Source organism: Chiloscyllium plagiosum, chromosome 1 (genome assembly GCF_004010195.1).
Source record: "Chiloscyllium plagiosum isolate BGI_BamShark_2017 chromosome 1, ASM401019v2, whole genome shotgun sequence".
NCBI classification, from domain to species: Eukaryota; Metazoa; Chordata; class Chondrichthyes; order Orectolobiformes; family Hemiscylliidae; genus Chiloscyllium; species Chiloscyllium plagiosum.
The window spans coordinates 99085803-99157891 of NC_057710.1; the positions used below are offsets into that span (position 1 = coordinate 99085803).

Sequence of the window (72089 nt, forward strand, 5' to 3'; positions counted from 1 at the left end):
ATTATGTCTCTTGCCCTCAATCATCCGGGAGGACCCGTTGATAAACAAACAAGCTCCCGCATAGAGAGGGATGTCCCTTAGGTCCATCTGCACTTTCGTCTGATATTCAATAATATCAAGGCAGTCATGTTCTGGATTACCAGGGGCCTCTCCCTCTCCCCGCCACAGGAATGTGGCCGGATTTAAGCAGCTATCTGTGACTAAAACAAGGTCATTCTTCTCTATTAAAATTGCCTCATATTTCAGGATCCTAGAGTCTGTGAGCCATCGTCCTGCTTTCTGATTTAATATGGTCCGTACCTAATGTGGAGTGCTGACTATTAGGGCTCCCCCAAAGGTAAGTTTCTGACTTTCTTCAACTAATAAGGCTGTTGCTGCCACTGCCTGCTCATACTCTGGCCACCCCCTTGAGACCGGATCTAGCAATTTAGACAAGTAGGCAACCGGTTGTTTCATTTCCCCCCATTGCTGGATTAGGACCCCTAGAGCCACTCCCCTATCCACTGTGGCAAACAAGTGGAAGGGCTTGTCTAGGGAGGGTAATGCAAGGGTAGGGGCATGGATCAGGCTCTTTAGTTCTTCAACCAATTCCTTCTCCATCTGTCCAATTCAATAATTTAAGTTCTTCCTCCAATAGTTTCAGATATAATTTCTTAGTTTTCTGTGCATATAAGTCTATCCATAATCTACAGCACGCTGTTAACCCCAAGAATTTTTGAAACTCCCTTTTGGTCTTGGACAGTGGCATTTCCACGATTCCCTTTATTCTTTCTGGGCTTATTTTTCATTTTCCTTTACTGATTAGATGTCCCAAATACTTAACTTCCTTTTTTACATACTGTAATTTCTTCTTGGAGACCCTCGATCCTTGTTGTCCCAGCAAGTTTAGTAATTTGTTTGTGGCCGCTATTGCTTTGTCTCTCCTCTTGCCTGTTACCAGAAGATCATCTATATATTGTAACAGAGTAATCCCTTTGGGACTACTGAATTCCTCCAAGACTTGTTCCAACACCTGACCAAAGAGATTCAGGGATTCAGTGAATCCTTGTGGGAGTACTATCCACCTGTACTGTTGTTTTTGTCCTGTCTTTGGATCTTCCCACTCAAAGGTAAACATATTCCTACTTCCTTACGCCAGTGGACATGCCCAGAAGGCATCTTTTAGATTCACTACACTGAACCATTTATGGTCATGGGGAATCTTACTCAATAGTGTACAGGGGTTAGGGACCACAGGGTGGCGGATTTGTACCATTTGGTTCAATGCCCTCAGGTCTTGTACCAGACGTCTGATTTCTTTACTGGAAGAATAGGGATATTGTAAGGGGACATGCAGGGTTCCAATAATCCATCCTCAATCAACCCCTCAATTACCGGCTGCAATCCCCTGCATCCCTCTGTTGAAATTGGATACTGTCTTTCGCATACTACGTCTCCCTCTCTCTCTAAACTGATCGCTAAAGGAGGTATTAGTAATCCTCCACGATTCCCTTCCCAAGCCCATACCGTGGGTTCTGTTTCTTTTTTCTCTTCCTCGGTCAGGATGGCCATTTGTATCACTAATCTCCGGTCCCATACTCCAATTTTCCAGAGTATGATTAAATTCCTCCTCAATAAATTACTTCCAATATCAAGGATATATAGCATTTCGCCTTTGACTATCTCTTCTCCACTTTCAGATTTTGTCCTTAATGTATTTATAAAATCCCTTTGGATTCTCCTTAACTCTATTTGCCAACGCTATCTCATGTCCCCTTTTTTGCCCTCCTGATTTTCCCTCTTAAGTACACTCCTATTGCCTTTATACTCTTCTAAGGATTCACTCAGTCTCTGCTGTCTATATTTGACATATGCTTCCTTTTTCTTGACTAAAACTTTAATTTGTCTAGTCATCCAGCATCCATTATACCTACTAGCCTTGCCCTTCACTCCAACAGAAATATACTGTCCTTGGACATTCGTTATCTCATTTTTGAAGCCTTCCCATTTTCTAGCCATCCCTTTACCTGCAAACAGCCAGGACAAGCTTCCCTAAAGAACTAAGAGACAACATATAACAATGTAAAAGTGCAATAAGGGTGATTTTGCATGCTCTATCATGGTGGACAAACAAGTGTTAGTTGTCCAGTGTTAGGAAGTTAAGTTTTGAGTTTTTTGCAAATGTATTTGTCAATTTGGTGACATACTGCTCCATGCTCATTCACAGTGGTTATAGAGGTTTAGAGACAGAGCCATGACAGCACAAAATAGGACAATCCAATCTGCCCCATTCCCTTGTCATGATCTCTGTTGTTTCGCAGACTTATTTCCTGATGTGACTATCCATTTTCCTTTAGAATTTGTTCATCGTCTCAATTTCCACCAGCCTGGAAGACAACAAATTCCAAGTCAATAGCGCACACTGCGTTAAAAGATTCATCTTCAAGTTCCTTTGCATCTTATATTCTCTTGTCCAATTATAGAACATAGAACATTACAGCGCAGCACAGGCCCTTCGGCCCTCGATGTTGCGCCGACCTGTCATACCAATCTGAAGCCCGTCCAACCTACACTATTCCATGTATATCCATATGCTTGTCTAATGACTACTTAAATGTACTTAAAGTTGGCGAATCTACTACCGTTGCAGGCAAAGCATTCCATACTCTTACTACGCTCTGAGTAAAGAAACTACCTCTGACATCTGTCCTATATCTATCACCCCTCAATTTAAAGCTATGCCCCCTCGTGCTCACCGTCACCATACTTGGAAAAAGGCTCTCCCTGTCCACCCTATCTAACCCTCTGATTATCTTATATGTCTCTATTAAGTCACCTCTCAACCTTCTTTTCTCCAACAAAAGCAGCCTCAAGTCCCTCAGCCTTTCCTCATAAGATCTTCCCTCCATACCAGACAACATCCTAGTAAATCTCCTCTGCACCCTTTCCAAAGCTTCCACGTCTTTCTTATAATGCGGTGACTAGAACTGTACACAACACTCCAAGTGTGGCCGCACCAGAGTTTTGTACAGCTGTAGCATAACCTCATGGTTCCAGAACTCGATCCCTCTGTTATTGAAAGCTAAAACACTATGCCTTCTTAACAACCCTGTCAACCTGGGTGGCAACTTTCAAGGATCTGTGTACCTGGACACCGATATCTCTCTGCTCATCTACATGACCAAGAATCTTACCATTAGCCCAGTACTTTGCATTCCGGTTACTCCGACCAAAGTGAATCACCTCCTGCTTATCCGCATTAAACTTCATTTGCCATTGCTCAGCTCAGCTTTGCAGCTTATTGATGTCTCTCTGTAACCCACAACATCCTTCGTGACTATCCACAATTCCACCGACCTTAGTGTCGCCTGCAAATTTACTAACCCACCCTTCTACACCCTCATCCAGGTCATTTATAAAAATGACGAACAGCAGTGGACCCAACACCGACCCTTGCGGTACACCACTGGTAACTGGACTTCAGGTTGAACGTTTCCCATCAACCACCACCCTCTGTCTTCTTTCAGTAAGCCAGTTACTGATCCAAATTGCTATATCTCCCACAATCCCATTCCTCCGCATTTTGAACAATAACCTACTGTGGGGAACCTTATTGAACGCCTTGCTGAAATCCATATACACCACATCAACCGGTTTACTCTCATCTACCTGTTTGGTCACCTTCTCAAAGAACTCAATAAGGTTTGTGAGGCAAGGCCTATCCTTCACAAAACCATGCTGACTATCCCTAATCAAATTATTATTTTCTAGATGATTATAAATCCTATCTCTTATAATCTTTTCCAACACTTTACCAACAACTGAAGTAAGGCTCACTGGTCTATAATTACCAGGGTTCTCTCTACTCCCCTTCTTGAACAGGGGAACCACATTTGCTATCCTCCAGTCTTCTGGTACTATTCCGGTAGACAATGACGATCAAAGATCAATGCCAAAGGCTTGGCAATCTCCTCCCTAGCTTCCAAGAGGATCCTAGGATAAATCCCATCTGGCCCAGGGGACTTATCTATTTTCACACTCTGCAGGATTTCTACTACCTCGTCCTTGTGAACCTCTATTGGGTAAGTATTTCTTGCTGTTTTTATTTCATCACAGGATATGGTTGTTGCTGGAAAATCCAGCATGTATTGTCCATCTCAAATTATCATTGGTCTGAATGGCTGCTGAGCCATTTCAGATGCCTGTTAAGAGCCAATCACATTGCTCTGGGTTTGAAGTTACATGTAGTTAAGCCAAGCAAGCAAGGACAGCAAATGTCCTTCCCTGAATGGGATGAGTGAACCAGACAGGTTTTTGCAACGATCAGCGATTGTTGTCATGGTCACCGTTGCTGAGGCTGGTTTTATAAGCCAGATTTTTAAATTCAATTTAGCTGCCATGTGGGATTTGAATCTATGTCCCTGTTATGGACCAGGCCAGACCCCCTCAAAACATTTCAGTAAGGTGGCCCAAAACCTAACATTTTTAGTTGCTTTAGGCAGGTGTAAGGGTGAATATCCCAGGAGTGATGCAGCTGGTCAAACCATTTGGCTTCAAGTAAAACAATTTATTTACACACCACGGAACAAAACACAAACAAAGGAAAACAGAATTTATAATAACACCTATTTGAAAACCCAACCGATGCGACAACTCCACAACTTAACAAAGTTCCTGCTAAATCCCCATAAACACACCCCTTGGGGGAAATAAAGGTAAATTCAAACACAGGTTCTTATAGGAGAGAAAGCTGGCCGAGGGAATCAGCCAGGGATCATTTGGTGAGACGTGGAACCTGTTTTCACTGCAGCAGCTTCTCAGACAGCATCTTTGAACCAGCCGCTTGTTCCAACCAAACCAGGAAAGAAACCCTGAACTGGGAGAACTGGCCACTCCCCTTTCATTACCATAGCATCCCGACGGTGTGGAAACTGGCCATCTGACCCACCAAGTCCACACCGACCTTCTGAAGAGCATCCCATTAAGATCCATCCCCTATCCAATAACCCTACACTTCCCATGACCAATCCACTCAACCTATACATCCCTGGACACTATGGGCAATTTAGCATGTCCAATTCACCTACCTACACATCTTTAGATGGTGGGAGGAAGCCGGAGCACTAAACCCACGTGGACATGGGGAAAATGTGCAAACTCCAGACAGTCGTCTGAGGCTAGAATCAAACTTGGGTTCCTGGTGCTGTGAGGCAGCAGTGCTAACCACAGAGCCACCATGCCATCCTTCATTGTACAAGTGTCTTTAAAAAACCTAAAAGCCTTTTCTCTGATTGTTGCCTTGAGCAGTATATGTTAGCCATTAGCGAAGTCCTCAGTCTCAGCCAAATTGGAACCTCTGCCTTTATACAACTCCTCTTGGAAAAAAAAACAAGGATAACATAACTTTGTTAAAGGAGCAGCATCGTTACTGTCCCCATGTTATTAGCCAAGACTTTTAATTCACTAGCCCAGTGATATTGCCACTATGCCACCAGTTCCCCTATGTGTTTTATCTAAGCATGTCATAGTCTTGAATACAACTATTGAATCCCACTTCTCTCCTTCTCCTTGGCTCCAGTGAGAACAACAGCTTCTTCACCTTGACCTTATGGCCAAAATCACTGGAGCCAGTTCAGTAAATGTTCTCTTCACTCTGTTGAGGACTTTAATATTATTCCAAAACTGTGATGACCAGAACTGGATGTAATATCTATTTCTGCCCTGACGGAAGCTTTTTACAGGTTTGGCAATATTTCTGTTTCCTCACCCAATACCTCTAATCCTGGCTCTCATAAATATTACTAATTACTTATTCATTACGCCACATTAGCTTCAAAATCTATAAACAAATAGGTGCCCTGAATTGTGTTGTTACAACTATATTGCCTCATCTCATTCATCTTGCCCTTTCTGAGAGGCTTGTCAAATGCACTGAATATTTCTTTGTGTGTATCCATCAGATTGCATCTACATACTGCTCCATCAAAATGTCGTTGGGTGCTGCACATGGCTGAATAACTGGCAGAGTGTGCAAGATTTAATCGTAAGCCTTGTTACAATGCACATTTTGTGATGGTGAGGTGAACCTAAGGCATGATTTGTGGTTGATGCAGATTGTTGTTAAGTGAGTACTGGGGGTGCACTACATTGAACTCAATAATGCTGAATGTGCAACGTTTAGGATAAGGTATTTGAAGATTCATTGACAGAATTTCACTGCTTGTGAGATCATCAAATCTCTTGAGACACTGCGCCTAGACCCTTGGGGTTAGACTGCTAGCATCAACTACATGGTTTTGTGGCATTACTGCTATTTATCCTCCGGAAGGCCTCCTGGTGGATAGGGAAATTACTCCTGCTTGCATCAAGGCTTCCAGTACACTATTGGAGAATTTTAGACCAAGCCCTTTGTCACATGGAGGCTTTTAAAAAAATTGTTGTTCTCCATTCCAATTCACTTTTAAAATGAATGCCAACATTGGTTTGAGTTATCTGCTGACTTTAAGGAGTACAAGCTGGTTTGAATCCCTTGGGCCATTGATCAACAGTATACATAGTCCTGGACACATGCCACAATTGTGCAAATGCTGAAATAGTGTGTGGGTTCCTGTTTCAGAATCAAGGGCATGGTTTGATCACAAATTGTGATCCTTGTGCCCATTTTCAGGAGCTACCAAAGTGTGCCTGAGTCTACTATTTCTAGGTGAGCTAATTAAGCAAGATGCCTCATAGTTTGTCCTGTTGTTAATGAAGGATGCACAACTTTGGAAAGCACTGCAGCATTGTCAATATGTTTGGATGTGTCACAGGAAAGTGACAATATCTAGAGCCAAAATGACCCATAACCTTTCCTGAAGGAGATTCAAAGGAAATCATTTGTTCACATTCTTCTGGTATCACATGAGCAATACATAGAGACTGAACTCTAGTGTGATGCTTGTCTGCATTTGATGTTTACAGTAAATGCCTGAATGCTAAATTGAACCTGTATCGGAAAATATGACAAAGAAATTCTAAGTGTGACCAAGCAGGAAATCGAGATATGCACACTGACAACGCTTTCACTCTTTCGAAAACTCTTGCTAATTTGCCTCTGTGCCATATTTACAAAGAGGAGCATTATAAAATTTATAATGTAATAGAGTATTGTCATCTGTAACAAATATTTTATTGTAGTCCACAAAGTGTTCAGAAAGAAAACTGTTAATAATATTCATGATATTTCTTTATATAAGTTAATATTATCCACATTTTGAAATTGGAAAGTGATAGTTCATTTTTTTGATGCAGCTTCAATTGTTATTAACTAACGTGCTGCATATCAAGTTTCATATAAAGCATTGACAGATATAGAAAAGCTTTACAATTAATAAAACAATTCAATTTACAATATTGAATATGAATATATTTTGTACAGAACTTCCAAACAAGCCCTCCTGAGGCTTGTTACTCCAGAATGCTCTCACTTCTTCTGAGATTATTGCAATAAGTGATAAGTGCTTTCATTCACAGTCAGTAAATTGGCCTTTTGCAATATATACAGTACATTCATCACTCTAGCTGTCTGGACAATCATTTCTATGGCAGTTTTTTGTGATTGCATTTGACATCTTCCCGATCACTTAAAACACACAAGTTTCAACAGCCAGATAGTAAAATAAACATGAGCTTCTTCCTATTAACACCAATTTCAAAGATGTTGGCAGTATTTAGATGTACTTTTATGTTGGTTGCTTCCTTGCCAGTTTGCTTTGCATTACAATGGGCTTTTAATTTCGTTACATTTCTGTCCATTAGTACAGTTTCAGCTACCTTTATCATATATTGCAGCATAAATGTTCACTTTTTCTCTGCAGGGATTTATTGTTTAATTTTTAGAAAATAGACCATTATGCTGTTCTGTATTAACTTCTTTGCCAAAGATATATGTGGCTCAGTGTATTTGTCAACAAACAAGTGTGCCACTGCTAAGTATTCATAAAGTGTATGGCACTTCAATAGTTTTACTGTGTTTAAATCGGCCATCACACAGTGGGCAAATATACACTTGCTAAAAGCAGTGAGGACTAGCTTCCTATTTCCAATTAAGAGCTGGAATAAGAAACCATGACTAAGTAATTCAAAGGACGAGATGTGTGAAACTAAGTTCCCTGGAAGTAAGTCAGTGAGCAGAGAAGATGTGATAAGGTAAAACCAAGCTTGTATCAACAACCAAAATTCAATACGACAGACAGCTAGGAGGTTGTAACAAAAAATGAAGGGGTGAAACTAAAAGGAAACTAAAAGCAAAGAGAGGGCTTCATAAATTAATGGAAAGTAACATCAAGAAGTATCTAAATATGTTTAAGAAAGAGTTAATAAACAGGAAGATAACTAAGGAAAGTGTCAATTAATGACCAAGTGAAGATAGAAGACATGGTCTTGGTTCTAATGAATATTTTGTTTTTACGGAATATGGGAATAATGCAGACATTGTAGTTTAAAAAGGAGTGTATTGGGATAGAGAATGTGAGAGAGGAAATATTGAAGCGTTTAGTATCTTTAGAAGTAGGAAACTCATTATGCATAAAATGTACCCCATGCAGCTGAAAGAAACAAGGAAGGAAGTATTGGAGGCTCCGAGGTGTTCTGAGGTTGCAGATGTGGCGACAACATTGTTTAAAAAGAGAGACGGGCATTACTCGAGTAATTACAGGGCCCTCAACCCAAATTACTAGAAAGAATTCAGAGGAATAATGTTTGTTGTTTAGAAAAATGTGGATTAATCAAGGATAGTCAACATGGATTTGTGAAGGAAAGGTTTTGTCTAATGACTGTAAATTTTGAAGAAGTAACACAGTAGGTGAATCAGCGTAGTTTGTTTGATGTAGTTTCTGTGGGATTTAGGAAGGCTTTTAACAAGGTCCCCAAATGCAGACTCATCTGAAAAGGAAAAGGACCAATGGGAAAGTGGCAGACTGGATTGAAAGTGGCACATAACAATGGCCAGGAGTTACTTCCATAACTTCCATTGAGTTTCCGTCAAGTTCAGTGCTGGGTCTCTTGATTTTCATTCGAAATGTCAGCAATTTAGGTTTGAATATAAAACAGGCACTGAAACTCACTCAGTGAAAAGCTACAAGCGACTGAACACCCCATCACATTGAAAAGATACTGTTTAGTGTTGAAGCCTATTGGTGTAGAAAGTGGGATTAGTCTAGATTACTCTTTTTGGCCACCAGAGATATAACAGACTGAATGGTCTTCTGGATTATGAAGTTTCTACGTTACAGGGAGCTGCTCATAAAGAGCAATGATCAAGGGGGGTGAGCAAAAGAATGGGAATAAACATTGAAAGGCTCAAAGAAAAATACAATGACAGACTTAATGCACCAATGGTACTTTTTCTGCACTATACCAGGCACAAAGTACCACATGACAGCATTGGTAAAGATTAATTGAAAAGATAGTGACCCTACAAATGCTCTTGCTGGGCACAAGAGACCCAGCATGTTGAAAAGTTGGGTGTGCTGGTAAAAGGGACTTGCAAGAGTTTCCATCATGCAAGGCACAAGCACAAGTTTGACCTGTCCTATTCAGATTATATGAAATACCAGGAAACCAAGCCAATGAGATGACTCTTCCAGAGTTACTGCAGCTCCTTGCTCCTCTTGTTCTTTGATCTCAATGCAAGAGAAGAACAATTATCCAGGTATTGTAGTGCATTTGGGAATCAAAGCTTCCAAGACACTGGAACTGATTTGAGCATTTTGATTCACTCACTTGCACATTATCTGAGCCCTTTTCTCAATGCCCATCCCACCTTCCAATGAGAACTCTTACTGTTCCCAAATTGGCATGGGTTGCCTGCCAGAAAATATCTAAGTGAAGTGACCCATGTCCTGGTCCTTTTATCTTTTAGATTTTTTTTCAGTTTAGAAACAGTAACTGGCTTGCATTATGTTAATCAGAAACCACAGTCTAAGGAAGCCACTTGAAACCCAAAGATACATTTAATGCTTAACATAATTGTGTTTCAGTAAGTCCCATGTTGTTAAGTGCATTCTAATCCTCCACGTTATCATCCTCTCCTGCTGTTGCTGCTTCCAGTGCTGCAAGTGCAGCAGCCACCTCTGGATCTTCCCCATCAATCCTGAGTTTCACTTCTTCAAACAAATCGACACTGAGTTCTTCATCAATAGTAGTAGGAGGAGTATTTCCTAGATCTTCATGCCCATTTATGGTATACATTTCTGTATCAGAAGATTGGTTGGAAGAAGTTTTGATTTCATCCGTGTCAGTTTCCAGATTATATTGATTTAATTCAGCATGTTGTACATGCAACAATAAACCGTTATTTGGAAAGTCAATTTCCTTGTTGTCAATTGTTTCCTCTCCTCCTTCATGGACCTGACATGCTTTGTCCATGTTTTCTGCTTCAGTGGGATGTTCTGTGGATGGCCCATTAACTGTATGACAATCGCTTTCTGTTTCTGGGTCATGGTGCTGTGCCAGTTCATCTTTAGACATAGCTTTTAAATTATTGTTTAAGGAACAGTTATCTGTATTCGCGTTTTGAACTATTTCATCATGTTCTGCAACTGTGTAAGATTCTGGATGTAGAAGTTTATTATTCAATGTGCGTATTGCATCTTTGTCAGTGTTGTGTTCAACACCTTCCACTGTTTTCTCTTCTACACGTGTTAAATTCTTTTCTGATACATTAATTTCCTTTCTTATGATTTCTATATTTTGTTCTTCCAAGTTTATCACTTTGTCCAAAGTTGAAGTGACGATATTGTTAGTTTTGATGTTCCTGTTGTGAAATGAGGTCTCATGTTTAATGTCATTGTTTCTATAATTTTTTTCGTTTTTCACACTGTTGGGCGGTAGTTCTCTTATAATAGTCGGTCCAAAGATGTACCTGAAACAACAAGAAATAATGTTACCACATGCCTTTGTTTTGTTCAGTGTTAAGAACAGATGATGTGATTGAGGGCATTATCACACAGTCCTTCCACTTCACAGAAAGGCTGATGGGATCAAAGTTTCCCTTTCTGCTTTTTGCTCAATTTACTAACTCATCATGTGAGCTGACAAACAGATCCCAGATTCATTACCACATTGGGGCTGAGTGACGACCGATGAGCAGGATGATCTGCAATTTATATTAGCATGTTACAACAGCCCACGTGAATGCACTAATGGATGAGTTTGTGCAGAGAAACATTAATGAAGAAAAAATGTTATACAGAATAGAAATGTATTAAAGTGGTCTGAAATCAGGCAGAGTGGTTCCATCCAAACTCAGTGAAGGCTTAGTTGAGGACATGGGTTTTCTGGTGACTCATAAAGGAGAATAAAGTTTTTTTTTGGGGGCAAAGTTCTCCAAAGTTGGTGATGGCTTTTCTATCGATGTAAGTTTGGGATACTAGAAAGTGAGAATGCTGGGAATAAGTGTCAAACAGGGAATTCCAATGACATCTGCAACCTGAGCAGTCAGATCAATTGCCTCTGTTGTGCCTCTGATGAATGAGCCACCTGACTTGACAATGCATCCTGTGCATTGTACTCTGTGCAGAGGTATACAGTCACTATAGTTTTGGTAATAATAGTTAACATAAAGGGTTTCAATGGGATTGAGAATGACACCAAAGCATTGGGTGATATTGTGACAGTAGAAATACGTCATGATGGATAGCATTTAGAGTTTGAGTTCAGACCTGGGCAAGAAAAGAATGCTAGGATGTTGTGTAGCCTGAGCCAGCAAAGTCACTTAACATCATCTTAAGTGTGTTGAATCTAAAACTTTTCTCACCTTCTTATCATTCTGCAGCATCTGCACCCCATCTGAGCAGTTGTAGTTGTAATCCTAGGAGAAATAAGCTGTGTAAAATTTTGAAAAAAGAACACATTGACATCATGAAATGATTAAATACAATTACAATTAAACATAAAATAAAACAAAGAACTGTGGATGCTGGAACTTTGAAACAAAAGCAGAAAGTGCTGGTCTGGCAACATCAATGAAAGGAAAACAGACTAAGTGTTTCGGAACAGTGATGCCTTATCAGAATTTTGTTTATCACTCAACCAATGCTTCCATACCTGCTGAGTTTCTCCAGCATTTTAATTTTGTTTTGTGACAGTCAGACATATTTTGTCCCAATACCTGCAACTATGATGAGATATAAAAACAGAAATTGCTGAAAAAGCTCAGCAGGTCTGGCAGCATCTGTGGAGAGAAATCAGAGTTAATGTCTTGTGTCCTAACCTTTCCTCATAACTTTTTTTTGGTTTTTATGATGTTAAGAATTCTGTAAGATTTCTTCAAAGGCAACAGAAGAAATGAATGATCTTAGCCAAAAAAGTGATTTCTCATTGGAGTAAAATGGAAGTAAGGATTAATAAAAAGGTACTGGTAAATGTATTTTACTGTTGAACATCTTCTTTCCCAGCTGTATTGAGCAGTGTTGCAGCTAGGAGTGAACAATATGCTACTTAGGGATTGTATAATTCAGTAGCAAAAAGCAAAGAAGTGAAAAACATGAAGGAGAATTTAGTAGTCAGAAAGAATTAGAAGGGATTGGTTGCCTAATGAACTTGGAAGAGAGAAAGACAGAATAGATCATTTAATAACAATTTCAGATGATGTACTAGCTTGGATGATAATGTATTTAACTATCAAAGTCCCAGGTTTGCAACTAAGGAACAATTAGCAGAAAAACTTTACAGGGCTAACTAAATAAATGAGTAATGGGAAGGAATTGAATTCTTGTCTGATTTCAGATTTGTAATTTGTTATCTATGAATTCCCATCTACAGAATGGAACACAATAAACGTAACAGCACTATTTCAAAGTGTAAGAAACCTCCATGTTTTCATACGTAAGTTATGCCTTTAGAACAAACACAGAACAAAGAAAATTACAGCACAGGAACAGGCCCTTCGGCCCTCCAAGCCTGCACAGATCCAGATCCTTTATCTAAACCTGTCACCTATTTTCTAAGGATCTGTATCCCTCTACTTCCTGTCCATTCATGTATCTGTCTAGATGCATGTTAAATGACACTATCATACCCACCTCTATCACCTCCACTGGCAACGCATTCCAGGCACCCACCACCCTCTGCGTAAAGAACTTTCCATGCTTATCTTCCTTAAACTTTTTCTCTCTCACCTTGAGCTTGTGACCCCTAGTAATTGAGTCCCCACTCTGGGGAAAAAGCTTCTTGCTCTCCACCCTATCTCTCTCATGATTTTGTAGACCTCAACCAAGTCTCCCCTCAACCTTTCTTTTTCTAATGAAAATAATCCTAATCTATTCAACCTCTCTTCATAGCTAGCGCCCTCCATACCAGGCAACATCCTGGTGAACCTCCTCTGCAGCCTCTCCAAAGCATCCACATCCTTTTGGTAATGTAGCGACTAGAACTGTATGCAGTATTCCAAATGTGGTGACCCAAAGTCCTATACAACTTTAACATGACCTGTCAACTTTTGTACTCAATGCCCCATTCGATGAATGAAAGCATGTCGTACGCCACCTTGGCACCTCTATCGTCCTGCATTGCCACCTTCAGGGTACAATGGACCTGAAAGCCCAGATCTCTCTGGACATCAATTTTCCCCAGGGAGTTTCCATTTATCTCTTGAATTAGATCTTCCAAAATGCATCACCTCACATTTGCCCAGATTGAACTCCATCTGCCATTTCTCCGCTCAACTCTCCAATTTCTCTATATTCTGCTGTACTCTCTGACAGTCCCCATCACTATCTGCTACTCCACCAATCTTAGTGTCATCTGCAAACTTGCTAATCAGACCACCTGTACCATTGTCCAGATCATTTATGTTTATCACAAACAACAGTGGTCCCAACATGGATCCCTGTGAAACACCACTGGACACAGTTCTCCATTTTGAGAAACTCTCTTCTACAACTACTCTCTATCTCCTGTTGCCCAGCCAGTTCTCTAGCTAGTACACTCTGGACCCCATGCAACTTCACTTTCTTCATCAGCCTAACATGGGGAACCTTATCAAACACTTCACTGAAGTCCATGTACATTACATCGACAGCCCTTACCACATCAATCAAATTTGTCACTTCCTCAAAGAATTCTAATAAATAGGCAAGACATGACCTTCTCTGCAAAACATACATGCTGCCTATTGCTGATAAGCCCATTTTCTTCCAAATGTAAATAGATCCTATCCCTCAGTATCTTCTCCAGCAGCTTCCTTACTACTGATGTCAGGCTCACCTGTCTATAATTATCTAGATTATCCTTGCTACCCTTCTTAAACATGGAGGCAACATTAACAATTCTCCAGTCCTCTGGGACCTCACCCCTTTTCAAGGATGCTGCAAAGATATCAGTTAAGGCCCAGCTATTTCCTGTCTCGCTTCCCTCAGTAACCCAGGATAGATCCCATGTGGACCTGGGGACTTGTCCACCTTAATGCCTTTTTGAATACCCAACATTTCCTCCCTCCTATGTTGACTTGACCTAGAGTAATCAAACATCTATCCCTAACCTCAACATCCGTCATGTCGCTCCCCTCGGTGAATACCGACACAAAGTACTCATTAAGAATCTCACCTATTTTCTTTGACTCCACGCATAACTTTCCTCCTTTACCCTTGAGTGGGCAAACCCTTTCTCTAGTTACCCTCTTGCTCCTTTTTATATAGATATTTTTATTGAAAGAAAAAAAGATTTTTTAACATTTTTTACAAAATTACAAAGTAATACAAACTAATATAAGCACTAATATACAATTAAATGTGTATATAAAAAAGAAATAAATAATACCCAAAATACAACAAAAGAAAAAAAAGAGAAAAAACTGATCTAACTACTAATCTATCCTACAAACAACCAAAGCATAAAATAAGATATTTTACATTACTAGTAAGAAATAACATAGTAATTAAATATTAAATATGTACTCAAAATGGATTAACATCAAGTCATAATAAAACCCGTATTTATATGGGATTCCTCATTTACGAATAAAAGGCTTTGGGGTTTTCCTTGCTAAAGATATTTCATGACCCCTTTTAGCCCTCTTAATTCCTCATTTCAGATGAGTCCCACTTTCCTGATATTCTTCCAAAGCTTTGTTTGTTTTCATTTGCTTAAACCTTATGTATACCTCCTTTTTCCTCTTAGCTAGTCTCAGAATTTCACCTGTCATCCATGGTTCCCTAATCTTGCCATTTCTATCCCTCATTTTCACAGGGACATGCTGTCTTGCACTCTAATCAACCTCTCTTTAAAAGCCTCCCACATATCAAATATGGATTTACCCTCAAACAGCTGCTCCCAATCCACATTCTCCAGCTCCTGCGAATTTTGATATAGTTGGCCTTCCCCCAGTTTAGCATTCTTCCTTTAGGACCACTCTCATCTTTGTCCATGAGTATTCTAAAACTTAAGCAATCCCCTACTGAAACTTCAACCACCTGGCTGGGCTCATCCCCCAACACCAGGTCCATTATAGTATTTATGTACTGCGCTACAAAACCCTCCTGGATGCTCCTTACAAATTCTGCTCCATCTAAACCTCTAAGTGAATCCCAGTCAATGTTGGGAAAATTAAAATCTCCTATCACCACCACCTTGTTGCTCTGACATCTTTCTACAATTTCTCTACATACTTGGACCTCTATCTCACATTCACCATTGGGAGGCCTGTAGTACAATCCCAAACATTGTTACCACACACTTCCTATTTCTGAGCTCTGCCCATATTGCCTCATTGCTCGTGTCCTCCATAGTGCCCTGCTTCAGCACAGCTGTGATATACACTTTGACCAGTAATGCAACTCCTTCACCCCTTTTACCACCTCTCTATCCCGCTTGAAGCATCGATATCCTGGGATACTTCATTGCCAATCTTGCTCTTCCCTTAACCAAGTCTCAGTAATAGCACTAATATCATACTCCCAGGTACTAATCCAAGCCCTACGTTCATCTGCCTTACCTACTACACTTCTCGCATTAAAACAAATACACTTCAGACCACCAGTCCCTCTGCATTTGTCTTCCCCTTAGTCACACTGACTTCATTATCTAGTTCCTATCCCCCTGCCACATTAATTTAAACCCTCTTCAATAGCATTAGCAAAAGCATCCCCAAGGACACTGGTTCTAGGCCGGCCCAGATGTAGACCATCCAATTTGTAATAGTCCCACCTCCCCCAGAGCTTGACCCAAACATCTGAATCCCTCCCTCCGGCACCATCTTTCAAGCCACTCATTCATCCTGGCTATTCTTTCATTTCTACTCTGACGAGCACGTGGCACTGGTAGCAATCCTAATTTTACTACCTCTGAGTTCCTACTTTTTAATTTGAATCCTAACCTCCTAAATTCTGCTTGTAGGACCTCATCCCGTTTATTACTGATATCATTGGTGCCTATATGCGCCACGACAGCTAGCTGTTCACCCTCCACCTTCAGAATGTCCTGCAGCTGATCTAAGGCATCCCTGACCCGTGCACCTAGGAGGCAACATACCATTCAGGAGTCCCGTTTTCAACCACAGAAATGCCTATCTAGTCCCCTTACAATTGAATCCCCTATGACTTTTGCCCTTCCATTCTTTTTCCAACCCTTCCATACAGCAGAGGCAGCCACAGTGCCATGAATCTGGCTACTGCTGCCTTTCCCTGTGAGCCATCTCCCCTGACAGTATCCAAAATGGGAACACTTGAACTTTAACTCTTCTTAGAGCCATGTTGAATGAATCAGAAAGTGAATTTGCAATCCTATTTTAACATGCATTTTGTATTTTGCTAAACAGTGCTAATGGAGACTCCTAACAAAAACTAGTCTGACTTTTTTCTTTGGTAACTATGACATTCTAAACTTCCACCCTGCTAGAGATCAGCTAATTTAGCAGATGCTGGAAATTGAGGCTTGGGCTTGCAGACCTTAGTGCTGCACCAGGCAGCGATTTTATACAATGACCATACCAGAGTAGCTGAAAGATGCAACTTAACGAGGAAGCCCAAGCATTTGTCAAAGGGGATAATTTACTTTGGAGGCATAAAACAAATTAATGCCTGTGCAGCAAATCAAAATATTCCACAGGATAGAAATCTGAAATAAAAACAAAGTTTTGGAAATACTCAAATACTCAATAGATCGCATCTTGGAGAGAGAACAACCTGAAAATGTTAGTTCTGTTCTTCTCTCTCCCTATCAGAACTACAACCATTTCTATTAATAATAACTATTTAGGTTGGTGTATGAATGTTCAGGCAGAAGGGAGACCGACATGAGCTGCAACTGACAGGGTACCCTTCGTTGTCCAGTACTTCCCAGCAGCCGAAAAACTGCACCATGTTCTTCACTGTCTGCAACACATTGTCCGTGAGGATGAGCACCTTGCCAAGACCTTCCCCACACCTCCACTTCTCGCCTTTAAACAGCCACCAAACCTCAAACAGATCATTGTTCATACCAAACTGCTGCTTTCAGAACAATGCCATACAACCTTGGCATGGTTGATGCTGCAAGATGTGTCAGAGTTTCGACACAGATACCCCTATTAAGCGTGGGGAAACCTTCTGCCATGTATGTGGCTGGTACTCATGCGACTCAACCAACGTTGTCTATTTCATACCCTGCAGGCAAGGATGCCCTGAGGCATAGTAAATTGGCGAGATCTAACCAGAGGGTACGGTAATGGATGAATGGACACTGCAGAACAATCAACAGACAGGAGTGTGCCTCCCAGTCAGAGAACACTTCAGCGGGCTGGGACATTCAACCTCGGACCTTTGGGTGACCGTCCTTCAAGGTTGACTTCGGGACAGGCAACAACGCAAAGTGGCTGAGCAGAGGCTGATAGCCAAATTCGGTACCCATGGGGATGACCAAGAAGAATTTATTGGTCACAAAGAATTGGAAGAAATTGGTTACCTAATATGCATGGAAGAGGAACAGGAAATAGATAATTCAATAACATTGTCAGATGGTGCAATGTATGTTGTGAGTTTACCAGCGATTGATAAAGTAGCAAGGAAAGGAAGGCCTCTGTGGGTGAGCAATGCCTCCTCAGTGATGGCTTCATGCTACAGAAGAATATCATTGCTAGACATTCAAACCTGCTAATTAGCAATTCCAAACACAACATATCCCTGCATCTATCCCTTCAAGACCAGCAGCTACAACTCTCAGCAGTATTTCTCCTCCAATCCTGAAGGCTAGCCCAGCTGACAAACATATTCGACACAGATCTCTGAACTCATCCAGAATGCCCCTCCTGAGGACAACATTGTCATTGTTGGTGATTTCAATACCAGAGTTGGTTGTGACAGTCTGACATGCAGGAGAGTGCTCAGAAGCCTTGTATTGTATTTGGAAACAGATGCTTTCAGCAACAAGCAAACCCATGTCCCACTAAAGCTGTAACCATATATATGAGAAAAATTGAAGGTTTCAATAAATATTGATCAATGATTAGATAATTAATGTCAGCTTTAGCATCCCTGGTAGAAAAGAGCAATGCAAAGTCACCTTGGATTCCAAAGTCTCATACCCTGACTCAAAAATATGCATACATACTTGAAAAGGGTAGTCTTACTAGTGATTTTCCTGAATAAGCTAATTAAGCCTTAATGTCTATGCTGAAGCAAATCAGTTTAAGAGAAAGAAGGGAATTTTGCTTTAGTTGTCTGAGATCGATTCAAACTTAACCTCCATGAGTGACAAATTCACAAGACTAGATGGCTTCCAATCCTCAGTTTAAAGAAAATAGTAAAAACATTGCAAGTGCCCTAATGATAACCTTCCAAAGTGCTCTTGATTTGTGCATATTGCCCCACTATTTAAGAAAGGGGAAAGGGACAAGTAGGAATTATAAACCAGCTAGTATAACATCTATCAGTGGGAAATTATGAGTCTATAATTAAAGTTAGGGTGAACATCTTGAATAGTTTCAGCTGATCAGAGACAGAGACAGCAAGAAGGTGTAAAGGGGGAGGTAGTGCCTGATGAACCGATTCAAAATATCCAACAAGAAAATATGTATGGTTCAAAACAGAAATTGCTGGTGAAACTCAGCAGCTCTGGAAGCACGTGTGTGGAAAGAGCAGCCAGACCCAGGGTTTCACCAGCAATTTACATTTTTGCTTCAGATCTCCAGCATCTGCAGTTCTTTGTTTCATTTAAATGTCTAAGTAAGTTATCTGTATCAACTGCCATGGTTGTTATAAATTCCTTCAAACGAGTTTGAATTTGATTTATTGTGGTCACATGTACTGAGATACAGTGAAAAGTGTTGTTTTATATGCTATACTGTCAGATTGTACCATACAAAGTGCATCACAGTAACAGAACAGAGTGCAGAATACAGTGTTACAGCCACAGAGAAGGTGCAGAGAGAGAGAGATCAGCATTAGCATTTGAAACATTTTAGTTAACATTGAAGTGAAGGAATATCTGTGTAATGCTAAACCAAAGGCACATTTTCTTGAAGCTTTTTGTGTTGCACTTATCAGGAAATTTGTAAGAAAGACAAATGGAAAGCTTATATTTCATCAAGTCTCCTGGAACTGAAGGAATAAGTAGCAGTTCGGCTTCAGCCTGACAAAGGCCTAATTAAATGCAATGTTTTTTTTGCCTGGAAGCAGTAACAGCAAGGACAAATTGAACTAGTTTTATAGAATGTTTGGGGACCTGTAATTGTTCTTTTAAAATTTTTTGAAATGATGCTTTAAATGTTTGAATCAATTGTAAAGGAATTAGTTATAATTTTAAAAATGCAAACTTGCTCAATGTGACCTGGTAACCCTGGGAGCAGCACCAAGTGGAAGGACGTTAAAATACAGAGGTCAGCTAGCACACAGACACAAAGGGTAATGGGACAGTTAAATGATACCTATAGACAATCAGCTGAACTCTTCAAAGAAAGGAACTAAATTCTGCTTGGAAGGACTATGTAACTAAAACTGGAACCTTAGAGTTGGGTTCGGCTGTTATTAACATCATGGCATAATCTTTGGTTTAGCTGTTATTGTATATGTAATTTTTACTTTGATCTGACTGTGATGTCTGTTAATTATACTTAATTTATGATAACACAGAATAGTGTTAAAGTAAAAGTTGCAAAAGATTAAATCCCAGTTGGTAATGTATTCATTTGGGGGTTGTTCAGTAAGTTTTGATCTTTTGGTTTATGGATTCCCTTGTAGCAAATCAGTATTTACAATTCGTCATGGATTTCGGCTAAGTGACTGACAAGCTACCTAAGGAGATAATTGTCATGGTGACAATTGTTTGGATTTTATGATCTGGAGAGAAGGTGGTTGAATGTTGATGGATGTTGGTGGATGGGAGTAGAAGTGGGTTCATGTAGAGAGAAGAGGTCCCTAACAATAGAGGTCCTATTAGTAGCTGTCTTCAAGTGATCAGTACTGGAGAGAAATCCTGAGTTGCTTCGAGGTCAGTGGGAAGAATCCTCCAGTAGCAGATGTATCAAAGAGGAAGACAATCTACGAGGCTTGTCATGACATGAGTTTAGGGAGCCCATGTTAAATACTATGTGAGCTGGGTTAGCAGTTTGTCTTGGGGAGAAATAGAAGAATTGATTTTAATATATTGCAATTTTCTAAAAAAGAAATTAATTACAGCTGTGGCAGCTAAGTAAGAAGCATTATCATGGAGATAGGGGTAAATATTCACTGAGGTTTGACTGTCAATAAGGGATATGCTGAGATAAGAAGGATGAATTTCTTTTCCGGAATTTGTATTGAGATTATGTCGGTAGATTTTTTTTCTATTGTAACATAGTGTGTTTTTTGTTTCTTTTGTGTAATAATCTTTAGTATTCCTTTATTAAAAGCACAATAACATCCTCTAATGAATACATTTTGTAGTCATGGTAAGTGAAAAGAAAAATAAGCCAGGTCCTATTCTTGGATCTGCCTTGTCCATTGTTACCATCAGCTTAGATCACCACACTATTCTCCTTTCAATTGATGAAACATGTTCTGCTGTAAAACAGTGTAGACTAGAAATCTGTTCTAATGTAGTGCAGCTAAAGTAGACTTGGTATCACACACTTCCTCATTCATTGTGAGACTGAAAGGCTTACATTTAGATAAATATTCATCATCTCATGAATTTACCATCTCCTATATATTTCCATCTGCAGACCTGGGGAAAGTAGCATTTGACGGTCTACTGGAGAAGATTGCGACCTCAGCCTTTTAACAAATATACTCAACTAAAAAGAAGCAGGCTGTGATCTGGAATTGTTAAACTCAGTGTTGTGTCCAGAAAGCTGTAAAGTCAAAGGCCGAATCAATAAGTCAACCACAATGGAAAGAAATTCTCTGATGAAGAAAAAGGAAGACATGTTGGAATGTGGCCTCATCAGAACAAACAAGATGAAAATTAAGATACTGAGAGATCAGAATAGAGTCCTTTCACAAACCATTGACTCTCCTGCTCATCAGATGCTGCCTGACCTGCTGTGCTTTTCCAGCGCCACACTTTTTGATTCCTTTCAAAGCATACACAAGGTAGCTATGGGAAGTTAGAATTATAAAATCATACAGTCTTCAGCCTATTGAGTCTGTCCTGCCAAAAATACACTCCTACCTACACCTAGTCCCACTTTTCCTCACTAAGGCCATAGCCTTGAAATCCATAGGCAGCACAGCCTTGTGGATATTGATTGTTGGCCTCTCCATCAGAATCAAGGCAAACCAAGCTAGAAGGGGGGGGAAATTTGAGGTGGACTGTGTGGAAAGCAAGAGAAGGATGGAAATTAGAAGATAAGTTTGTTGCAATTATTCAGTTTGAAGGAAGAACAGGAAATGGCATCAGTACAGGAAAAAAAAGTCAGAGCACCTGGCCAAACATGTTCCATGTCATTGATGTCATAGATTTATGAACCAGGATTTTCTATCCTATTTTGGTTGGTAGGAGAATATGGGACAATATCATGAACAATTTTCAAAGCATCACATTGCTCCTGACCATTCTTTTTCTCTCTATAAACTATAAAAATACATTGTGTAGTTTTGATATCCCTTGCTAGATTTTCATGCCTACGTTTTCATGCTTACTTGAGCTTTTTCACACTTTGCATTTCTTTGTTTTTTTTCTTATGTGCCAGGATGTGTTCCACTGTTTGCTTTCTGTATCCTATTTCTTTCTATTTTATTTTGTCCCTCAATTAATCTTTTGACAAATCATTTCTATTTAGAAGTAGAGGTCTTGCTGTTTGGGGTGATAAACTTCTTCCATATCACCTTACATTCTGTTTGAACACCTCCCATTAATAATCTGTCACAGATTTGGTCAGACAGCTGTGGACCCTTTCTGTTTCATTCAACTGAAATCAGCCTCAGCAAACTCAAGAATCTTATGAGATTATGAGATATTTTGGGATTTTTCTCTTTCAAACTCTGGGCTGCATTTGGCATGACCCCACTGGTTATGTTTTCCATGGATGGGGCCGGGGGGGAGCGGGGGGCAAGTAAAATAGGTTAATGGTGCACCCGATTCCTTTACTCCCACTCCTAAGCATAGCCCCAGGCCAGCCCAGCACCCAACCACTATATGTAAATGAATAATTAAAGGTCAATTAGGCTTGTTAGCATAGTGATCTGCATATTGAGCTGCACACAACATAATCAAGCTGCCATGGATGGTCAAGTAGGCCAATCTTTCTGGCCTAGATGATAAGAAGTTGTGAAAGAAGATGGAAGTCATCATAATCAGGGAGTGCCCTGTCTGCATTAGGGGCACTGCCACCAACATGTCACCTTTCCCCGACATTCTGCACCACCCATCCTTGGGTTCCAGGATCATTCCACTCCTTAAAATGGAAGACACCCATTGAGAACACACTGCCAAAAATACACTACTACCTGCATCTAGTCCCACTCCAGGATCATTCGTCTCTAGTAATTATCTTTCTGGAGGAGGGAACTTCTCTTTGCTTCTATCTGTAGTTCTAACCGCGCCCAGATCTAGCCCAGTAAAGTTGGCCAGCATCTCCTGAGGGGACTGTATCTGCACAGTGAAAGGCCAAAAGGCCACTCCTAACCGATTAAATTTTGGCTTATTACTCATTATCAAATCTAATTTGGGCTAGTCACATAAGTAAAATGACTGCAAGGGCAGGCCAGGGGCTTGGAATCCTGTAAAGATTAACTTGTTTCTGAACTCCCCAAAGCCTGTTCACCACCTACAAAGCACAAGTATACAGTGTGATGAAATACTCCCCACTTGCCTGGAATGGCACAGCTCCAACAACATTCAAGATGCTTGACACCATCAAATGCAAAGCAGCCCACTTGATTGGCACCATGTCTACAAGCATCCACTCCCTTGACTACCGATGCTCAGTAGCCGCAGTATGTATTATCTAGAAGATGTGCTGTTGAAATTCAGCAATGAAAGATCCTTAGGCAGCACCTTTCAAACCAACAACACTTCTCCCAAACAGATACATGGGAACACCATTGCACGCAGGTTCCTCTCCAAGCCACTGACCATCCTGATTTGGAAATAGACCATTGTTCCTTCATTGATGATTAGATTAGATCCTGGAATTTCTTCCCTAATGGCTTTGTAGGTCTACCAAAAGCAAATGGAACTGCAGGAGTTTAAGAAGGCTGCTCACCATCACTTTCTCAAGGGCACCTAGGGATATCTGATAAATAGTGCTAGCCAGCAATATCCACACCCATGAGAGAATTTTTAGAAAATGTGTTTTGCCAACAGAGGCAAAGATAGTCACTGGCCACCTGTGCATGTTCAGATCACCGAAGAGTGACAAATCCTTCTGGCCGCTTCTGTCATGAGAAAGTTCTTTGGCTGCTGCCTTCCCCAATCTCTCCTAATGTGAATGTGGGTCACATCCCTTACTGCATCACTCAACACTGTGGCCTCTTTCCGAGTGTGCAGTTTGCTATGCCACCTAGTGGTACACTGGAATTAATGCAGCCATCTAATATATTGTGCATTTTTAATACAATATCTCCAGTGCCTGCTTATCCTTTCTCATATCCAAAACAAGCAGCCAAAAGTGAAATTAGACTTCTAAACCTTTTTCCATGGCAAAGTTGCTTGGCTGCAGCTAAATGTGTTCACATCCTTGAAGAGTGATATTACTAATGATGTGTATGGGGTTAGCCCCTCTTTGTAAACATAGAATTCAACATGCTTTTTCTAACCCACTACTTCTTAAAACATTTCTGAACATTTAATACTCTGTTCTGCTACTTTTAAAGTTTTACCAATTATTTGCCTTCCTTTTCCTTCTACCCAAAATTTGTAAGTGGCAATTAAATTTCATGTCATATATGTGCCAGGCAATAACCATCTCCAACAGGAGAAAATCTACCCATTTTTGATGTTTATCAGAATTCCCATTCCTGATTTTCCCCACACCATCATGATCCTGAGAGATATAATTGACTAGAAACTTGACTGGACCAACCATACAAATAGTGTAGGAGAATATTACTGCAGATGCTGGAACCTGTACTGAAAACAAAAAATGCTGAAGATCACAATGGGTCAGGCAGCATCCATGGGGAGAGAGCAAGCTAATGTTTCAAGTCTAGATGACTCTTCATCAGAACTTCACTTCAGTTCTGATGAAGCACCATCAGAAATAGTGCTCCAAAGTTTGCTTCACCCCTAGCCAAGCTATTCTAGTACAGTTATAACACTGGTATCTACACAACAATATGGAAAACATCGCAGGTATGTCCTGTACACAAAAAGTAGGACAAGTCCAACCCAGGAGAAATTGATTCCTAATGAAGGGCTTATGCCTGAAACGTTGATTCTCCTGTTCCTCGGATGCTGCCTGACCTGCTGTGCTTTCCCAGCAATACATTCTCGACTCAAATCCAACCCAGCTAATTCACATCCTACTGGTGTACTCATGATCATTAGTAAAGTGATGGAAGGTGTCATCAACACTTGCTCAGCGATGACTTGCTCAGTAACACCCAGTTTGGGTTCCGTCAGGGCTACTCAGCTCCAGACCTCAATGTAGCCTTGGCTCAATGAGAAAAAACTTCATGGAAATAGTAATCATAAGCATGATAAAACAGCAGAGCTGACTTTAATCTGTGGTTTCACGTCATTTTTCAAACTTCTGTAAATTCTGCAATGTGCCTGTAGATAGGAAGATTGCAAATGTAAGCTCACTCTCAGGATGGAGAGAGAAAACATGGATTTACAGATTGGTTAAGGTCAGATCAGCAATAATAAAATAATTAGAATCTGTTATAAAGGTTATGATGAATGGATATTTAGCATATAATTGTCTAATTGGACAGTCAACAAGGATTGATAAATAAGAAATAATGTTTGATAAATAAGATGGAATTTTCCGAGGATGTTGTTGGCAGAGTCAGTGAATATGAAGTATTTGGATTCTCAAAAAAATTTAGAAAAACTGAAAGTTAGTAAACAAAATTAAAGCATGTAGGATTGGGGCTAATACACAAGAATGGATAATAGACAGGAAGCAGAGGCTAGGAATAAGTGGGTCACTCTCAAGTTGGCAGGCAAACCAGTGGGTACCACAAAGATCACTGCCTGCCCCTCGCTCTTCACAATCTATGCCAATGATTTGAATGTGGGTGAAATGTAATATTTTGAAGTTTGTGAATGATACAGAAGTTGATGGGAATATGAGTTGTGAAGAGGATGCAAAGTAGCTTCATGGGGAATTAGACATGCTGGATGAGTGGAAAAGAGGATGCCAGATAGAATATAATGTGGGTAAGTGTGAGGTTATTTACTTTTGTAGGAGGAACAAAGGTACAGAGTACTTATGTGGTGAGAGATTAGCAGGCGTTGATGCTCAAAGGGACATGGATGACTTTGTTCATAAGTCCCTTAAAGTTGAGCATAATGGTCCAGCAGTCTTTTGCTCATGGAGGCTAAACTTCTGCAGTTGGTAAGGTTCCAGGAACTTTGTACAGAATTAAATGAGTAGTAATTTCGAAAGACTTTAATGAATTTTGGATTGACAATTCAGATTTGTAAGAGTCAAATCGTGCCTAACAAACACACTTCCAGCATCTGCATTTTTTTTTCTGTTCCATGCCTAACAAACGTGTTCTTCAAGAAATCAAAAATGGTTTCCTATTTATCAATCTTTGTTGACTCTGTCCAGTCAGATAATTATATGCTAAATATCCATCAATCATAACCTTTATAATAGATTCTAATTTTTAAAAATTTCTTTAATTCACAGGATGTGGACATTGCTGGCTAGAGTTGTGTTTACTGCCTAGCCCTAGTTGCTCATCAGAAGATGGTGATGAACTGCGTTCTTCAACCTCTGCAGTCCGTGTGTTGTGGGTTGACCCACAATGCTTTCGGGAGTAAGTTCCAGGATGTTGACCCAGAAACATTGTAGGAACTGTGATTTATTTCCAAGTCAGGATGGTGAGTGGTTTGGAGAGGGAATTGTAGGCAGTGGTGTTCTCAAGTATCTGTTGTCCTTGTTCTTCTAGATGATAGTGGTTGAGAATTGGGAAGATGCTGCCTAAGGAGCCTTGATGAATTTCTGCAGCACATTTTGCAGATGGTATACATTGGCAACTATTGCTCAGTAGCAGCAATCAAGCAGCCTGATTTGACTAGGATGATCTTGAGCTTCCTGAAAGTTGATGGAACTACACCCATCCAGACAAATGGGGAGTATTCCATCACAAACATGACCAGTGGCTTATAGATCTTGGACAGACTTTGGAAGTCAGGAGGTATGTTATTCACTGCAAGCTTCCTAACCTCAGATCTGCTCTTGTACCCACTGTGCTTCTGTGAATCATCCAATTTCTGGTCAATAATAATTCCCAGGATATTGATAATGAGCTTAGAATTGATGGGAAATACCTTCACTATAATGATTTCACTATATTTTCCAACTGAATCCATAACAATTCCACTTGTTTGTGCAACATACTCCCAACAATGAGATATGGCTCTTTCCTGCCTCTATTATTTAAATGCTGTTCATCTGCAGCAAGTTTCAACTCTCATGTGACTTAAAACACTAACTTTGATTCCCACTCCTCAGATACCAACTAGTTTTACATGTTTCCAGCATCACTGGCAAGATTTCAATTCTCAGCATTCATAGGACTTTAGTTTACCTGAAGCATACGAACATGTTAGGCTAATAAAGCCTGCTCCAAGATTCAATATGATCATGGTCTTTTACCCTGAACTCCAACTTTCCACATTATTCCCCAATGTCCCCTAGTCCCCTTAGTATGCAAAAAAATCTATTCATCCCTTTAATGTATTCAATTTCAGTTCTGAATATCCTCAACATTTTGACTGAAGAATTCTCTTCATCTCCATTTTAAATGGCTGACTCTTATTCTGAGACAGTGACCAACTTGTTCTCAAATCTCTGGTCAATGATCCATCTCAGTTTCAACCTGATCAAGTTAAATTTCAGTGAAGTTACCTCTCGTTCTCTGAAATTCTAGGGTATATAGGTCTCGTCCACTCAACTTCTCGTAGTTCAATCACCAAATCCCCCGATTCAATCTACTGAATGTTTATGGCTCCCACTCAGAAAGATTACATCTCCTTAGTTGAGGAAATCAAAGTTACTCAGGCAAAATCAGGATTTTGTTTCAGATTTCCAGCAGTTTTTTGGTTTCAAAGTTACTCAAGTATGGGCTCACCAAGGCTTTGTGCAATTATTAATTATTTAATGGTATTTCTTCCAGAATTTTGGTTACATTCCGAAGCATTGCAAATATTTTAGTGCAATCTTATTACACGTTACAAGATCCTGGCTTGTTTGCTCATAGTGCACCTTTCTCAGGCTTATCTGATTATTGCTGATGATCATGTTACATAAGCCAGCTGGAAGGTAACTGGGCCTGTTGTAAATAAATGTATACAAAGTACCCCTGCAGGCTGGGGCAGTGACTTCCAGCAGCAGCTCTCACCTCCTCGACTGAAAACAGGTTGATGATTTAATGACTTCTAATTCTGCCTCACTCTCTGTGTGTCTGTTATTGAATGACATTTGGTTTTTCTTTGACCCTCAACATAACATTGAGACAAAATAAGTGCATTTCCTTTAATTCTCCCACAGTAAGCACTGCATGGGATATCTTTCTTGACATTGTTCATCCTACCCACAACCCTCATATATTGTTATTATCTGTTTGATGGGCTTCAGTCACACCTCTTTAATTGAAGCATGGATTGCACATAAGTTCTCTATAGTTCTAATATATATATAAACCCTTAAGCTCTTCAGTGTTTCAGCATTTTGCTAAACATAAATCTGTTTCACTAAGGAAGCTCTCCCTCACATGTAATTTGTGAATTTCAAGCTGCAGATAACTTCTCAAATCAATTTCAGTTAACTGGCAGAATTTCACAGTTATGCTGTTAGCAGTTGAGTCACAATCAATGCTTGAAAGTTCAATTATTTTTAAGGTCATTAGACTCTCATTAAACATTTGCACTAAACACCTTGCACTACTGCTGCAAATGCAGATTCTTCTGTAACTCCAGAGATACTTATCCTGTAAACTTGGCTGCCCTGAAGACATGTTAACAACCAAAATATTTTCATGTTCTTGCTTGAACACATGACTGAAGAACTGGTGTAGGAGGGAGGGCATCAGTTGCCTGAAGCACTGGAACTGGTTCTGGGGCAGCCGAGAGAACATGAATTGATTATACCTTAACAGAACTAGGTCTTTGTGGGGAGATTTGCTAGCACTGTTGAGGAAGGTTTAAACTCGTTTGTCAGGTGGATGGGATCCTTCAGGGATAACTCAGTTCAGAAGGCAGTAAAACTGGTAACAGAAGGTAAAAAAGTGGCAAGTGAAATTAGAAGGCAGGCGAAATGCGGACAAGCATCAACTAAGCTTAGAATGGGAATAGTGTCAAAAAGACCATGTTAAGGGCATCTGCATGGATCCATGCAGCATTCTTAACAAGATAAATGATTCAAAATAACAAATTAAGGTAAATGAGAATGATCAAATTGCCATTAGAGAAACATGGCTGCAAGGTGACTAGGCCTGTGAACTAAATATTCTTGTCAATTTGACATTTAGGAAGCGCTAGAAAAAAAGGTGGTGAACCACTGTTAGTAAGAGATGAGATCAATACATTAATACAGAAACATCTCAGAGTGAAAATGTGGAAGCTCTTTAGGTGAAATTAAAAAACAGTAAGGGGCAAACTTTAGTAGGCCTTCGTTGTTTAAAGGCCAACAAACAGAAATGGTAGTATGGAGCATGATATCAATCAGATTAGAGAAGCATGTAACATGGGTACTTTCCAGTAACCATGGGCGACTTCCATCTGTGTACAGACTTGGTAAACCTAATGATCACAAATGCTGCTAATGAGTGTCTGCTGTGTGTGGGGATGGTGTTCCAGAGTAGTATGGTGGGGAACTGATGAGAGAATGTATATTTTGATCTAATGTTACACAATGAAAAAGATTAAACACCAGGGAGAACTATCCATTTCGATACAGAACTGGCTCGATGGTAGAAGACAGAGGGTGGTAGTGCTTTTCAGACTAGACACCTGTGACCAGTGGTGTGCCACAGGTCCTCTGCTTTTTGATATTTATATAAATGATTTGGATGTCAATGTAGAAGGTATACATAGCAAGTTTGCAGATGTCACCAAAATTGATGGTGTAGTGGACAGTGAAGAAGGTTAACTCAGAGTACAAAGGCACTTTGTTCAGATGGGCCAATAGGCTGAGGAGTGGCAGGTGGCATTTAATTTAGTATATGTGAGTTGCAGGTAGAGAGGATAATGAAGAAAGCATTTGGTATGCTTTCCTGTATTGGTCAGTGCATTGAGTATCGAAGTTGGGAGATCATGTTGCATCTGTACAGGACATTGATTAGGCCACTTTTGGAATATTGCATGCAAATCTGGTCTCCTGACCATAGGAAAAATGTTGTGAAACTTGAAAGGGTTCTGAAAGGCTCAGATAAGATTTACGAGGATAGTGCTAGGGTTGGAGGGTTTAAGCTATAGGGAGAGGCTGAATAGACTGGGGCTACTTTCCCTGAAGTGTCAGAGACTGAAGAGTGAACTTATAGGGGTTTATAAAATTATGAGGGGATAGGAGATATAGGAGAAATAGACAAAGTCTTTTCCCCAGGGTGAGGGAGTCTTTTCATGCAGAGGGTGGTTTGTGTATAGAACGAGCTGCCAGAGGAAATGGTGGAGTCTGGTACAATTGCGACATTAAAAAGGCAACTGGATGAGTACATGAATAAGAAGGGTTTAGATATGGGCCAAACACTGGCAAATGGGACTAGATTAATTTTGGATATCTGGTTGGCATGGATGAGTTAGACAGAAGGATCTGTTTCCATGCTGTACATCTCTATGACTCTTTCACTCTAATAATCTTGTTGCAAAACAAATTTGGAAGTGAGGTAATTCAGTCTGAAGCCAGGGTGTTAAATCTGAAAATTGGAAATTCTGGAAGTATGAAGGCAAATTGTCTGAGTTGGATTGTAACAATATATTAACAGATGTGTTGATACATTGGCAATGGATAGCCTTTAAAGCCTTGAAATCTCCCATCCCAGGGAAAAGACAACCACCATTAACCCTATCTATACCTCTCATTATTTTATAAGCTTCTATAAGGTCACCTCTCAACCACCGACCTTCCAGTGTAAAAAAAATCCAGCCTATCCAACCTTTCTTTATAACTCAAATCTTCCAAACTCAGCTGTTTATATCTATTCTGCCTTTAAAGAATTATTACATAGTTTACAGCAAATGTGCAATCCTTCAAAGCATGAAACTCAAAACAATGCTGTCAACTGTGACTAAAAAGGAAGTAAAGGGTTAGGTAAGATTAAAGGGAAAAGGCTTATAAAGTTACCAGAAGTAATAGGAAACCAGCGGGTGGAAGGTACTGAAAAGGAGGACCAAGGAACTAATAAAAAAAGGGAGGAAAGAATATTAATCTAAACTAGCAAAAAAAAATTAAATTGACTATAAAAATTCCAAGAAGTGAATGAACATGAAAGGCCAAGGTACATTTTGATCTATTACAGGCAGAGTCAGGAGAATTTATAATGGGAAATTGAGAAATGGTAGTGAAGCTAACAGATTACTTTGTGTCTGCCTTCACTGATGAAGATACAAGAGACCGTCCAGTATTAAAGAGACAAGGGGCAATGGAAAATGAGGAATTGAAGGAAATGATTAATTGTAAGGTTGTGTTGGAGAAATTAATGTGACTGAGTTGAAAAGTCCTGGGACCTGAGATTATATGCTCCCAGAGTGTTGAAAGAGGTTGCTGTGGAGGTAGTCGATGATAATCTTTGAAAGTTCTATAGGTTCTGGAATTAGTGTCTGTAAATTTGAAACTAGCGATTGTTACTCAACTATTTAAGAAGTGATGGAGAGTGAGAAAAAGAGAAACTATAGACCAGCTAGCCCTACATCAGTAATAGGGAAAATATTAGAACTGATGTTATCTAAAAGACGTAATAAATATATACTTCTGAGGAAGAATCATGTTAGACTCAAACATTAACTCTGTGTGTATCTCCACAGATGCTGCCAGACTTGCTAAATTTTTCTAGTAATTTCTGTTTTTATTCCATATCGCCAGCATCTGCAGAACTTTGCTTTTATTTATTTATTTATTTATGATAAATGGACACTAGGATCATAATGATCTGATTGGATAGTCAGCATAGATTTATGAATAGAAAATCATCTTCCACAAACCTGGTTGGGGTTTCTTGAGGATATTACTAATAGAATTGTTGATAGGAAGTCTGCATACGTGGCTTTGAAAAGTACCATACAGGAAAACTGTAATTTTCATGGAGAGGGTGCAATGATAGTTCATCAGTCTTGCTCAGTGGAGAACAGGACTATCCTAAGAAGAGAGTTTGGGGAAACTGGGTCAGTATTCTGCAGAAATTTGAAGAATGAGATTCTTATTGGAACCTGCAAAGCACATGAGGGGATAGACAGGGTAGTGACAGTTAAGATGTTTCTCTTAGGTGGGGAGTCCAGAACCAGCAGACCCAATATCAGTGTAAGGAGGAAGTCACTTAAAACAGAAATGCAGAAATATTTCTTCCATTTACGTTGGGTTGTGAATTTTTAGAAGTCTCTACCCCAGAGAGCTGTGGACAATCAATTTTTGAATATGGATATAATAGAAATCCTAACCACCAATAATGCAAAGCAATGTGAGGGTAGTGTGGGAAAAAAGGTATTAAAATGTATGATCAGCCTTGATTGTACTGAATAGAAAGGCAAATCAGGACTTATACACTTAATGTTGAGAGTGTCATGCTGGAAAAGCACAACAGGTCAAGCAGCATCTGAGGAGTAGGAAAGTCAATGTTTCGGGCAAAAGCCCTTCATCAGGAATGAAGGGCCTTTGCCCGAAACGTCAACTTTCCTCCTCCTCAGATGCTGCCTGACCTGCTGTTCTTTTCCAGCATCACACTCTCGACTCTAATCTCCAGCATCTGCAGTCCTCACTTTCACCTTATACACTTAATGGTAAGGTCCAAGGGAGTGTTGCTGAACAAAAAGACCTTGGAGTGCAGGTTCATAGTTCCTTGAAAGTGCAGTCGCAAGTAGGTAGAAGGTGTTTTGTATGCTTACCTTTATTGGTCAGAGCGCTGAGTAATAGAGTTGGAAGGTCATATTGTGGTTGTGCAGGACATATGTTAGGCCACTTTAGGAATATTGTGTGCAATTCTAGTCTACAGGAAAGATGTTGTGAAACTTGAAAGTGTTCAGAAATGATTTACAAGGATGTTGTCAGGGTTGGAGGGTTGAGCTATTCGGAGAGGCTGAATAGGCTGGGACTGTTTTCCCTGGAGTGTTGGAGGCTGAGGGGTGACCTTATTGAGGTTTATAAAATCATGAGGGCATGGATAGGGTAAATAGACAAGGTCTCCAAAACTAGAGGGGATAGGTTTAGGGTGAGAGGAGAAAAATTTAAAATGAACCTAAGGGGCAACGTTTTCACACAGAGCGTGGCGCGTGTATGGAATGAGCTGCCAGAGAAAGTGGTGGAGGCTAGTACAATTACAGCATTTAAAAGGCATCTAGAAGGGTATATGAAAATGAATAGTTTAGAGAGTTATGGGCCATGTGCTGGCAAACGGGACTGGATTAATTTAGGATATCTGGTTGGCCTGGATGAGTTGGACCAAAAGATCTGTTGCTGTGCATCTCTATGTCTCTGTATGACTCTGTACTGAATAGCCTATTCAGCTACTATATTCGTATCTTCTGCAGAATTCCTGTGACACTTTGAAGGCGAAAAAATTATTTCCAACTTTTTTTCCATTTTTAAGTCTTACATAACAATTTACTTTAGCCATATTGTTGTACTGGTTCTATCAATCTTTCCAGCTTTTAGCTGACTAATATAGACTCATTTCATTTCTGACATATCTTACTTGGCTAGATCATTACAGCACTGAGAAGTCATAGGTCTTGAAACTTTGCTAGGGTACAACCTGAAAATGTTCTTTCAGAGGTTCACTGCTAGCATAATTCTTTGTAACAAGGGTATATTCACCAGTAACGACCATAGGATACTCTTCTTAACTCTTACAATAAAAGCCCTAGTGGAAGTCGCAGAGATATGTCAGGAAGTGTTTTACTAATGCGTCTTTCTGGTTTTCCATGATCTTTCAACAAAGTTATGGCAGGGACTGGGACAATTTCTGCATCTATCCTATTTTGTTTTGCAATGAGGGCCTGCTCCTCAGCACTCACAAGGGTAAGTGCCATTTTGCTACAGATGGCTTTTCAACTTGTCAGCAACTGCTGGCATTCTAGAGGTCTGTAAGAAAATCCACTTCCAGTTGTTGGCACGTAACAATCCACTCTATTGTACTTAAAGCAATATTGTTTTTTTATTGCAAGGTAAAAGTTAAAAATTAAAGTTAAATAATAAACAAAAAGAAGATTGTAATGGGTTAAGTTTAATGCTCGGTTTTTGCATTCTGTGCTGCATTCAAATGAGCCATAGTACAATAATGGGCATTCGGCACAATGAGAGCTCTATGCTCTGCAGAGAGAAGCGCCAGACTACAGGAGACTGACAGTGGTTTGCCAAAACTCTCCCTGTCCACTCATACCCTGTATGGTGGTGGAGGAGAGAAAGAACCTCTTGAAATATCTTTTGGCACATCTAGTTAATGAAGTATAACATGAGCAAATCTATGATCTAATGCCTTTATAAACTTCTGCGTGCTTCAAATCAACGTTAATGTGTAAGAAAGACCTGAAAAACCTGCTCGCCTGACACATTAATTGTGAGCCATACCTTAAAGCAAACACTATGGCTAGCAGAAATAGTCTAACTGTACCTGGCTAAGGAAGGTAATATTTTAAATAAAAATGCTAAAGAATTATACGTTATAAAATACATTAATTATTAGATCAATGGGCATATGTTTGGATTTACATTTATTGCCTCTGTATTAAAAGGTTTTAGCATCAGATCACAATTACAGGAAGCTGTCTTGCTGGATATTAGTTTCATAATTGTCTCGTGATTAATTGTGAACAATTGCATGGAAAACCAGACTGACTACACCAGAGCCCTTAATCCTTCACATTCAGTGATGGATGTTGTATGTGTAAACAACAAAGCATGGGAATGGCAGATAGCCAAATAAAAGGCAGTTTACTAGATTAAAAAAAACGTCTCATACTTTTTTCTGTATACGAGTGTTGCATCTGGTAAACTGTTCCATTGTTCATAAGATATGCACCAGATCTGAAAAGGTTGTTTCCATAGACACAAAGCACTTTGAATCATATAATCCCTACAGTGTGGAAAGAAGCCATTCAGCCCATTGAGTTATACTGACCCACTGAAGAGCATCCCACCCAGATCCAGTTCCTACACTATCCCCATAATCCCACATTTACCATGGCTAATTCACCGAACCTGTGGATCACTCGATACTACAGGGCAAGTTAGCATGGTCAATCCACCTAACCTGCACATCATTGGACTGTGGGAGGAAAAGAGAGCACTCAGAGGAAACCCACACAGACACAGGGAGAACATGCGAATTCCACATAGACATTCACCCAAGTTTAGAATCAAACCTAAGTCCCTGATTCCGTGAGGTAGCAGTGCTAACCCCGGAGCCACCGTGCCACCTGTGTTTTTAAAAGCAATGGATGCTGATTATCTAAATTCATTAATTTTGATTTTTGAAAATCCTTTAGATGTGGAAGGTTTATGGAATGATAGAATCCCTACAATGCAGATAGAGGTTGTTCAGCCTACTGAGGTGCAGAAAATAGCAAATATAGTTAATTTCAAAGCACTGAAATATCTCTGATTATGTGGTGATCATCGAAAAGAGGATTTGGGATCCTTGAATAGGTTACTGGGACGTCTAAATCATCCATAGGGACATGCTTGCAAAACTGGCAGCTACACAATACTCATTTTATTTGGCACATAACATGGCTAAGTGAAAGGACTCACCAATAGAAACCTTTGGAGGCCACACACAGTAGAAGTAAGTAAATGATTTTCTAAACTTGCCTTTATGTGAAGCTGAGTCAAAAAATGTTGTGTTGGAAAAGCACAGCTGGTCAAGCAGCATCTGAGGGGCAGGAGAGTCGACGTTTCGTCATCAGGAATGTTTATGCGCAGCTGGAGTTGGGCAGGAACACATCACTTAATGCTCTATGGACTCCCGAAGGCCATTTTCAAATTATGGTTCCTCTCTCATTCTTCTTCCACAACCTAACTGACAGCCTTTGCCAAAATGGCAACTGGACCCAACGTGGTCCTTGTCAAAGAAGTGAGCTGCTTCAAAATGTTCAGTTGGGATTCACAGTTCACTGGCGATTCCTGATCAGGGCCATGTACAGCCATAGATATCAATTACTATCCTAGCTCCATTGGCCATCACTGACAATATTTTCTTTAAAATCAAACCGCATGGATTCCCTTTGTATGCTAACACATGAACATTGTAATAACATTTCTAATGTAATAATGAACTAATAAAAACTGAAATAAAGCACAAATCGCTATCGTTTACTATAACATTAATCTACATCAACATCACTTCTCTTGTTCCCTTCCTGGAATCTATTTTTGATTGCCAGCCAGCCTGATCTTCCTGTTCCACATCCATTATTGACTGTTCTGAAATAATGTAAACATTTACAGTACACATCACCCCTACCAACTGCACTTGTGGTGGGGAGGCAACCAGACACCATATCAAATAGAACAGTGCAGAATTCAAACTCCACTCCCTTGAAACATGCCAGCTCGTATTTTCTAATTGGGATGAATTTACTGCGGCTCACAACATCTCCATGATTGATTATAATCATTTTCATTATAACTAGATATTCTAAAATCATGTCTGGTTCTTCACAATTGGTCTCAAAAATATATCGATCAATCAGAATACTTTACAGATGATCAGTAAAGTTTTGCCCAGCATTATACTAATGCAACCCCACACTGCAAAAGTTAAAATGCAAAAGTATATTTCTGCTCATTGAGCAGTATTTGCATATTTTTTTCATCAATGGCAGCATGAGAGACCTGTATAATTAAGTGGGGTTGATCTTTGGCGTGGACCACTGCCTTTCCTTTGAAGAACCGAAGACTTTTCTTTGCATGGATTTCGTTCGGGTGAGGATCAGGTGATTCCACAACAGGTGAAGGTTCCACTCCGGTAGATTTCTCCCCAGGTGCTGAAGTTGACAGAGAGTCTGTTTGTGTTGTACAGTACAGTACACCTGTCGTATACTCATATATTGTCCAACCAATTAAGAAGCACCATACAAAACCTTTTACAGGTATTATTAATAAAAATGATATAATATTTTCATTTATGTCTATTATAACTAAACAATACATCCTCCTAATTACCACAGGCCTTACCACTAAATATTGCGAAGCATGAGATTAATAAAAAAAGTTGTAGAGTGAGTTCAAGTCTGTAATAGTTTATCATGTTTGAGCAAAGCATAGTTAAAAAGTGACCAATCCACATCTTATGTATTATAATATTATCCAAACCCCTTACAATGAAAACAGTCTAAAGTATTTGTAAATAATAATATCAGCTCAATGTGAAGGGTAAAGGTTTATCAACAAATGAAACCATACTTCAACTTCTACAGAACTGGTTCTACAGAACCTAGTTTTTAGCTCAATGGATGTCCAGAGACTGGGTAATAATGTGGCAGGGGAAAGTGAGGACTGCAGATGCTGGAGATCAGAGCTGAAAATGTGTTGCTGGAAAAGCGCAGCAGGTCAGCCAGCATCCAAGGAGCAGGAGAATCGATGTTTCGGGCATGAACATCCTGAAGAAGGGCTCATGCCCGAAACGTCGATTCTCCTGCTCCTTGGATGCTGCCTGACCTGCTGCGCTTTTCCAGCAACACATTTTCAGCTCTAATAATGTGGCAGAAAAACCATGTGGATTTTCAGAAATAAACCTGCTATTAACTTATACCTTTCATCAGGGTGTGGCCCTAACACAAATCACATGCTGGTTCTTTATAAATCCGATTACTTACATTTACCAGGATGTGTAGCTATAGTCACCAACTAAAAGTGTATTGAATGCCACTAGCACAATGTATGGCATTGGAATTCACTGTCTCCATATAATTCCCCTTAGTGAAACTTTAACACCTATCAGAGCTACAATTTTCCATCTGAATCAGAAATCTGTTTACACTGAACAATAAAATGGAACAAATTTAAGACAAAGCTGCACACTAAAAGTTACATTCAAACTTTTACCTTGGTTGCACATTCATGAACTGCTTCTCACTAAAATGAATACATGTCTAAAATCCACAACGCTGCAGGAAACATAATTCATTTGTGAAGCATATCCTGATTCTTGGTTCACTATCTGTGGAACTAAACTTGTCCATTAAACAGCCTAAGGTGCTACTCACGTGTACTTCAAGCGTAAGTGTGTACTCATAAAGAACAGTTCAGTGAAGCAAATCCATTACAGGAGAAGATTTTTTCCATAGGAAGAGTCAAACAGAACTGATCATTTGTTAGTACTTCAGAAGGTGACAACAGCATCTTTCGTTAGGCAGCTTGGAGAAGTAGGAGTGTCGCCTTGTTCTAATAGTCTATTTGTTTAATTGTAGTGAAACAAAGGAACATTTCATCCACCAGAAAAGGTGCTGCATCACGCATTAATTATTAAACCAGCTGAAATTTTTCACTTGATGGCCCAAGTTAAAGGAAGGGAATAATATCTGTACCTGAGGCTTACCCCTTGTTGAGTCAAAGAAATGCTGCTTTAATTATAATCTCCCATGGTTCGGTTTCCTGCACACAACCTGCATTTGAATTTAAAATATATGTTTCAGACTATTTAACACTGGATTTGCATGACCTCTCATAGTGCTACATTTAACAGAAGCCATTGGTTATTAAAGCACCACGTGACTGGAAATCAAAATATGTTTGCACACTCACCAACCAGTAAGTTCTTTAACTCTTTACTGGTCTCTTTCTCTGGGGAATGTTTTGACGAATGCAAAATACTTGTTCAGTAAATGAATCATTATTATGTTTAGTTCAGGGTCAGGATATAATTTGAGCTTTCTCTTGATTTGAGTTAATTTGAGTTTACAGCAAAATATAATGTTTTCCCAAATGAACTTACATCATATATCAACTGGAATCTTATATGTGAATTGAATGATAATAGTTTGTCACAAGACTAACAATTATATTTTTGATTCGGATAAAAATTATATTTTTATCAGCTTAAGCATTTGTAGAAAAACTAGACTGTCCATGAATGTTCTCCTATTTACTTCGGAAGATGGCACAGACCATATTGTTTGATGATACGATTCAGACTGTAATTTATTTATAAAAGATAGGATTATATGGAAGCAGGAGGCACATAGCAATTAATGAATAAATATATGCATTAAAATGTTCGAAAAAACATTAGACCAATATCACCATACTTCTCTGTTAAGTTTTCAAAAAATATTGTTGAAATGATCTGAAAATGATAATACCCTCTTCACACCTTGAAATAGATATTCAAGACAGTTGCTGAAGTCTTCACAGAAAACTTAAGCTCACAGGTAACTTCCGAAAGGATGTAATCTAGAGTTCAGACTTCTGAGTAACTCGTTACATGTTTTAGAGTCCTATGACAACCCAAAATAAAGTTTATTGGAACTTGATTATTGTAACATGCAGTTAATGTTAATGGACTTGTAAACAACAAATCCTGCTCTTATCCTAAAACAATTACATAGAATCCCTTTCATATGGAAGCTCACTCACCAACCAGCAAGTCCTTTAACTTTTCAGCCCATTGAATCTACACTGAAATTCTGAAGAGAATCCCACCCAGAAGCACCTCCCTACCCCCTGTAACCATGCTAACCCACAAATCCATGAATATTATGGGCAATTTAACATGGTTAATCCACCTAAAATGCATATCTTTGGACTGTGGGAAGAAACCCATGCAGACAATATGCAAACTTCCCACAGTGACTCAACTGAGGGTGGAATTGAACCCAAGTCCCTGACACTGTGAGTCAGTATTGCTAGCTACTGAGGCACCATGCTGGCGGGATGCATGGGAGAATTATTTGCTGAATTTCATTGGAATTCCTGGGATAAGATAATAGTATATTATTAACCAGTGCCTACACCACAATTGATGCATCTGAGGAAATCCACTTGGATGTTGCGTTGCCAGGAGTAATAGGGGCTTTGAAGTTCAGGAATACATAAGTAGTAACAACACAGCCAATAAGTCGGAATAAAAACAGCAGTAAAGTAAAAGAATGCACGCTGTATACATCCAGCTTCTATAGGGATATGGACTTTACACAGCATGGCCTTCAATTATCACTACCAAATCCTCAATGTTTGTATGTTACGGGTTCACACTACATTGAAAGTGACAAAAAGAGAAATATAAAAGACCAGCATCTAGAATTTGGACAATCCATTCAAATTGGAAACAAGAACAGAAGATGGAGGATTGGAGAAATTGAGTACTACCAACCTTTGTTCATCCCTATTATGTGTGGGTTCATTGAAGTGACTTAGTGTGGATTGGGATATCTACCTTGCTGCTCCAACAAGAAGAGTCTTGATGAGTAAGCAAATTCATTCCATCTGTGCAGCAATTTACAGATTGTATGAGAATGGTTTACTTTACTACAGAGGTATGTCAGGTATATACAACATCTCCTTCCAAATCTTTCTTCCTTATATTATTTTAAAATTATTATTTTGTTATGCATTTACTTATATACTTACATTTATCATTACCCTATGTTCCCCAAACCTTTGAATTTACAAATTCAGGTGATCTGAAGGTTTCACTACTCTCCCCAAATGTGATTTCTTTCTTTTCTCTTGAAAGAATGGTAGGTTGTTGGATGGAAGGTAGTTGTCTGAGACTGAGAATGCTGGAGAAAATCAGCAGGTCTGGCAGGATCTGTGGAGACAGAAACTGAGTTAACATTTTGAATGAAACTTCTTCAGAACTGCTTTTTCTGAACTCTGAAATTCTCTCTTGAATTACTTTTTTTTAACATATTATATTTATGAAATTAGAATAAATTAGATTACTTACAGTGTGGAAACAGGCCCTTCGGCCCAACAAGTCCACACCGACCCTCCGACGAGCAACCCACTCAGACCCATTCCACAACATTTACCCTTTCACCTCACACTACGGGCAATTTAGCATGGCCAATTCATCTAACCTGCACATTTTTGGACTGTGGGAGGAAACCGGAGCACCCGGAGGAAACCCACGCAGACACGGGGAGAATGTGCAAACTCCACACAGACGGTTGCCTGAACCGGGATATGGAAATCTATTCTTTACAGCTATTGATGTGGTCCTGTTACAGCAGGCAATTTATTTCTTTACAGTATCTTGGATCTTTTTCTCTTCTTAATAATGTCTTATGTGGATTTGTATGCATAACATCCTTTATCATATGCTGAATGTCAATTGGATGTAAGTTGAGTGTATTGTCAACCAAGGCTCTTGATCTGAGAATACTTTGGCACATGTTCCAGTGTCTAAGGGTATGATGCACATTGATGTAAATGCCTGCATCCTAAAATGAGCTAGTTACTAATTTCCCTTAGAAAATCTTTGGCTTTATTTTCCTCTGGAGATTGTTCTATCTCAACTCTCTGTTTCTGTGGGTAATTCTTTAATCTTTTGCTTTTCTGTGGCTGTCACCTGCATTGATGGATTTCTGAAAGTGACCTACTTTCTTACAAAAAAAGCACTCATTGGCTTTGAAAGCTGGACACTGTTCATGACTCTGAGATTTCTTCACTGTACCAAATTAGCAAAGACGTATATTGTCTGTTCTCTCATCTATCCTCTATTTTGGCTTATCGGGTCTGTTTTTTAGGGTTGTTTTAACTACAAGAAACAAGAACGATTCTGGAGATCTGTATCAACTTTTATCTCTTCTTTTGAGTCATCTGTTTATTTCTAGACCCCTGCTTCACTCACCAGCTGAATGGCTTCCCCATGTTCCAAAACCTCACTATGACTCCTGCTGTGTTTTCCTTGCCTTCTGAAAACTTCCCACTTCTCTACTTTGAATGGCCTGTTTAGTGATTTCCCTGGTCCTCTGTTCCTACAATATACAAGGTTTCTCTTGTGGTTCCATTTTCCAAGCCCATGTTACCTGCATATCAGATCAGGTGGTCTCTCCTGATTGATGCCACAATTTAAAAAAAATAATTACCCATTCTACCTAAATGAATGCACCATTTAAGGTTTGCCTTTCTACACAAGGAACTTTTGGTTGTGACTCACTCAGTCCTTGATGTCAGGTTGACTCAACAGCTCACCTCGGACTTAAAACCAATTTCACATTCCACTGTCTCATTATATTGCCTGTGACTCTAACCTGGAGCTGCTGATTTCCCCTTTTCCAGCCTGTCAGGAGCGATGTGATTTCTGTGTCATTCTCTGAATTTTTCTTTTGTGTTGAGTGCTGCCACAAGGTTTGCAGTGTTCACTGTCTTCAGCAATCAGCAATATCTGCTTCTCTCGATGTTTTCAGGGTCACCAGTATGACTTTTGATTCCACTTGTTTTTTTTGTTTGAAGCCCTAATTTCTAATTTTTCTTCATTGGCATTATTTAGAAATAGTTCTGGTCACCACTGCTCGCTGTATTATGATAGGGCTCACCATTGCAAGCATATTGTGTGTGGGTTCCTTCAAGTCTGAAGCAGTCTAATGGGGATCAGAATGTCCATGTTTCTGATCTAAGAACTCAGTCTTGTTGACTAAACAATATGAAGTTTGTATACAGATTACATGAAAGTGCCTTACATTAAAACACACACTGTTCAGAGCACAGATCTGTTTCCCACAAGCTTCTTCTTTACTCGAACCGTATTCCTGTGATGTCTTGACAGTGGGTGGTGTTTACTGATCTTAATTAAGTATTAACCCTTTTATATAACATTCCCTATTCACTTTAATAACTCAATTGCTTCACCCATAACAGCAAGAAAGTTTGAGATGAATAGTTTTGTTACAGACATTCACATTTCAAATTCATGCCCTGCTTTAACCTCTTTAATAATAGACTCAAACCTTTTCCCTGAGACAGACGATAAGCTAATCTGTGCATTGTTTACGAATTTCTTTCTCCCTCTCTTTTTGAATAAAAGACTTACATTGGTTGTCTTCCAATCTAATGGGACCTGTCCCAAATCTAAGGAATTTTGGAAAATTAAAACTCAACACCGATTTATTTTAAAACCCTCAGATGAAGTCCATTGTGATCTGAATACTTGTCAGCCTGCATCTCCAATGATTTATCCAGTACCCCTTCTGTGGTGATTGTGATCTTCCTGAGTGGCTCGTTCCCTTACATTTCCGGATTTATAGCTGCTTCTGTGATTGGGCACCACCAATGAAGCTGGAGAAAGGGTCACCATCACCTTTTCAAATTCAACTGGAGCTGGACACTAAATACAGCTTTGCCACTTAGACATTAAGTAAATAAAAGCAAAGAGATAAAATCCCAATCTGACAACAATTCTTTGTATTATCACATCCCATTGGGACCATTGGGCTTTTCATCCAGGATAATGCAATGTGAGTAGTGAATGTGAAACCAAACTGCAAGTCTCTACACAATAGTTATCAAGTTTCTTTAACACCTAAATTTGACTTAAATTATGTGGCTGCCCCAGAACTCTTCCTCCTCATGACAGAAATAATTATATCAAATAATTCATTTCAGTTAACAGTTAAATCAGTTAAATTCAAAGTAATCAGGCAGAGTCAATGTAGTTTCATTCCAATTGTCTGGGCAAATGGACAGTCTGCCCAGTATGTCAGCGAGTTCAATGTACTGTTTAATCCAAAGTCTACTTTTATATAAAAATTATTCGGAACCATAAATATAAGATAGTTACCAATAAATTTGACAGGGAATTCAGGAAAAACATCTTAAACTGGTGACTGGTTTGAGTTTATAACTCAGCTACCACGAAGTGTGGTTGAGAGGAAGAAGGAAGCAATATTTAAGGTGATGATAGAGCAACACACAAAAGAGAAGGGAATAGAAGGACTTATTGAAAGGTTGAGATAAAGAAGGTGCAGGAACAAAAAAGGTGCAGCATAATGCCAGCATAGACCAGTTGGACCAATAGTGTGCTTTTGTAATTTCTATGAATTTCCAAACAATTAATTTTAACTTCCCCTGTTATGGTACTCTTGATGGTGGGGGTAGGTAAGTTGTATGTTCTTTTATGGCGCACTCAGGAACGTCTTTCATTTCTTTCTGTTGACGATCAACTTGTTAGTCCAGTACCATAAGAAAGCATCACTAGATTCTCATTTAAGTTCCTGGAGTGACCCTCTTTATCAAACAATAGTTTCATTTATAATCCTGGTATGCTGCAAATAGATGAGTCACATTTTCCTGTCTATAAGAGGTCATTTGCCAAATTAACAGCTTAAAAATATGTAGTGAGATTTTAAGCAAGCTGTTCAAGTGGCATTTTCTCATTTGCAACTATTTTCCTTTCAAACTACGCAAGCTTACATCTTCTTACAAATTTTAACTGGTTACACAGCTTCTCAAGCCAACAGTATAATTTGTGTGCTCTTCCCAAGCTTTTAAAGTGAATCATTTGCATCCTCACTTGATTTTGTGCTGAATTTTCACTAACAGAGACTTGCCATCTCATCCCTGGTACTGTGTTTGGGCGAGTGAAACAGAAAATGACTGAGCGTTTTGTGAAGGAGACACTGTGAGGGGTAACTGACACTTCAGAAGTAAGCTAATATATCCCCAAGGGAAAGAGAGGAAAACTGTACAAAACATCATAAAAATCACAAAAGTAAAGAAAGAGAAATCTCAAAAATCAGCATTGCCACTAATGTGATTAGGTTGCACAAGACACAACTACTTCTGATAGGACCCAAAAGTAATTTATACCAGCATTATAAGTGTCAGGAAGGCCACGGAATTTATTTAAGACAAAAAGAAAAGCAAATCTGGAGAAATTTGGGGAAAAAGTCTAGTAGAATTAGCAAGACCAGAAGAAATTTAAGACTTAAAATGACCAAGACTCAGTAATTAAACCATGGTTTTGGGGGAGGATTTATAAAGGCTGTGAGCAGAGAACTATATCTAAAAATGTGCACAGAATAAAATGTATTGTGTTTGCCTGTGAAAAGCAGGAAAGCTCTATCTTGGCCACAGAAGGCAGAAAGCCCTGAAAAAGGCTGGTAAGCCAACATTTTGACAATTTAAAAAGATGGTATAACAGAGACGCAGTATTGCAAGGAAACAGAATTTAAAAGTTTAAAGCAGTCGATCACTATAAAATAACATTTAACTGAATTTATTGCAAGAATTTAATGCAATTCTGCAAAGAAATAACAAAGTTACAAGACTGGCAGACAAACATTGCCACAATATAGAGTCTAGCAAACTGTGTAGCAATAGAACTTAACATAGTTGTGACGGATGTAAGAATAAAAGCTTAAAAAACATAAACAGTATTGAGATGTATCAGGTTCAAAACAGTTTTGCAGGAGTAAGACTGAATCTTACTGAATATTGAAAAGAAAAGGTAAATTATATTTCTACAAAGGTTTATTGTCAGGGTGGACCAAATAGGCCACAAGGTGGACCATAACGTTGGGACATCTTGCAGAAGACATTTCTGAAGATACAGATTTGCTTCAAATTTAAAAACTACTGTACTTGGTTGCATATTTTATTATTAATTGCCAAAATATTAAAGAAACTACAGATATGTTTGAGGAAGTTTCAAAAGCCTTAGATGATTGCTTTAATCTGAGAATAAAAAAAATTTGAACAAGCAAGATTGAACTGAAGAATTCAGGGAATGTTTAGATAATTTACTTAATGAACACCACAAATGAATGGAAAACCATGACTGTAAAGCTTCAAAATTAGAATTCATAAGGTATAGAAGCATTTTTTGACTTCTTTCTGAAACTCCATCAGATTTCTTATAGTGGAAAGCAGGTTTAACTTGGCAGAAAAGTGATTCGTGCACTAGGATACCCTGAGCACTCTGCATCTCAGAACTCTCCAATCTCATAGCCTTTTGGTAATACACTTCTATTTTATTAATCATGCCAATATGACAAAAATTGTCTCCTTCAGTCAATTGTTTAATTGTCCATCACCATTCATGACTGGATGTGTTGAGGCAGCAGAGCTTAGCTCTGATCCATTGGTTGTAGGATTGCTTAGCTTTATGTTTCACTTGCAACGTTTACTGTTTGCCATGCAAGTGGTCCTGTGTTGTGGCCTCATCAAGTTGACAGGCATTGCGGTATATCTTGTATTGCTCTTGGCATACCCTTCTGCACTCTTCATTGAACCAGGGTTGATCTCCTGGATTGATGATAATGGTATCGTAGGGAAATGCCAGACCATGAGACTGCAGGTCATGTTACAGTATAATTCTGCTGCTGCTGATGGCACACTGCATCTACTGGAGGCCAAATGTTAGTTTCTTGATCTGTTCAAAATTTATCCCACTTTACACAGTGAGAGACACAATCAACAAACGGTATCTGAAATGCGATGATGGGACTTATCCCCACGAGAACTGAGGTGGTCACTCAGAGAGTCATAGAGTCAGAGAGATATACAGCACAGAAACAGACTCTTCAGCCCAACTCATCAACGCCAACCAGATATCCTAACCTGATCTAGTCCTATTTGCCAGCACTTGGCCCATATCCCTCTAAACCCTTCCTATTCATATACCCATCCAGAAGCCTTTTCATAGAATCAAAGAATCCCAACTGTGTGGAAACAGGCCGTTTGGACCAAAAAGTCCACACCGGACACCTTGCAAAATGTCCAAATTACAGAGGAGGAAGTGCTGGATGTCTTGAAATGCATAAAGGTGGATAAATCCCCAGGACCTGATCAGGTATACCCTAGAATTCTGTGGGAAGCTAGAGAAGTGATTGCTGGGCCTCTTGCTGAGATATTTGTATTATTGATAGTCACAGGTGAGAGACCGGAAGACTGGAGGTTGGTTAACGTGGTGCCACTGTTTAAGAAAGGTGGTAAGGACAAGCCAGGGAACAATTGACCAGGGAGCCTGACATCAGTGGTGGGCAAGTTGTTGGAGGGAATCCTGAGGGACAGGATGTACATGTATTTGGAAAGGCAAGGACTGATTAGGGATAGTCAACATGGTTTTGTGCATGAGAAATCATGTCTCACAAACTTGATTGAGTTTTTTAAGGAAGTAACAAAGAGGATTAATGAGGGCAGAGCAGTAGCACCATCGATATGGATTTCAATAAGGTGTTCGACAAGGTTCCCCATGGGATACAGGGAGAACTAGCCATTTGGATACAGAGCTCGCTCAAAGGTAGAAGACAGGGGGTGGTGGTGGAGTGCCACAAGGATTGGTGCTGGGTCCTCTACTTTTTGTCATTTACATAAATGATTTGGATGCGAGTATAAGAGGTACAATTAGTAAGTTTGCAGATGATACCAAAATTGAAGGTGTAGTGGACAGCAAAGAGGGTTACCTCAGATTACAACAGGATCTTGACCAGATGGGCCAATGGGCAGAGAAGTGGCAGATGGAGTTTAATTCAGATAAATGCAAGGTGCTGTATTTTAGGAAAGCAAATCTTAGGAGGACGTATACACTTAATGGTAAGATTCTAGGGGGTGTTGCTGATCAAAGAGACCTTGGAGTGCAGGTTCATAGCTTCTTGAAAGTGGAGTCGCAGGTAGATAAGATAGTGAAGGCGGCGTTTGGTTTGCTTTCCTTTATTGGTCAGAGTATTGAGTACAGGAGTTGGGAGGTCATGTTGCGGCTGTACAGGACATTGGTTAGGCCACTGTTGGAATAATGCGTGCAATTCTGGTCTCCTTCCTATCGGAAAGATGTTGTGAAACTTGAAAGGGTTCAGAAAAGATTTACAAGGATGTTGCCAGGGTTAGAGGAATTGAGCCACAGGGAGAGGCTGAAAGGCTGGGGCTGTTTTCCCTGGAGCGTCGGAGGCTGAGGGGGTGACCTTACAGAAGTTTACAAAATTGAGGGGCATGGATAGGGTTACTAGACAAAGTATTTTCCCTGGGGTGGGGGAGTCCAGAACTAGAGGGCATAGGTTTAGGGTGAGAGGGGAAAGATATAAAAGAGACCTAAGGGGCAACCTTTTCACGCAGAGAGTGGTATGTGTCTGGAATGAGCTGCCAGAGGAAGTGGTGGAGGCTCGTACAATTGCAACATTTAAGAGGCATTTTGATGATTATATGAATAGGAAGGGTTTGGAGGGATATGGGCCGGGTGCTGGCGGTGGGACTAGATTGGGTTGGGATATCTGGTTGGCATGGACGGGATGGACCGAAAGGTCTGTTTCCATGCTGTACATCTCTATGATTCTATGATCCTCCAGAGAATATCCCGCCCAGCTGCATTCCCTTACCCCATTACTTTACATTTCCCCTGACTAATGCAACTAACCTATACATCCCTGAGTACTATGGGCAATTTAGCATGGCTAATCCATCTAATCTGCGCATCTTTGGACTGTGGGAGCAAACCATAGCACCGGGAGGTAACCCACACAGTCACAGGGAGAATGTGCAGACTCCACACAGACATTCGCCCGAGGCTGGAATCGACCCTGGGTCCCTGCCACTGTGAGGCAGCAGTGCTAATCACCAAGCCGCTATTGTACTTATACCACTCTCCACCACTTCCTCTGGCATCTCATTCCATATATGCACCACCCGCTGTGTGAAAAAGTTGCCCCTTACGTCTCTTTTATATCTGTCCCCTCTCATCCTAAACCTATACCCTCTGGTTCTGGACTCTCCCACCCCAGGGAAAAGACCTGTCTATTTATTCTATCAATGCCCCTCATGATTTTATAAACCTCTAAAAGGTCATCCCTCAGCCTCTGATGCTCCAGAGAAAACAGCCCCAACCTGTTCAGCCTCTCCCTGTAGCTCAAATCTTCCAACCCTGGCAACATCGTTGTAAATCATTTCTAAACCCTTTCAAGCTTCACAACATCCTTCTGATAGGAGAGAGACCAGAATTGCACGCAATATTCAAAAAATGACTTAACCAACATTCTGTACAGCTGCAACATGATCTCTCAGCTCCTACACTCAGTAGTCTGTCCAATAAAGGAAAGCATACCAAACGCCTTCTTCACTATCCTATCTACCTGTGATTCAATTTTCAAGCAACGATGAACCTGTACTCCAAGGTCTCTTTATTCAGCAACACTCCCCAGGACTTTATCGTGAGTTGTATAAATCCTGCTCAAATTTGCCTTTCCAAAATGCAGCACCTCACATTTATCTAAATTAAACTCCATCTGCCACTCCTCAACCCATTGGCCCACCTGATCATGATCTCATTGTAATCTGAGATAATCTTCTTCGTTGTCCACTACACCTCCAATTTTGGTGTTATCTGCAAACTTACTAACTATACCTCTTATGGTCACATCCAAATCATTCATATAAATATTGAAAAGTAGTGGACCCAGCACCGATTCTTGTGGCACTCCACTGGTCACAGGCCTCCAGTCTGAAAAACAACCCTCCATCACCACACTCTGTCTTTTACCTTCAAGACAGTTCTGTATCCAAATGGCTAGTTCTCCCTGTTTTCCATGAGATCTAACCTTGCTAATCAGTCGCTAATCAGTCTCCCATGGGAACCTTGTCGAATACCTTACTGAAGTCCATATAGATCACATCTACTGCTCTTCCCTCATTAATCCTCTTTGTTACTTCTTCAAAAAACTCAATCAGGTTTGTGAGACATGATTTCCACACACAAAGCCATGTTGGCTATCCCTAATTAGTCCTTCCCTTTCCAAATACATGTCCATCCTGTCCCTCAGGATTCCCTCCAACAACTTGCCCACCATCAATGTCAGGCTTACTGGTCTATAGTTCCCTGGTTTGTCTATACCACCGTTCTTAAATTAATAGTAGCATGGCACGTTAGCTAACCTTCAGTCTTTTGGCCCCTCACCTGTGACTATTGATGATACAAATATTCCAGCAAGGGGCCCAACAATCACTTCCCTAGCTTCTCACAGAGTTCTAGGATGCACCTATTCAGGTGCTTGGGATTTACCCACCTTTATGCATTTTAAGACGTCCAGTACCTTCTCATCTGTAATATGGACATTTTTCAAGATGTCACCATCTATTTCCCCAAATTCTATATCGTCCATGTCCTTCACCACAGTAAACACTGATGCAAAATACTCGTTTAGTATCTCCCCCAATTCCTGTGGTTCAACATATAGGCTATCTTGCTGATCTTTAAAGGGCGTTATTCACTCCCTAGTTACCCTTTTGTCCTTAATATATTTATGAAATTCCTCTGGATTCTCCTTAATCCTATTTGCCAAAGCTATTTCATGTCCTCTTCTTGTCCCCCTGATTTTCCTCTTAAGCATACTCCTACTGCCTTTACACTCTTTTAAGGATTCATTCGATCTCTGCTGTCTGTACCTGATGTATGCTTCCTTCTTTTTCTTAACCAAAACCTCAATTTTTCTAGTCATCCAGCACTCCCTACACCTTCCAGCATTGCCTTTCAGAACAACAGGAATATACAGTCTCTGGACTCTCATCAACTCATTTTTGAAGGATTCCGATTTTCCAGCTGTCCCTTTACCTACGAACATCTGTCCCCAGTCAGCTTTTGGAAGTTCTTGCCTCATACCGTAAAAATTGGTCTTGGTCAATTTCCAAAACAGCATACATATTTGAAATGGGGTAGTCACAGGAGATTGCTGCACCATCTGCTTAGCCCTCCTACCTTTCCTGGAGTTAACCAATTTACCTGACTGTATCTGTGGCTTTTCTCCTTTCCTATAACTGCCATTCATTGTACCCTTAGCTCCTGTAAATTCCTTGTTGGTTCTAACTGCCGCTCCAACCAATCCATACAATATGATAGGGTTCACAATCAAAGACACTTCCTATAGGCATAATCATCAGTAATATGGAAATTCTCCCTAAACTCCATTTCTGACAGTAAGATGTCACCACTCTATTAAAGGCCATCGTTTGTCTTTCACAATCTACAGATGCAGAAAATAGCACCGTATTATTGCTCTAAAAATAACTCCCTCAGGCTAACTATGGCTTATTTTTAAAAATTTAATCAAGAGATGGATCTCAATAAAACTCATAATCAAGAAAGAACCCACTCTATTCAGTACTTTAGATTTACAGCAAGGCTACACTTAAAAACTATGCACTTATCTGTTCCTGTGCTGTGAGCTCTCCCACAGAGGTTCCTCCACAGTCAGCTGTGAATTTCGCTATTTGTTCATTTATCCTAGATGCACTCCGATGTCCAGAGATATTTGAACTCAAACACCAAAGGCAGTAACTGTGCTGATTCACTGCTGTGTCAGACAACAGTATAGGTTTCTTTCTCTGACCATGTGGTCAATCCCTTTGTCTATCTTTCTCCTTTTTAATGTGCTGTAGTTTTGATCTTTTCTCCCCCAAAGTTCCAAAACAATGCAACAATATATAAAGTAATTGCTATTCCTGGAATTTGAGGTAAACACCTCTGACAACAAAAATACTTCAAAAAAGGGGCAGCTCTTACAGCCAGTTTTTTTTTCCCATCCGCCATCTTGTATTACCCATGGACAGGTAAATCTGCGATGGAAATGTGTTGCTGGAGAAGCGCAGCAGGTCAGGCAGCATCTAGGGAACAGGAGAATCGACGTTTCGGGCATTAGCCCTTCTTTCAGGCTAATGCCCGAAACGTCGATTCTCCTGTTCCCTAGATGCTGCCTGACCTGCTGCGCTTCTCCAGCAACACATTTCCATCTCTGATCTCCAGCATCTGCAGACCTCATTTTCTCAGGTAAATCTGCAGCTGGCAGATTGATAAGGCTGAAATCAAGTATGTTTTTTACCTCGTTCCCTCACCACTTGCCATGGAGCCAGTTGAGCAGCTATGTCCTTTAGGACCTGACCAGCTTGATCAGTAGTACAGCTGCCAAACCAAATAGAGCACAATCTGAATCTTTCCTCAGTACTTCCTTCAACTGCTATTAAACATGGAAGAACACTTATCCATCTGCCATTGGCTTGGGGGTGTGTGGGTGTGTATGCAAATAGTGGCAATCAGCAGGAGAATTCCTTGGCTAGATTTGACATCATGACATGAAACCTCATGTGGTTTGGAGTTAATATTGAGGACACCTCAGCAATTCCCTCTTAACTGTATACCCACAGTGCCATGGTGAAAGGCTGATGCATTCACAATAATATTCAGTCAGAAGTGCCGAGTAGATAGTCCATCTCAGCCTCCTGCAGAGATCCCAGCATCGCAGGTCTTCAGCCAATTTGATTCCCTCCACAATTAAGGAACAGTTGAAGGCACTGGATGCTGCAAAGACTAAGGGCCCCGACAATGTTCCAGCAAGAGTATTGAAGACTTCTGCTTCATAACTTGTTCCATCCCCTAGCCAAGCTCTTCCAGTACAGTTACAATCTACCTGACAATGTCAAAACTTACTCAGGTTTGTATTGTACATAGAAAGCAGGGCAAATCCACTTAGACAATTACTGCCCTACCATTCTACTTTTGATCATCAGTAACATGATGGAAGGGGTAATTAATAGTGCTATCGAACAGCATTTGCTTCATAACAAACTGTTCATTGATTCGTTTTGGGTTTCGCCAGGGTCTCTCAGCTCCTGACCTCATTCCAGCCTTGGTTCAAACATGGACAAAAGAGCTGAATTTCAGAGGTGAGGTGAGAGTGACAGCCCTTGATATCAAGGCTGCATTTGATGGAGTGTGGCATCAAGGAGCCCTAGAAAATCAGGAATTAATGGAATCCGGGAGGACAATAGCTGGTTGAGTCATATCTGGTGTAAAGGAGGGTGGTTGTGGTTGTTCACAGACAGCCGGTCATCTCAGCTCCAGGATTTCTCTTGAGGAGTTCCTCAGGGTAATGTCCTAGGTCCAAACGTCTTCAGCTGCTTCATCAATGACCTTCCCTCCATCATGAGGTCAGAAGCAGGGTTTACAGACTTCCTGCACCATAGCTGGTGCTAACTGGTTTAATTTTTTGGGGTGCCAATCGTTTGATTAGTTTGAAGTGGGAGATTTGCCCATGTCCAGGAGAATCTTCCACCTCATGAAACTGCCAGTCAGTCAGAGGTAGGCAATTCTGCACACTGGCAATGCCAAGCCGGAGCAGTGGCCTCTGCTAAAATTGGCAGTAGACCAAGAAGGTGGGGTTCTGTTTTGGGGCTGGGCAACCAAATAAATTAGAGTTCTAACTGGACCAGACTGAAAGACGTTAGTGAAGGCAGTGAGGGGCATGTTGGACAGGGTGGAGGGGAGTGTGAGCATAGGAAGGCAAAACCTTGGGGTAGGGGCTCCTGATCAATGGGTTAGGCTTAGGATCAATGATCTTTCATCAGAACATGCTCCATGACCCACTGAATATTTCCAGCAGTTATTGTTTTAATTTACTCTTATTGTTTATTTTGAATGAATTCTAGTTGTGTGCTGACATTATCAGTCTATATTGAGTTGACTGAAGTTGCCCATTGTAAGGGATACTTTTGTGATTCAATGCTGCTTCTTGTATTTTTCTCATCAATCCCATTCATGGGTAACATGCGCTCACGTTTCCTCAAATTCTCCAACTTGATAATCAGTGGGCCAGTCTGCCTATTGGAAGAATGGGCTCATAAAATGATCCTTCTTATCTCAACACACCCTTCTTATCTCAATATATAAAATGATCTCAGCCACCTTTAATTACTATGACATTTTTTAGCATGTCCTTATTGCTTGAAACAGCCTTTCTGGGTCAAGCCAAACTTTTAGTTTACATTTTCTGTTGTGATTCAATTTGCTTATGTTTTATATTTAATTAGAATACACTTGTCATCTCTACATTATGCTTGATGAATTCTATTATTATGGATTCTGCCCAATCTCTACCACATCAGAAGCCCTCTTTGTCTTCAATTCAAGTGTTGGAATAATAGAAAATTATTGTATCTTGAATCATTAGTATCTGAATTAGGAAGATGTTAGTCAGCATTAACAAAATACAGTGTATTTGAAGAGTCAACATGATTTCACAGTAAATGAGCTATTTTATTTGTTACATAATTAAATTTCAATGTAATAATTTATGCCAAGTCTTTCTAAGTGAACTGTGACCTTCAGTCATTGAAATGTGTGAAGTCGTCAAGTTATGCTTGATGAAGAGTGGTTATGGTGAAAGTTTGTATCAGGTTGAGGCACTAGGTGTATAAAGTAAAACATCATATGTGGATAAATAGTGCACAGACACAAAGCGTCATTTCATTTGATTGCTAAATTCTTGCTAGAATATGAATTAGAGGCATTATCTTCCTGGAAAAGTATGTTTGGTAAGCCTTTTCTATTTGCTTATAAACAAGCAGTACAGAGACACATCATCGCAATGCTTGTGTTCATAATCACCTTAATAGAAATGGTGCTTGGCTCTTCTCCAAACTAAAGAAGCTTGCCTAACCCTTCTTCTATAGGGCTTAAAAAGTAGAATAGCAATGAGGAATGACTAATACCTTCCAAAGTCTTTTGAAAGTCATCTGAATGCCCAGATACTAATTGCAATTGCTAATTACCTCTGAAATATCTGTGCAAAAACAGAAATAACTGGATAAAACTCAACAGGTCTGGAGAGAAAAAATCAAAAAGTGTGGCGTTGGAAAAGCACAGCAGTCCTCACTTTCTCCAGGTCTGGAGAGAAAGCAGAGTTAATGTTTTGGGAATCAAACAGTACTTAGATCTGAAGAAGAGTCACGGGATTTGAAATGTTAACTGTGTTTTCTCTCCACAGAAGCTGCCAGACCTGCTGAGTTTTTCTGGAAATTTCTGTTTTGGTTTCTGTTTTACATCATCCACATTCTTTGGCTTTTCTGAAGTATTTGTGAATGGTTTGAAAGCTTTTGTTAGATGTTAAGATTGAGAAATATTAAAGGAACCAATTTTATATGAAACGAGTTATTTATATTATGTTCCAATTTCAAGTGAAGGAACGAGATGCTTCTTAAAGTTCTGATTTCAAATTCCATAAAGTGAAATAACACCTGGACCGCTGTGTAAGGTGGTCCTTCAGCTGTTGTTGTGGCAGCATTCTCTTATTGAGAGATTGTGGGTTTACACTTCACAAAGGCAACTTCAACACGTCATTTAAATCGGGTCTTCAGTTCTGCTCTGAAGGAGTGCTGCAGCGTGTTATGTATCATTTTGAAATGAGATGTTGAACCACGTGTAGCAGAGTCTCTGACAGCAGAGCGCAAGTGTTCCTTTGGGCCCCATTCCTGGAGACACTAGTGTCTTTGACAAGCTAGTAAGAGAAAGACAGAAGCCATGAGTAAGGGACAAAGATTGAAGGAGTAGAAGATTAAGATATATAAGTGGCTAAAGAAGTGAGAAGGGGAATGGGAATAGTACACCACTACTGGAAGTCTAACTGGACCAACTAACAGCACCCCTGACCTGGAGAAGCTCCATAGAAGGAGAGAGAGATACTGATACACCATAAATGGTGCAGACTTGTGGGAGTTGCTTAAATATCCCGAATATATCTGACTCTACTACCACTGCTGGCAGTGCATTCCACGCACCCACCACTCTCTGTGGAAAGAACCAGCCTCTGACATCTCCCCTAAACCTTCCTCCAACCACCTTAAATGGCCCCACGTGACAGCCATTTCCGCCCTCGGAAAATGCCTCTGGCCATCCACTCTATCTATGCCTCTCATCATCTTGTACATCTCTATCAAGTCACCTCTCATCCTTCTTCGCTTCAATGAGAAAAGCTCTAGCTCCCTCAACTTTTCATAAGACATGCCTTCCAGTCCAGGCAGCATCCTGGTAAATCTCCTCTGCACCCTCTCTAGAGCTTCCATATTCTTCCTATCATGTGGTGATCAGAACTGAACACAATATTCCAAATGTGATCTAACTAAAGCTCTATAGAGCTGCAGCATAACCTCGTGGCTTTTAAACTCAATCCTCATGCTAATGAAAGCTGACACATCATATGTCTTCTTGACAACCCTGTCAACTTGGGGAGTAACTTTGAGCTATTTATGGACATAGACCCAAGATCCCTCTGTTCCTCCACACTGCCAAGAATCCTGCCTTTCCCCCTGTATTCTGCATTCAAATTTGACCTTCCAAAGTGAATCACTTTACATTTTTCCAGGTTAAATTCCATCTGCAACTTATCAGTCCAGCTACAATCCAGGTTGCATTGTAACTTACAACAGCCCACACTATCCACAACACCACCAACCTTCGTGTCATCGGCACACTTAACCCACCATTCCACTTCCTCGTCCAAGTCATTTATAAAAATCACAAACATCAGAGGTCCCAGAAGCAATCCCTGCAGAACACCACTGGTCACCAAGCTCCAGGCTGAATACTTTCCATCTACTACCACCCTCTGTCTTCTATGGGCTAGCCAATTCTGTATCCAGACAGCCAGATTTCCCTGAACCCCATGCCTGCTCCCTTTCTGAATATCAGCTTTAGCTGAGCATCAAGGCTATATCCTTGTGTCTGATCTTCTCTGGATCCTTGGTATGTATTATTAAATGAAGGGCTCCTGAAGAAGGGCTCATGCCTGAAACGTCGATTCTCCTGCTCCTTGGATGCTGCCTGACCTGCTGCGCTTTTCCAGCAACACATTTTCAGTTCTGATCTCCAGCATCTGCAGTCCTCACTTTCTCCTAGTTGATTTTAACCTACTGCGAATCCTCTTACAAGGATGCCTTCCTTGAAGAAGCTCTCTTCCTCTCTCTACAAGGATTTCAGTGAGTTCCTCTCTCACTGCACACCCCAGGATTCCTGAAGAAGGGCTCATGCCCGAAACGTCGATTCTCCTGCTCCTTGGATGCTGCCTGACCTGCTGCGCTTTTCCAGCAACACATTTTCAGCTATGTATTATTAAAGGCAGTTATCTGCTAACATCAGACATCTCCATTGATTGGACCTGGACAATTCCCCAAGACTTCCCTTTCCACATGTGGTGTGAAAACATGAGTGTGACGTATAATTGATTGTCTCACTGACATGTGCCTTGATACTGTAAAGGCTGGGAACCATTGCTTCAATCTGCACTTTTCCATTGAAGTTTGTGAAGCTTCATAGCCAGTGGAATAAAGACTAGCTCTCTTATACTCCTTATGGCAGTGTGTGTATTTAATTTGCCCATTACCCATGAATCTCGTGTGCTTTACACAGTAAAGAAAAACAAAAATCAATAGTCAATTTGAGGAAATTGGCCAATCAGAGGCTGGATTTCCTGCATTCTAAAGACCTACTTCTTCTGCTTCTCATGGACAAGGTTGCAGATAGACAGGTGTCGGGAATGACTCCGAGACAAAGGCAAGGTTTACCTTTCAGATGCTACCCTCTCCCCTCTCTGTCCATGCCTGACTGTGCTTGGTACCTGATTGGGCTAATATTGGCTTCCCCAGGCAGGACTCTAACCTCTTTCCTTGTCTGTCAGGTAGACACGTAATCACATCACTGGCAAGTTGATGCGTTTAAATGGCCTCTAATTTAAAGGCCTTAGTTGCTGACAAGTCAAGCAAGCTCCCAAAAGTCTTTGTCACTCCGTACTTAATTGGTGAGGTGGTGAGATGTGGGGGAGCATGTCTGCAGGCCAACTCTCACATTATTTGCCTTTTCACCATCTTTCATGTTGACTCCAGTGAAAGAGATATCTGTCCCCACTGAACTGTAGAATGTAATCACACAACACTAATATGAATTCTGAAAACCTACGAAATCTGAAACAATTTAACTTTAATGAAGCAGTGTTTCTGTCTGAACCTTTCATTTATCACCATTTTTCAATGGTATGTTTTACTATTTTCAAAGCACTATGTAAATGCAATTTGTTGTCGTATGTTTCTTTGGCATTTTTAAGCTTACTTGCACTGATCTGAGGTTTAAGGGTCAAAGCCAATTACTGCCTTGCAGCGTTCAGAATGCTTTATTGGAGCTGACCAAACCTCAGCTGCAATCTTCCACATCAAACCCAAGTATATTTCCCTTTGTTCACCCATTTGGCATGTAAATATTGCCTTATGAAAATGAGATCCTGCTGGAACAGGGATTTTCAAATTACTGCCCAGCCTTGAAACAGAGCAGACAGTTTTTGTTAATACATTCAAGTGATGTTTGTGAGATTTGTCTCCAAGTGTACCAAATTAGCAAATAGGTACCAAAACCTATTTCAATGCAATAAAAATATCTTTCTGGAACTTTCTCTCTATAGCAGCGACTGGGTGAGATCCAATGTTGACTGAAGGTTAATGGTTCCAAGGAACTCTTTTGAAGCATATATTGCATGAAAACCACTTTAGGGTTGTAATATGCTTTCATTTCAGAATCATTAAACAAGCAAACTGTTCACTTTAATTTAAAAAATCCTGCTGAAATCTCTCAAACATGAAATGAAGCAACTGCCAATCATTTTCTCAATTCAGAAACATTTAAACTCTCGACTGACTCTACTCCACTTTTAAACTTAAAGAAGAAAATGCAAAGCCTTGATTATTCTGATTGGACTTGGAGGCGTAGAGTTACAGAGATGTACATCATGGAAACAGACCCTTTGGTCCAACTCATCCATGCCGACCAGATATCCTAATCTAATCTCGTCCCATTTTGCCAGCACCTGGTCCATATCCCTCCAAACCCTTCCTATTCATATACCTATCCAGATGCCTTTTAAATGTTGTAATTGTACCAGCCTCCACCACTTCCTCTGGCTGTTCATTTCATACAAGCACCAACCTCTGCACGAAAAAGTTGTCCCTTAGATCCCTTTTATATCTTTTCCCTCTCTTCCTAAACCTATGCCCTCTAGTTCTGGACTCCCCCACCCCAGAGAAAAAAACTTTGTCTATTTATTCTATTCATGCCCCTCACAATTTTATAAGCCTCTATAAGATCACCCCTCAGCCTCCGATACTCCAGGGAAAACAGCCCCAGACTATTCAACCTCTCCCTATAGCTCAAATCCTTCAACCCTGGCAACATCCTCATAAATCATTTATGAACCCTTTCAAGTTTCACAACATCCTTCCAAGAAGAGGGAGATCAAAATCGCACGCAATATTCCAACAGTGGCCTAACCAATGTCCTGTACAGCTGCAACATGACCTCCCAACTCCTATATTCAATGCTCTGTCTAATAAAGAAAAGCATACCAAATGCCTTCTTCACTATCCTATCTACCTGCAACTCTACTTTCAAGGAATTATGAACCTACACTCCAAGATCTCTTTATTCAGCAACACTTTCCAGGATCTTACCATTAAGTGTATAAGTCCTGCTCTGATTTGCTTTTTCAAATGCAGCACTTGCATTAATCTGAACTAAATTCCTTCTGCCACTCCTCAGCCCATTGGCCCATCTGATCAAGATCCCACTGTAATCTGAGGTTAACTTCTTCACCGTCCACTACATCTCCAATTTTGGTGTCATCTGCAAACTTACTAACTATACCTCCTACGTTAACATCCAAATCATTTGTATAAATGAAAAAAAATAGTGGACCCAGCACCGATCCTTGTGGCACGCCACTGGTCACAGGCCTCTAGTCTGAAAAACAACCCTCCAGCTGCAACTTTTTCCATTTCTGTCTCTTTATTAACAGTTGAAACCCTGGTCCATGTTTCATCATCACAAGATCTGACATCTTCCACACACTTCTAACTGGCTTCAATCCTACAAAAAACTTCAAATTCATTCAAAACTAATTGCATTTTCAAATCCCTCATTGTCCCTTTCTTCTGCTCTTCTTTACTGATTTTGCACTGAATCTGTTGTCTACACTGAAGAAAAGATATCTCCTTGGCTTGTGGTGCCTTCTGTTCCAGTATTTGTTGAATATGTTTGTTTGTTCTCTCAAGAACTCTTTACCTAGTTATGTTTGCCATATTAGCTTACTCTATAAGGAGAAAGTGAGGTCTGCAGATGCTGGAGATCAGAGATGGAAATGTGTTGCTGGAAAAGCGCAGCAGGTCAGGCAGCATCCAGGGAACAGGAGAATCGACGTTTCGGGCATTAGCCCGGAGGAGGGCTAATGCCCGAAACGTCGATTCTCCTGTTCCCTAGATGCTGCCTGACCTGCTGCGCTTTTCCAGCAACACATTTCCATCTCTAGCTTACTCTATACAATGAAACCCCTTTCAATTACCTCTCTCTGAGCTTTTCCATTCCCTCCTCTCACGAGCTGCTCAATTTTCCACAAAATCCCTTTCCTCTTTATTATAAAGTGCTGTGTCATTGCCCTGTGGGTGCGGACAGTGACATAAATACAAGTTACTGCTGTTGTTAGTGTGTTGCTGCACATTTCAGCACTTTCTGGTTTTACTTCAGGGGACCAGAATGGTTTCTGTTTTCTAGTTGTAAACACAAGCTGTACATCAAATAATGCTCACCCACCATTAAATGATTGGACACAACATTCAAATAAAAGTTTCTCAAAATTAGAACATGGAATTTACTGTGTTCCACCATGAAATAAACAATTTAGAGCTCCATAAGAACAGGGGCCCCAGGGAAGGCATTTGTAACAATTGCATATGATAAATTGGGAACAACAGGAAAGTTTACTGTAAAACCTGGCAAATAGACGCTCTAAAACTAGTCACCCCAGAAAAAAATATAAGAGCCACACTGAAATATTGGACTCTCACAAATTGCAGGTGTTTGGGTTGTCCTCAGAGAAAGAAGCCCTATTTGCTTAGAAATGTTTAGACATTAAAGCATAGGCTTAAGGCCCTATAAAATTTTCATTAACAATGCCTCTCGATGCTAGTAGTTAAAGTTAGATCTTATCAGAGCCCTTTAAGTACACACTCAGGCACACCCACTCAAATACAACAATCAATCCATATTTTCCTTTACAGTTCCTGCCAGTCTCCAGCACAGCGAATACAACTGAAGAAAATGTAAATTAAGGAGCATCACACTGTCATCTGCAATGAGGTAATTCAAGATTTGGTTACTTTTTTTATATTAGTTATTTCAAGATGAAATTATTTCTAATTTTATGCATGTTAAGAGCAAATTACTTAGTTCCACAACTGGTTTCTTATGTATTTTATGTATTAATTGCCTTGATGTACTTGAATAGTTTTTGCTTTAGATTTGTGACTGGATTACAATTTTCAGAGACTTTACCACCTGTAAAAGGAACTCGGTGAGATAGAGCAATGTATTTCTAAGATGTGGCTTCACTGGAAATAGGAATTTACTTCTCGTTCATTTTCAAGTTCATATTCTTCTGTGTATTAGCATTACGGGCTCCAAACAAACCTGCCAAAAAACAAGTTTTTCAATGTTGATATTTGGTTCCATTCTGTTTCCAAGTTCTTACACATAGAGCTCTGTCTGCATTGTTTTGGCTACCAACAAGAGCAGCAATGAACCTTTTCACAAAAATAGTAAGCCTCATTTCCAAACTTTTCAGTTATTGTGCATTTATCGAAAATTGTCTAGTACTTGGTCCCTTATCTCATCTCTTCTGTCATGGGAAAAGATAACGTACTGCCTGCTCGTAACTCCGACAATGATTTTTATACATTTAAAATAAAGTTAGTTCCAAACGTAATTTTGTTTCTACACAGAAATGATTCTCATTAAGGAGAATAATTATAAGTATGAATCATAATACTGGCCACCAATGAGCATGCAAAACTTTAATTACAATGTATTTTCATTTGAAAAAGGACATGCAGCAAGGTTGACCATTGAAATGAAATCAGTGGTTGTCTAGAGTGAGAGACTCTGGAATGTCACACCTGATAATGTGTCAAAAAAACTTCAAAGGGAGAAGTTACAGTATAAACTGAATTTGTAATTTCCTGTGAATACTTCAGAACCTGTTGGTAAAAAGGCCAGAAGCCTGGACAAAAGATGCAGAGGTTAAAAGTGAGTTTCAGCGGGGTCTATGCATTTTACTGTCTTAGGACAAAATAATTTCAGTCAATTTACAAAGCCAAGTATCTCAAAATCAACTGTTCAACTAGAAACATCAATGCCACCATTTTCATCCATTGCAATAGAAGCAATGTCCATCTTTCTTCAGGGATTTGTACATATTACAGAGGTGGTGTGCTGGATGTCTTGAAATGCATAAAAGTAGATAAATCCCCAGGCCCTGATCAGGTGTACCCTCAAAATCTGTGGGAAACTAGGGAAGTGGTTGCTGGGCCCCTTGCTGAGATATTTGTATTGTTGATAGTCACAGGTGAGGTGCCGGAAGTCTGGAGGTTGGCTAACATAGTGCACTATTAAAGAAAGGTGGTAAGGAAAAGCCAGGGAATTATAGACTGGTGAGCCTGACATTGGTGGTGGGCAGGTTGTTGGAGGGAATCCTGAGAGACAAGATTTACATGCATTTAGAAAGGAGGAGAAAGTGAGGACTGCAGATGCTGGTGATCAGAGTCAAGAGTGTGGTGCTGGGACAGCACAGCAGGTCAGTCAGCATCCATGGAGCAGGAGAATCAATGTTTCAGGAATAAGCTCTTCATCAGGAATGAGGCCTCATTCCTGATGAAGGGCTTATGCCCAAAATGTCAATTGTCCTGCTCCTCGGATGCTGCCTGACCAGCTGTGCTGTCCCAGCACCACGCTCTCAATATGTATTTCAAAAAGCAAGGACTGATTAGGGATAGTCAGCATGGCTTTGTGCATGAGAAATCATGTCTCACGAATTTATTGAGTTTTATGAAGAATTAATGAAGAGGATTGATGAGGGCAGAGCAGTGGACATGTTCTATAATGACTTCAGTTAGGCATTCAACAAGGTTCCCTATGGGGCACTGGTTAGCAAGGTTAGATCTCATGGAATACAAGGAGAACTAGCCATTTGGATACAGAACTGGCTCAAAGGTAGAAAACAGAGGGTGGTGGTGGAGGGTTTCATTTTAGACTGGAGGCCTGTGACCAGTGGAGTGCCACAAGGATCGGTGCTCGGTCCATTACTTTTTGTCATTTATATAAATGATTTAGATGTTGACACAGGGGGTGTAGTTAGTAAGTTTGCAGATGACACCCAAATTGGAGATGTAGTGGACAACGAAGAAGATAACCTCAGATTACAATGGGACCTTGATCAGATGGGCCACTGGGCTGAGGAGTGGTAGATGGAGTTTAATTCTGATAATTGCGAGGTGCTGCATTTTGGAAAAGCAAATCATAGCAAGACCTATACTCTTAATGATGAGGTCCTGGGGAGTGTTGCTGAACAAAAAGACCTTGGTGTTTAGGTTCACAGTTCCTTGAAAGTGGAATCGCAGGCCGATAGGATAGTGAAGGCATTTATACGCTTTCCTAAATAGAGTCATAGAGTCATAGAGATGTACAGTATGGAAACAGACCCTTCGGTCCAACCCGTCCATGCCGACCAGATATCCCAACCCAATCTAGTTCCACCTGCCAGCACCCGGCCCATATCCCTCCAAACCCTTCCTATTCATATACCCATCCAAATGCCTCTTAAATGTTGCAATTGTACCAGTCTCCACCACATCCTCAGGCAGCTCATTCCATACTCATACCACCCTCTGTGTGAAAAAGTTTCCCCGTAGGTCTCTTTTATATCTTTCTCCTCTCACCCTAAACCTATGCCCTCTAGTTCTGGACTCCCCGACCCCAGGGAAAAGACTTTGCCTATTTAGCTTATCCATAACCCTCATAATTTTGTAAACCTCTATAAGGTCAGCCTCCGATGTTCCAGGGAAAATAGCCTCAGCCTGTTCAGCCTCTCCCTACAGCTCAAATCCCCCAACCCTGGCAACATCCTTGTAAATCTTTTCTGAACCCTTTCAGGTTTCACAACATCTTTCTGATAGGAAGGAGACCAGAATTGCACGCTGCAAGGTCTCTTTGTTCAGCAACACTCCCTAGGACCTTACCATTAAGTGTATAAGTCCTGCTAAGATTTGCTTTCCCAAAATGCAGCACCTCGCATTTATCTAAATTAAACTCCATCTGCCACTTCTCAGCCCATTGGCTCAGCTGGTCAAGATCCTGTTGTAATCTGAGGTAATCCTCTTCGCTGTCCACTACACCTCCAATTTTGGTGTCATCTGCAAATTTACTAACTGTACCTCTTATGCTCGCATCAAAATCATTTATGTAAATGACAAAAAGTAGAGGACCCAGCGCCGATCCTTGTGGCACTCCACTGGTCAGAGGCCTCCAGTCTGAAAATTGGTCAGAGCATTGAGTGTAGGAGATGCAAGGTCATGTTTTGACTGTACAAGACATTGGTTCGGCCACTTGTGTCAGAATATTGTGTGCAATTCTGGTCCCCTTTCTAACAGAAGGGATGTTGTGAAACTTGAAAGAGTTCAGAAAAGATTTACAAGGATGTTGCCAGGGTTGGAGGATTTGAACTACCGGGAGAGGCTGAACAGGCTGAGGCTGTTTTCCCTGGAGCGCCGGAGGCTGAGGGGTGACCTTATGGAGGTTTATAAAATCATGAGGGACATAGATAGGATAAATAGACAAGGTCTTTTCCCTGGGTTGTGGGAGACCAGAACTAGAGGGCATAGGTTTAGAGTGAGAGGGGAAATATATAAAAGAGCCCTAAGAGGTAACCTTTTCACACAGAGGGTGGTACATGTATGGCATGAGCTGCCAGAGGAAATGATGGAGGCCAGTACAATTGCAACATTTAAAAGGCATCTGGATGGGTATATGAATAGGAAGGGTTTCAAGGCATATGGGCCAAATGTTGGCAAATAGGACTAGTTTAGGTTGGGATATGTGGTCAGCATGGGCAAGTTATGACTGACTTATATACATTTATTTATCTTCTATCCTTATGGACTCATCTTTTATTTCCAAGCTTTGTGTATGTGTGTTGTGCTGCTATTTCTTCTCATATTTAGTCATTCATAAAACTTTTGTTCATTCAAGGAAGCCTGGTTAAATTGGCTTCCTTTAAAACATATGTTCATTTGGATCTATGACAAAGTATTTACAAGGGAGTGGTCTTAACTTTATTGTGATCAGCTGAGGGGCTAGGTGAATAACTAAAGGGAACTCATTCATCTTATAGGAGCTTAAATGTTTGAGGTAACCTGTCTCGAACTATAGGAATTTCATCTGGGTCAGATCGTAACATTTAAAAATGGTGATTTTCCAATAGTGGTTTGGAATTGGTAGTTCTGTAGAGAAATAAATTCAAAAAGCCATATCCACCGATGAATCAGAGTGCAGCAATATACCACAGCATTGGGATTCTGTTACCAGATGGAATTAAATCTGTAAGAGTGAGCTTTAATCCCATATCAGCAACAAACTTCTATTCAAAAAAATCAAGATATTGTTTGCCTCCTAGTTGTCATGGAGATAAAACCTTATGCTAAGTGTATGGCTTCATTGGGATAAAGAGGCCCCATGAATTGAATCCTTCATCCCTCACTGCACATGGTGTGGAAAATATCCAAGATGCCAGTGGAAGAGCTGGTGAGGTAGCGAGTAAGGAAAAGGAGGGGAAATGTGAAACAGTGTAAAAAAAATGAATTGCTACTCATTTAGAATTCAACAATGGTTAATTAACACAATTATGTTTTGTTCCAGTGCAAGGCATGTGGCATGAACATTGTATGCTAGTGTTGATTCCAAATTCGTAAACCTCACAACATTATCATTTGTTAGTTGGAATCTTTCTGAACTGGAAGTATCTATTTCAGCTTTCAAATATAATCATCTTTCTGCTGCATTCATAAACTTTTGCCAGAAAATACTGATGTTAAATTTAATCATGAAGTTGATGTGGATCATTTTTTACTTCAAATCAGCAATAACGGATAAGTGTTATTGTCTTGAGCTTTTTCTAAATGTAGTGTAGAAATGTTGCCTTGGTTCTTAAAGGGATTAAATTCAGAAGGACAGTTCTTTCAGTAACAAGGCAGGCTTATAGAAAAAGTGGGTAACCGCAGAAATTTAATGCAGAATTAACAAAAACTTGGAGCATAGTTGTCTTCATTGTTGATGTGATGTACCTACTACAATTATCTACAGTTTGCACTGTTCTGCCAGTGTTCTTGGAAGTTTTGAATTTGATTTTTTTTAAAATTAAAAACTAAGGTAGACTTTAAGTTAATACAAAGCACAATACTGGATGCTGAAAATTTGAAATAAATATTTGAGGCTGATCTATTGTTTGATGTCCCTTAGAGGCATATTTTTATGTGAAATATGATGTAGAAGCACAAGTTATTATTGTTGCATTAATCTATTGCTTATTGTATTTGCAGTAAATTAAACTAGTAATTTCACAACTTGGCGGTGGTATGAAATTTTCTAAAGCAGTTGTGCTCATTGTCACATTTTGTTTCACTGTAATGACTTAGCAGTGAAGAGTTGTTTTACATTTTGTCTGGTCTGTCTTCTCATTTGAATTTTCAGCTTTGCTGTGGTCCCAGTGATTGCCTGATGCCAAGTGTAGCCCTTAACATAGTCAATATTTACATTGTATCGTGATACAAGCTACTCTTTCAAATTGCTGCTGGAAAGGTGTTTATTTGCAGATTGGCTTGATGGCCATTGCTGAAAACAACAGCCTTCAAGCAGTTAAAAATTAAACTAGGTCCAAGAGGTTGCCTATTCAGTATCCAAACTCAGCAAGTAGTGTCTCACCCACCATTTACAGACACTAGTTTATCTAAAGAATATGTGCTCTGAGGAGCAGACATTTATACAATTTTGCAATTTCAATTCCAAACTGGTCAGTCTTTAAACAAGAGGCATACCTCCTTATTCTCTAAGCTGCATCCTGGTCCATTTTATTGATAGGGGAGAAGGTAAATAACTCAACTTAAGTCTCTGATGTACCTTAGAATCTGGGGTAGTCCTGACAAAGGCACATGCAAAGTACATACACAGGAAGGTTAAGCTTCCAATGCTGATTTGACACCACTCAGATCTCTGTGATTTCCAATGACATTTGGGTCAAACAGCCAGAATTACACGGATTTGAATAGTTTGGATTTAAGTAGAGATTGTCGTAAGAGGTGTCAAGCCTGCTGTGTAGCTTCATTCTAAGAAAATCAGCTGGAGTATTGAAGCATACAGGCAGCCCCAACAATGTTGACCCACTTACCTTGTCAGGGCACGCCCTCCTACTACACCAATCCCTCCCTAGCACCCCCATAATGTTTACCCCCTCCGCTGGCAATGTGCAACAACCCTCCACCCCATTATGATGTTCACTCCCTCACCTAACAACATTTTCCAGATAATGTCCATTTACTTCACAATAATTAGATTAGATTACTTACAGTGTGGAAACAGGCCCTTCGGCCCAACAAGTCCACACCGACCCTCCGAAGAGCAACCTACCCAGACCCATTCCCCTACATTTACCCCTTCACCTAACACTACAGGCAATTTAGCATGGCCAATTCACCCAATCTGCACATTTTTGGACTGTGGGAGGAAACCGGAGCACCCGGAGGAAACCCACGCAGACACGGGGAGAATGTGCAAACACCACACAGACAGTCACCTGAGGCGGGAATTGAACCCGGGTCTCTGGCGCTGTGAGGCAGCAGTGCTAGCCACTGTGCTACCATGCAGCCAACAACAGGCCCTTCAGCCCAACCAGTCCACACCGACCCTCTGAAGAGTAACACACCCAGACCAATTTCCTTCAGATTAATGCACCTAACACTATGGGCAATTTCCCATGGCCAGTTCACCTGACCTGCACATCTTTGTGACTGTGGGAGGAAACTGGAGCACCCGGAGGAAACCCACGCAGACACAGGGAGAATGTGCAAACTCCACACAGTCGCTGGAATCGAACCTGGGACCCTGGTGCTCTGAGGCAGCAGTGCTAAACACTGAGCCACTGTGCCGCCCTATCTAAAAATGTTCTCACTCCACATCCCTGTTGCCACAGAACGCGGTTCGCCAACCCTTCCCCACCCCTAAACACCCCCTTCATCCCATGCCCTCGCTACCCTCTGCCTCTGGACAGTGCACTCTGTCGCATATTCTGAATGCCTAGGTCCTGCCCAGCCTATGTGAGAAGTATCAGTATTGTCAGAGACTAAGGGCAGGTCCGTTATGTTGGAGGTTGAGTTTTAGATCTGAAATGTGGATGGGTTAATGTTTTGTTGAGTATGCACCTCCCGCTGTGAGAAGTTGATCAGAGCAAAGAGGTGTCTGCAACTTGTACTACACAACCAAACACTTTATTTCTCTTGAGTAGAAGGAGATGAATTAGTCTCAATCTCTTGCAAAAGGTGGAAGAGCTTAAGGGACAAGGAGAAGCCAATAGAAAATTTTGCTGGGCTCTGTAAGGTCACGACAGAATCTAAACAACAAGCAGAATACACTGAGGGGAGTTATGTTAGAGCGAAACATTTGTTTCATACCATAAGTAAGTCTGTGCTGGTTTCGCTGAAATGCATTCCATTGCCACCAGACCTGAAGAGAGTTCATATTCCAAGTGACGACAAAGTTTGAGAAGACGCTCAAGCAAAAAGGTAGCAATTAAATCAACTGCACCCCTTGTGAGGATGTTTTGTGATAGACGTGAAAGCATCTGCACTGAATCAAGTCAGCTTGCTGCACACCACAGTGAACAACTATCCATTCCAAGTTCAAGTTTGCCATTAGGGAGTAAGGGAATACGAAGAGACAAGGTCAAGTAAAATATTCAAACTCCCCACCCTCCAAGGATGATTCTTTAACAACAACCAAGAGGTATCAAACCAGGCAAGAAGGTCCAGATAACACAACTGAGGAAATCAACAAGCTTATTTCACCAATAATTCAGTTGCTGAGGGGAAAGGGGAAAACTTAAAATGTTCTGAATGTCTCCCTTCACCTGTACTCTGACTATTTGCAACCTGTAGATTTTCACCAGTTCTGGCTTTTCCATCCTAGCTGGCACCTTCCCTTATGAATTTGTCACAGGTATTCCCCCATCTGCTCGAGCGCCCACAGTCCAGGCAGCCAGCAGCATCACCGATCACAGCTTTGACAGATGTTTCAAAGGTTCTTACGCTTTGGGCTATTGTTGCCAACTCAATCACATTCCTTACTGATCTCCTTGTATAAAGTGCTGTGGTGAATGTTACTAGCCAGTTTGCATTTCAGTCAACATTTTCCCTGAATGGAGGTGCAGCCATTGGCTGCCTGCCACTGGCCAGCCGAGATGCCTGCGTTGCTATTTGGTTACCAAAGCTGCATATAAACACTTGGATCAGAACTGGACATCTCTCAGACAAGCTAATATTGGAGTACTTTAGAATGATGGGTATATTATTATATATAAATGTAAAGCTTTACTAGCACTAGTCCATTTCCTGGGCTAAAAGCTGGATAAGTTGGGTCAGTTATTTATACGTCTGATTCTCCAATTCCTGCTGTACTGAGGCTGCTGTGCGTAATCATTGTCATTACCATTCTATAGATACATCATTCTATAGGTATACCATTTTATAGGTACATCATTCTATAGGTATACCATGTTTCTGAGATGTGTGTGGTGACAGTGCAGATAAGCTGCACACTTGTCAATGTCCTCGTTATTAGTCTACCTCGGGAAGATCTGAGTGCTATCATATAAGTTGTAAACTTTAAGCAGAGGAAAATGACTTGGCTACTCATTCCTTCTGCTTTTACCTGTCCAGCATTAAGGATAACATCATGCACAAGACTCTAAAGTTAAGTTGTCCCTGGTCCAGGCAGTGAGCAGATCCATCCTATGTTAACTGCTGTTTCTTGATAGTTCCTCGGGGCAGCTAGTTAATATCCCAAAAAATACATGTCACTATCAAGGTTAATATGATTCAATTACTCTCATGACTGATTGTTCCTGGAAAAGTCAGTCAGTGACTTGCTTCAGTAGTGACCAAGGCTACCAGCACCCCTTCCCTTTCATATCGCAGAGCACAAGTATTGCTAATCATTATTATCTTGTAAGGTCCTAATCACTTCAGGGCAAAACCTAGTTTCTCTGGGGCCAGCTTCATCATTACCTTTCCCTGTTCTCTTCTCACTTCTACCACCATGTTGTGTACAATCTGTTGATCATTATTTTCCTGTCTCAATGCATGTAGCTGTTTACACAGAGCCCTCTTAGTAATGGTTAAAGTCTTTCACTTTCACAGATCCTCCTTTGTTGTAACCAGTTACATTCTCTGTAGGCAATCTCTTCACCCTTCTGTTATTAACTCAAATCGAGTTAATCTGCCAGCTGTAATGGGTGTTGCCCTGTCCTCCATTCAGATATTAGATAACAGTTTTGCCTTTCTGGGCTCATCCCCTGGATGGCTTTAACTTGCACTCTCTACAATGTTCTAATCATTCCCTCAAACGTGTCTGAGCTCTTTTTTTTTGTTTTGTTCTCAGCAACTTACAAACTTCTTTAATCACTCGACCTGCAATAGCATTCCCCATGCAGGGAATCACCTCTTCTCTCATTGCTTGAGTAACAGCTGAAGCTGAACAATCTCATGTGGCATAGGCTTCACCCATCTCGTAAATTGGTAGAAAATGACCAGTCAACAGATCTTTCCTTAACACTGTATGGGAGGGGTCCAGTGAAATTTGTTTGCAACTGTTCCTATGCCCCTTTGGTCAGGCCTTTGGGCTTTGACTGGTTTGTCTGGGTTATGCTGGGCACATACCCGGTATCATTGTCAATGTTTTGCTGCCACCCAGTGCCTGGGACCAGTTGTGACTGCCTCTTGCTTGTTCATCTGCCCACCTGTTACTAACCTGGATGAGGTCTATTCCCTTCTAATGTGCTTTAAGTTTATCACAGCGACTTATAGTGGTAGTCTAGCAGCTTCCATTAATTCCTCAAGTTCTGTCTTATGCTGTATATTTTATATAATACATATTTAATATACACAAGGGGAGCTCAGCTATGTGCATAAATAATCTATCAAAAGTAATTATCATGGAAGATTATAGAAAAACCTGCCTACTGATTTAGGAAGTAATCTGCATAACTGTTCTTAATCATATTTATAGAGTAATGCTCCAGGATCTTGTTTCATACTGAGTCTATATTCTAACTAATTATTGCAATTAATTGATGATTATATTTGTCTTTCAACGTGAACTGTTGTTCAGTTATTAATGACACTTCACATAATCAAATACTGCTTTAAAGATTGGCACTTGATTTCTGCTACATTTAAGAATACAGTTTCTTTGTTGGTTCTGATTAGTCCTAAGCTGACAGTTCTGAATGTAAGACTGCTGAGAAAGGAAGAAAAGGAGAATGGTTATTTAGTAGCTGAGCTGTACTGAGTGAACCTTTAAATGAGTGATTGGTACAGCATAGAACTGTAAGATCTCTGGTTTGACAATTCAGCTGATTAATTATTCTCTAAGATTGAGTTAACATGAGTGATTTTCCATGTATTTACAGATGGCAGGAAACCATGCCCACTAGCAATGTGCTCCCAATTATTGAACATGGGCACAGTTGGCACATGAGGCAGTTCTCTGCCGGTGTTTAAGGGAAACTGTCACAGTTGTCTTCGCAGAATGTTTTTATTTCTAAACAACACCTGGGATGCTCTGAACTGGTCATATTGGACTCATATGTTAACTCTGTTTCTCCCTGCTGCCAGATGTGCTGAGCTTCTCCAGCATTTTCCGTATTTGGATCAGATTTTCAGCATCCATAGTATTTTGCTTTTATCTAGAAATGTCAGACTTGTCTCTACTTAGTTGTTTCCTAAAGCTGCTTAAAGAACAGGACAGTGTTGGGATTTGGCTGATGGCCCAACCCACCAGTTAATCTTCAAAACCCTGAATTCTGGTGCACTGTTTAGATCGGTAAGTGCAAAGATCCAGGAAAAGAAAAGATAGTGATTCAGAGCAACAGGTCTCCACTCCATTAATGTGGTGCTGATATTTCAGGCTGTTACCAAGGGGAATAAATTCTGTTCTATGCTTGCAAGTTCACCTATTGTAAGGAAGAGAAAGCTCTGCTACCTCTCCTCTCTGACCCAGGCACAGACACATACAAACAGATGATGCTGTGACATTTTCCTTTCATCTACCAACTGGATGTTTCTGGAATGGAGCTTGCCTACAGCTAATGATCTGTAACTTGGATGTAAAGTCATACAGTACAGTGGAGACTATTTAAGGAGCAGTTGTTGCAAGTGATGCATGAATTTGTTCCTCTGAGATAGGTCAGAAGGGGTAAGATTAAGGAGCCTTGGATGACGAGAACAGAGGAGCTTCTCGTCAAAAGGAAGAAGGCAGCTTACATAAGGTGGAGGAAGCAAGGATCTAGCACAACTTTAGAGGATTACAGTCTTGCTAGAAAGGAGCTCAGAAACGGACTGAGGAGAGACAGAAGGGAGCACGAAAAAGGCTTGACAAGAAGGATTTGGGAGAACTCAAAGGCATTGTATTCATACATGAGGAATAAGAGAATGATCAGGGAGAAGGTAGGGCCGATTGAGGATAGCGGAG

The 72089-nt window shown here is 40.3% G+C and overlaps 1 protein-coding gene across 11 annotated transcripts; it reads right to left on the bottom strand.

The window, feature by feature from the left end:
- Positions 1 to 5803: 5803 nt before the first annotated feature.
- LOC122551405 lies at positions 5804 to 38389 on the bottom strand. 11 transcript variants are annotated; one of them, XM_043693241.1, is made up of 4 exons: positions 37945 to 38205; positions 31729 to 31882; positions 11777 to 11844; positions 5804 to 10882 (listed from the first exon to the last, which is right to left on the bottom strand). In XM_043693241.1, exons 2-4 carry the CDS (start codon positions 31804 to 31806, stop codon positions 10024 to 10026), a joined length of 1005 nt encoding a protein of 334 aa, XP_043549176.1. In that variant the 5' UTR covers positions 31807 to 31882; positions 37945 to 38205; the 3' UTR covers positions 5804 to 10023. The 11 variants fall into 11 exon arrangements, with proteins under 11 accessions (XP_043549176.1, XP_043549224.1, XP_043549258.1 ...); XM_043693289.1 differs by lacking the exons at positions 31729 to 31882; positions 37945 to 38205 and adding an exon at positions 38278 to 38389; XM_043693323.1 differs by lacking the exons at positions 31729 to 31882; positions 37945 to 38205 and adding an exon at positions 38277 to 38389 and having other exon boundaries at positions 11777 to 11829.
- Between the last annotated feature and the right edge of the window lie 33700 nt (positions 38390 to 72089).

Bases quoted from the DNA above. Each gene is read 5' to 3' on its own strand.
- LOC122551405 (XM_043693241.1), bottom strand. From the start codon at position 31,806: ATGGTACTTTTCAAAGCCACGTATGCAGACTTCCTATCAACAATTCTA. The intron at 11,845-31,728 runs GTTTGTGGAAGA...AATTTTACACAG, and splicing joins CCTCAAGAAACCCCAACCAG to CTTATTTCTCCTAGGATTAC. The intron at 10,883-11,776 runs GTGAGAAAAGTT...TTGTTGTTTCAG, and splicing joins TGCTGCAGAATGATAAGAAG to GTACATCTTTGGACCGACTA.